The 60,948-nt window shown below is 39.1% G+C and overlaps 5 protein-coding genes and 1 long non-coding RNA gene across 25 annotated transcripts in view; 5 read left to right on the forward strand and 1 right to left on the reverse strand.

Annotated features, from left to right (window-relative positions):
- Window positions 1-4,133, forward strand: part of LOC116712110 (CD276 antigen-like) — a 27,097-nt gene extending 22,964 nt beyond the window's left edge. The window contains exons 6-9 of the mRNA XM_032551968.1: window positions 1,072-1,374; window positions 1,504-1,782; window positions 3,123-3,392; window positions 3,495-4,133. Coding sequence (XP_032407859.1) covers window positions 1,072-1,374; window positions 1,504-1,782; window positions 3,123-3,392; window positions 3,495-3,619 — 977 coding nt within the window. The 3' untranslated portion in view covers window positions 3,620-4,133. The remainder of the gene's footprint in view (window positions 1-1,071; window positions 1,375-1,503; window positions 1,783-3,122; window positions 3,393-3,494) is intronic.
- A 6,049-nt stretch (window positions 4,134-10,182) lies between these two features.
- LOC116712127 (butyrophilin subfamily 1 member A1-like) lies at window positions 10,183-20,396 on the reverse strand. Of its 2 annotated transcripts, XM_032551997.1 has the most exons (8): window positions 19,367-20,396; window positions 18,231-18,451; window positions 16,740-16,821; window positions 16,357-16,623; window positions 13,289-13,597; window positions 12,881-13,159; window positions 10,994-11,263; window positions 10,183-10,891 (listed from the first exon to the last, which is right to left on the reverse strand). In XM_032551997.1, the coding sequence occupies exons 1-8, from the start codon at window positions 19,428-19,430 to the stop codon at window positions 10,767-10,769; spliced, it is 1,617 nt and encodes a 538-aa protein (XP_032407888.1). In that variant the 5' UTR covers window positions 19,431-20,396; the 3' UTR covers window positions 10,183-10,766. The 2 variants fall into 2 exon arrangements, with proteins under 2 accessions (XP_032407888.1, XP_032407889.1); XM_032551998.1 differs by lacking the exon at window positions 19,367-20,396 and having other exon boundaries at window positions 16,740-17,042; window positions 17,775-18,346.
- Window positions 20,397-31,209: 10,813 nt separating this feature from the next.
- LOC116712149 (programmed cell death 1 ligand 1-like) lies at window positions 31,210-34,301 on the forward strand. The gene is made up of 5 exons (XM_032552042.1): window positions 31,210-31,513; window positions 32,157-32,498; window positions 32,609-32,872; window positions 33,214-33,501; window positions 33,604-34,301. Exons 1-5 carry the CDS (start codon window positions 31,447-31,449, stop codon window positions 33,726-33,728), a joined length of 1,086 nt encoding a protein of 361 aa, XP_032407933.1. The 5' UTR covers window positions 31,210-31,446; the 3' UTR covers window positions 33,729-34,301.
- Window positions 34,302-35,148: 847 nt separating this feature from the next.
- LOC116712122 (uncharacterized) lies at window positions 35,149-39,120 on the forward strand. 2 transcript variants are annotated; one of them, XM_032551993.1, is made up of 2 exons: window positions 35,149-36,989; window positions 37,026-39,120. In XM_032551993.1, exons 1-2 carry the CDS (start codon window positions 36,545-36,547, stop codon window positions 38,252-38,254), a joined length of 1,674 nt encoding a protein of 557 aa, XP_032407884.1. In that variant the 5' UTR covers window positions 35,149-36,544; the 3' UTR covers window positions 38,255-39,120. The 2 variants fall into 2 exon arrangements, with proteins under 2 accessions (XP_032407884.1, XP_032407883.1); XM_032551992.1 differs by having other exon boundaries at window positions 35,149-35,411; window positions 35,605-39,120.
- A 1,176-nt stretch (window positions 39,121-40,296) lies between these two features.
- Window positions 40,297-42,529, forward strand: LOC116712201 (uncharacterized). Its single transcript, XR_004337471.1, has 2 exons — window positions 40,297-41,570; window positions 41,764-42,529. It is a non-coding gene; the product is annotated as an uncharacterized LOC116712201 (long non-coding RNA).
- Window positions 42,530-42,880: 351 nt separating this feature from the next.
- LOC116712136 (HERV-H LTR-associating protein 2) lies at window positions 42,881-58,680 on the forward strand. 18 transcript variants are annotated; one of them, XM_032552019.1, is made up of 11 exons: window positions 42,883-43,012; window positions 44,818-44,920; window positions 47,625-47,942; window positions 48,394-48,622; window positions 54,227-54,261; window positions 54,676-54,700; window positions 55,733-56,016; window positions 57,759-57,853; window positions 57,928-58,090; window positions 58,235-58,285; window positions 58,461-58,680. In XM_032552019.1, the coding sequence occupies exons 2-10, from the start codon at window positions 44,848-44,850 to the stop codon at window positions 58,246-58,248; spliced, it is 1,236 nt and encodes a 411-aa protein (XP_032407910.1). In that variant the 5' UTR covers window positions 42,883-43,012; window positions 44,818-44,847; the 3' UTR covers window positions 58,249-58,285; window positions 58,461-58,680. The 18 variants fall into 18 exon arrangements, with proteins under 18 accessions (XP_032407916.1, XP_032407910.1, XP_032407912.1 ...); XM_032552021.1 differs by having other exon boundaries at window positions 58,235-58,280; XM_032552020.1 differs by having other exon boundaries at window positions 58,235-58,275.
- The last annotated feature ends 2,268 nt before the right edge of the window (window positions 58,681-60,948 follow it).

The raw sequence follows: 60,948 nt of genomic DNA on the forward strand, positions 1-60,948 counted from the left end.
CTCTCTGACAACACAGCAGGAGCCCCACCGAGAGACCCCCCCCCGATCTGCATTTGGTTCCTGTTGTTTGCATACTTGCCCATCAATAGTTTAGTTTTAAATCCTTAACACAAACCTGTTCAAAATTAAGAAATTTGTTCAAAATAAGAATGTTCAATATACCTTTTACACATGCCGTAAGATTAACTGTATTAAGCACTAAAAATAATCATTTTTCCTCAACAGGAACCAGCGTGAGCCACTAGGGGGCGTTTCCAGCCTCAAACATATAAACACAACAGAAATTAATCAGCAAAGCAACATGCAACACAAACCCACATTAATTAAAATTATTTCAATAAATCAATAACAAGGGAAAACCAAACAACTTCAAAGTAACACAGCAAAGTTAAATAAATCAAAGACAGAAAACATCAAAGTAAAATATTCTAGTAAATGAAAAAGGCCATGTTGCCACTGCAGACTCTGAGGAAAATGAAACTCTGAAATGATAGTTATTCTGGATTAAAGATCAGTTATAGAGCTATTAGGAATGAATGAAATGAACAAAACTGAGGTTCAGGATTTACATTTAGTTCAGTGTTTTAACTGTTAAGCAATAATTTGTTTCTTCATAGATTTGCAGAAATTAGGAAAAGAGGTTTGGATCTCATGACTAAAGATAAATAATCAAAATACCAGCAGGAGCAAACAGAAAGCTGCTCAATAATAATAATAATAATAATAATAATAATAACAATAATAATAATAATAGCTTCATTGCTGGAATGTCAAGAAATATTTTTCCACTAACTGGAAAAATTATATATTATTTTAACATTCTATTTATAAACGGTAATGTAAAATGAAAAGTTTTTTCTCAAATATTTTTCCTTCTACATCAGAGTGATTCCTCCCTGTTTTCCTATCAGAACCAGAACTTTTGGTTCAGTGAACATAATCTGGATCATGGAGACTATTTGCTGAGATCTTGTTTCCAGGCAGGTTTTTCTATGATCCTTCAGAGGGATCTGGGTTTCCTCCTCAGCTCCATTCAACTCAACTTTCATCTGTTTTTATTTCTTATTGCAGACACTGAAACCAGCATGCCCTGTGTTATTAACCAGGACTGCATTTTACCATGTCAGTTCAAGAACGGAGTTACTGACATCACATGGGAAAGTAAAAAATCTCCGATTGTATCATATGACCATCGAGGCTCCAGCTACTCTGAGAGCTTCAGATCCAGAGTGTCACTGTTTGAGGATCAGATCTCCAGAGGAAACGGCGACCTGCTGCTGAGAGGAGTGAAGGAGGACGATGAGGGAACATATCGGTGCACTGCAAAGATAAATGGCGTCTATTTTAGACATTATGTTGAACTGCCAGTAGAAGGTAGGACATTTTCATTTGAAAAAAAAAAATCCTTTATTGAAATAAGATTATAAAAGTTGTATTTTTATTTTGTGGTTCTAAAATATTTCTTCTGAAAAATTGTTCATTTGTTTAATATTTCTCCTGCAGCTCCAGTCTCTACATTCAGAATCCATCAGGATGGAAACAGGATCACCTGCAGCTCAGAGGGGATCTACCCTCAACCTGAACTCACCTGGTCCACTGAGCCTCCATCCAACACGACTCTGCAGAACAGAACCACAGTCCATCAGACTGAGGAGAAGCTTTATGACATCAGCAGCTCTCTGACGGTTCCAGACGGTTCTGATCGGATCTACAGCTGCACCATCAGAACTCAGTTGACGTTTGCCGGGACAAAATGGTGGAGAGCAACTTTAGCTGAACCAGGTCAGCAGATGTACAGAAAGTTCTGATATTTAAAATCTTTGGTGCTTTTGTTTCTTTTTACCTTTAATTTTAATTTTATTTTAAACTATTAAACTATTTAAACTTTTAAACTAAATATTCAGCATTCATTTCAAAAGTGGATTTTCTTTATTGAGCTGCTGTGATTTATTTTCATTAAATAACTTATTAAACATATTAAACACATTTAACAAGTTAGAACCTTTCAATATGATTTAATGACAGAATCAAACCTGCTTAATAAAATGCAGCTGATTTGTATCATAATTGTAGAAATATTTCCTCAGTCCGTTTGCTTTGCAGAAAGATGGAGCATATTTAGAAGCTTAATTCTAAATATAGTCTTTTATTACATATATTGATATATTTAAAATGTCCATCTTCCATCTCAGAAAGTTTTAAGTGATTCTGATAACTGAACCAGGAAGTTTTATTATGGTTGTTACAGTAATTTGTAGTTTTTTCATGAACAATTAACAATATTTTATTACTTTATTTCAGATTTGGCCACAGACTGATTCCCGTCTTTGTGCAGAGAGCAGTTTATTACTGAAATATAAAAATGTGGTTAAAAAACCACAATAACGTCACAAACAGATTTTGTTTGAACAAACATTTTTTCTGAATTTTATTTAAGCTTCAAAAAGTCTCAGTAAAGTCTGGAAATAAGTTTGAAGCTGAGCCCACTTCTATTTAATATCTACATCCTATTAGCTCATGTAATCAGATTAGTTAGCATAACTACGCAGATGATACTCAGATTTACGTTATGATGTCATCAGGTGACCTTTGAACCCAGCCAATCACTGAACAGATGCTGAGAAAAGATAAATGTGTGGATGAGAGAAAACTTTCTCCAGCTGAACAGAAACAAAACTGAAGTTATTATATATGAACCTAAAGAACAATCTATTGTTATAGATCTAGAGTTATAGATCTAGAGTTATAGATCTAGAGTTATAGATCTACAGTTATAGATCTAGAGTTATAGATCTAGAGGCATGGCTACAGTTACTAGAGATCAGCATTCAGCTTCTATGCAACACAAATCTGGAACAAACGTCCAGAAAACTGCAAAACAGCCGAAACACTGAGTTCCTTTAAATCAAGGATAAAAGCCCAGCTGGTTAGAGTTGCTTTTGATTAATAATAACTGGAACACTGATTAGTATATTTCATTATTATTGATGATTTTGATGCCATTTGGCAAAATGTTTATTGCTTATTTCATCACTGGTTACTGTTTAGAGTTTTTAGAATGTGAAGCTTTTTGAACTGCTTGTTACTGAAATGTTCTGAACTCATAAACTTTGATTTCTCAGGAGCTGAAGTTACAATCTGCTGCACATCTTCAGATTATTATGGAACCAGTTTGGTCTGGAGGTTCAACCACCATCAGATCATCCTGACCAAGACTGACAGAAACATCTCCAACATCTCAGAGGAGTGGAGGAAACATGTGAGGAATGTTTCAGCGTCCGGCAGCCTCACCTTACAGGATGTGACCTCAGATCAGGAGGGAGTTTACAGCTGTGAGCTCAGTGGTGATGAGGAGACGATTATAACTCACCTCTATCTGAGGAGGACTGGAGGTAACAGGATTCAGGATTTAAGGTTCATTAGATGGTAAAAATCTCATATTCTAAACTACAAATGAGTCTTTAAGCTAAACTCCTGAACTTGTTTGGTTCCAGAGAATCTGGTGGTTCCTGAACTCATCAGACGGACGGTGGTTTGTGTTGTGATTGCAGCAGCAGCAGCTGGATTCATAATGTTCTACAAGAAGAAAATGGAGGAAAGTGAAGCTCTGCAGCTTTAACCCTTTCATTCACATTCAGAGAGTGGTTTTGTTTTAATGCCATTCTCACATTTTACCCGTCAAGATGATTCATGAGCTTTGATGTAGTTTCACAAAATGATCAGCTCTTCATGTTCTTCAGGTGATTCTCATGTTTGGAGACATTTCTGTTTTTATTTTTATGATGATTTCATCTCCTGCCCAGCAGGGGGCGCAGCTAAATATATTCTTTATATTCTACCAGCTAAACTTTCTCAGAACTTTATCAATAAAATGTTTATTTCTCTTTATTTTTCTAGAAAGCAAATATTTTATTACATAAATAACTGATATATGAGCTTTGATGTAGTTTAACAAAACAATTAGTTCTTCATGTTCTTTTGTTGTTTCTCACATTTGTAAATATTTGTTGTTTTTTTCCTAAATATGATGATTTTATAGTTTCATCTCCTGCCCAGCAGGGGGCGCAGCTAAATATATTCTTTATATTCTACCAGTTTCTCATAAATGTATCAATAAAATGTTTATCTCTGAAGATTTTTTCCATTATTTCTTATGTTACATAAATTCTTTGTTCTTCAATAAACCAACTAAAAATTTCACTGCCTCATTTTTCTAACAATGTAACATCAATCATTAAAAGACATGACAAATTTTGTTTCTGTTTAGAATAATAGATAAAACTTTTGACATGACATTGTTCATCATTTTGCTACAAAAAATCACTTGATCTATTTTTATTGAAACAGAAATATAAATCTTTCTGCTGTTATGAATAAATGAGGGAAACTTTAGATTCAACAACATCAGCAAACTCAGAGGAGAAACATTTAATTTAAAAGTGATGGAACAATAACAGATCACATCATAAATATGGAATAGTTAAAAACTGAAATGGTTATTAACATAAAAAGTAAAATTGGTCTTTTGTCAGATTAAGTTTAGCTGTGAAATATTTCTCAATCTGCCAAATATTAAATTTCCTGAAATTAATATTTGGCTGCACAGTGGCGCAGTTTGTAGAGCTGCTGCCTTGCAGCAACAAGATCCTGGGTTCGATTCCCGGCCCGGGGTCTTTCTGCATGGAGTTTGCATGTTCTCCCTGTGCATGGTGGGTTCTCTCTGGGTTCTCCGGCTTCCTCCCACAGTCCAAAAACATGACTGTTAGGCTAATTGGTCTCTCTAAATTCTCCCTGGGTGTGTGTGAGCACGGTTGTCTGTTCTGTGGTTTCTGTGTTGCCCTGCGACAGACTGGCGACCTTTGACCCCGCCTCTCGCCGGGAACGTTATCTGGACATAGGCACCAGCACCTCCTGACCCCACTAGGGACAAGGGTGTAAGAAAATGGACGGATGGATCCAGTTTGGTATAAAACCATAAAACCAAAGAGAGATTATCTTCCAGATCCAGTCAAATCTGTTTGATTTAGATGTACAGTTTTATTTTAACTTTGAGAAAACAATCCTAAAAAAACTTTGCCAGCCAAACTAAACTATGGAGTCCTGATTGCAAACTCCAAACATTCACTATAAATGAGTATTTAGGGTTGGATCATTGATGATTTCAAATATAAATTTGGTTTCAGCTGTTGAGGGTTAACTGCATCACTTTAGTCCACTGGGAATAAAATGGAAAATATTTCTTAACAGTTTTCTTCATCACTGTTAAGGGAATCATAATGTTATAATTATCATTAACTTTAAATCTTAGACCAGCCTAAAATGGAAACTTCACCTCCAAACATCAACAACAGGTATGAGACCAGATCAACACAGCTGCCTCCCAAAGTGACCCAGAAACCAAAATGTATGTCCAAAGTTTTAATAGTCATGAAATGAATGAATTGTTTGTTCAGTACAAACAGGATGAAAGTATCTGACTCAGTTATAAAGGCTCAGGTTTGCTGCTGCGCATCAACATGTCATGATGCTGCATGGTGCTGTTTGAACCTGAGGAGAGTAAGGGCGCCACCTGGTGGTGAGTTTTTGCCACATTAGGAGCTGTTTGCTGTTGTTTGCTGCTGAGCAAAATCATTTTGTGGCTAAAACAAACTGTTGAAGAAATTGTAGATATTATTATCAAACATTTGCTATTTCATACTTCATATTACTTTTATTGTTTCCTTTACCATAAACATTAATGATGTTGTTGAATTGCTTTAATTCTGTTTCTGGGTATATTTCAAGGAGGCCACTGAAAGGAGAAGTGGAGATGAGTACATTGCAGTAGGTGGCTGTTCTGGTCGGGTTCAGCAGATAAACGCTCGGCTGGAACCTCCTGTCCTCCTCAGAGACAAGGCCCAAGAAGTGTGAGGTGAAGATTGTATATCCCATTTAGGTGATATGTGACCCTGACTGCAGCTGTGTGATTAATTTGCTTCTTCTTCTTTAGAGCTGCAACGAACATGTAACTTAGGGAATGTGAGAAATAAAAAGAGAGGTTCGGCAGAAAGCGTTTTTTGAATAGGAGGAGATTGTAACTGAAACTCATCTCTGTCCGTTCTCCTCGCGAGAAAAAAGAAACTAGCTCTCTTTTGTCTTTCCTGTGTTTTGTATTTTGATGTTCTAGGTGATTCAAACCTGACATTTACTTGGTCCTTCGAGCCGGATACCAACACACCAGAGGATTCCAGCAGGTGTGGTGGATCCCAGTAAGGCCGTGCACGGCGGACTTCTTAGTGGAAGTCTTTCAGATCCTTTTCCAGGGCTGGTGCTTGACCTGCCTGCTGGGATCTAAAGGTTGACGGTACTCCTGAAGGGAAAGACAACAGGGGTGAGTGGCTCTCGTTTAAAAGTGGCGAGTGACTGAGGATCATTGCGCGCACAGAAAACCCTGGAAATTCTAGACACTAGCAGCTAAATGTTTTGCACAAAAATCCTTGAGGGACGACAAAGTCCCTGCGCTAAATTCTGTGGTAGAGGTGGACGGATCCTCATGCCGAAAGCCTGCTTGATGACTATCGTTTTTCTTACACTGTGTGATTGTGTGTGTGGATGGGAACAGGACACCACTAGGTAAAAACAAACAGTAGGATTGTAACCAGCAAAGAGAAAGAAGAAGCTTTTTACCAAAGAAGAAGAGGGGGTTACAGAGAGAAAGGTCCAAACCATAGAGAACAGAGGTGGAGCAGGAAGGGGTAATTTCAGACTAAACACCCCAGGATGTTGGTGAGGAAAAGAAGGACATCTGGTCAGAAACTGGCCAGGAAAAATACTACAGTATACTCAGTATAATTGGGATCAGCTCTGAGTGCACCAGACTCATATAATGAGACATCGCATCCCGACTTAGATGAAGTGAATTAAATGGAAATTGATCAAACAAAGGAAGTTTTGCTAAAATTTACAAGATTTGCTATCAATGGATAACATTAAGCCTGAAATAACCCTATTGGTTAATGGGAAAAAGACTCTTTTGTGTGACACTGGTGCATGTGGAACTACTTGTTGAGAATTAATACTAAACTGTAGTGGGACATGATTAAAAGCAACAACAGCGTGTTAGGAAATGGATGGATGGATGGTAGAACATAAAGAATATGTTTAGCTGCGCCCCCTACTGGGCAGAAGATGAAACTAAAAAATCATCACATTTAGGAAAAAAACAACAAATATTTACAAATGTGAGAAACAACAAAAGAACATGAGGAACTAATCATTTTGTAAAACTACATCAAAGCTCATGAATCATCTTGACGGGTAAAATGTGAGAATGGCATTAAAACAAAAACCACTCTCTGAATGTGAATGAAAGGGTTAAAGCTGCAGAGCTGTAATTAGTTTATCATGTTTTAATTGAAAACCATATATTGACAAAATAAGCAACATTTTCCATTCAAAAATTCCCTTTTCCTGCTAAATCATGAATAAAAATTAGAACTCAAAAATAAAAATATTAATAGTTTTTAATCTGTTTTCAGGTTTTTTAACCATCAGATCAGAGCAAAGTTTTATTCTATCCATTCATCTTTCCACAGCTTCAGGAACTTCTTTAGAAATGTGGCCTGTGGACGCTGACATTAGCATTAGCTGCTACAGTGTTAGCATTGAGATGCTATTTTAGTCTTGAACAGCTTTGCTGATAGGCTAACTCCTTTTAGCACAACTTGAACATCATAGTTGATTCCAGCGTCCAATCAGATCGTTTCTAGAAGAGCCGTTGTCCTCCATCGCTGTTAGCAGACGCCGCTTGTGCGTCAGATTTACGGACGTACCAGAAACCAGAAACAAAAGCAAAGTTCCTGAATAAACAAAATGCAGCTCATAGTTATTAGAGGAATATATGAAATGTCCAGAAGCACAGAGATCAAATGTTGTGTTTTTAGCTCATTCTTATTCTCAGAATAGTCAGATTTTAATATTTCTCTGATTTTCTGAACAAAGAATATTTGAATTATTTTAGCATAACTGCAACTTTACCTATTTATGTAATTTAAAAACTGTTGTGTAATTTATAACCTGCACATTAAAACAAGTTGAAAGTGAGACTCAGAGAATTTGACATTTCCTGAAATCTAACATGTTAAAATCATCTATAGATCTAATTAACGAGCCTGAGCCTAATCCACACACAACGACACTTTAACAGACAAACTGTGCTTTGTGCTAAACGTTAGCAAGCCAGAAAAATGTCACATCACAGACACTTTTCCTCCTCAGTCTCGTTTTCCTCCAGACAAAAACATGGAAGCTTTGATTGTTCTCCTTTTTTCCACTCCTGATTCCTCTTCTCTGGTGTTTATTGGCAGATGGCAAACAAATTGGTTCGTTAAAATTATTCTGACCTTTCTGAATACGTGGTGGATAAATCTTTATTTATTACAGCAATTTACACCTTTCTATAGTTGCTAAGTAACTCTATCTCTGCATGTTTTCTCTTGTTGAAGGATAAATTTTAACATCCTGCAGCTCTGACTTCCTGCTGAAACCTCAAAGTTTTACAGATTCAGATCAGAGGAGTTTGGACCGCCTCTAATGGCGCTGGTTCTACTGATAAACTGTCCTAACCCACAAATTGAACAGAGTAAAGGAGCTTTTAGCTTTATATGAATTTAGGTGATCTGAATGTAAAGACTCACCTGGTATAAATTACATTTTAGCTATTAGAGTAACACTTTAGAGAAATTAATTTAATCAAAGAATGTCATGCATATGTGTAGAGCTGCACCGATTTTCTGCCTGATTCCTGGTTACCGATCTTTAAAAAACCTGATTTGGACTTTATCCATCCATCCATTTTCTGTTCACCCTTTGTCCCTAATGGGGTCGGGAGGGTTGCTGGTGCCTATCTCCAGCTACTTTCCAGGCGAGAGGCGGGGTTCACCCTGGACAGGTCGCCAGTCTGTCGCAGAGCAACACAGAGACATACAGGACAAACAACCATGCACACGCACACTCACACCTAGGGAGAATTTAAAGAGACCAATTAGCCTAACAGTCATGTTTTTGGACTGTGGGAGGAAGCCGGAGTACCCGGAGAGAACCCACGCATGCACAGGGAGAACATGCAAACTCCATGCAGAAAGACCCCAGCCGGGAATTGAACCCAGGACCTTCTTGCTGCAAGGCAACAGTGCTACCAACTGCGCCACTGTGCAGCCCATTTGGACTTTAGTTGATATGAATTTTTTTTTTCTGAAATGTTGCTAAATGTAGCAAGAAAGTCACAGAGTTGGCAACAGTGAGGTGAATATTGTTAACTGTAAACATTGAGACCTGAGCTGGTGGGTCGGTCTGTCAGTCAAACCTCTCACTGCAGGGCAGAAGAGAAGTTTATAAATCGGAGGCTGATTTTTAAACCTTGTTAACGAAGATAAGATTAGGAGATAAGATCAGCTTCACATGTAACTATCAGCAGATTACGATCCCCCAAAATGAAGGAAATCGGCTCCCAGAAATCAACTGGTCGATAAATCAGTTGGCCAATAAATGTATCTTATATTATACATGTATATAATGTAAACAGCACTGCCAGAGATGCAATAAGTTTATAGCAGGTGAGTGAATGATATAATGATCAGGCTGCCAGTCCACATTGCTAGCAGAACTAGATGGCCCCAAAACCACATTACGCTTAGGGCCCCATGGAGGATTGGGCCGGCCCTGCCAGGCATACCAACGCAGAAACAAATACTGATAACAGCAACAAAGAAACAGAAGTAAAATAAGTCAGGGAAATGAATTTGTTATTTCCTTTTGTGAACCAAATATTAATTTCAGGAAAATTAATATTTGACAGGTTGAGAAATATTTCACAGCTAAATTCAATCTGACAAATAATTATTTTTTTATGTTAATGGCCATTTCAGTTTTTAAATAGTCCATATTTATGTGATCTATTATTGTTCCATCACTTTTATATTAAAGGTTATTCATCTGAGTTTGCTGATGTTGTTGAATCTAAAGTTTCCCTCATTTATTCATAACAGGAGAAAGATTTATATTTCTGTTTCAATAAAAACGTGTGAAATGATTTTCTGCATCAAAATGAGGAACAATGTCACGTTTTATCATTTTATTCTAAGAAACAAAAGTCAACCTCATGTCTTTTTATGATTGATGTTACACTGTTAAAAAAATGAGGCATTTTAATATTTAGTTGGTTTATTGAAGAACAAAATTTATGTAACAAAAGAAATAATGATGGAAAAAATCTTCAGATTTAAACATGTTATTGATACATTTATGAGAAACTGATAGAATATAAAGAATATATTTAGCTGCGCCCCCTGCTGGGCAGGAGATGAAAACAAAGTAAAATCTACACATTTAGATTAAACAGAAATATGTACAAATGTGATGAATAACTAAAGAATATGAAGAACTAATATTGTAAAACTACATGAAGCATATAAATCATAAAAGCTCATATATCAGCTATTTTTGTAATAAATTTCATTTTCTACAGAAATAAACATTTTATTGATAAAGTTCTGAGAAAGTTTAGCTGGTAGAATATAAAGAATATATTTAGCTGCGCCCCCTGCTGGGCAGGAGATGAAATCATCATAAAAATAAAAACAGAAATGTCTCCAAACATGAGAATCACCTGAAGAACATGAAGAGCTGATCATTTTGTGAAACTACATCAAAGCTCATGAATCATCTTGACGGGTAAAATGTGAGAATGGCATTAAAACAAAACCACTCTCTGAATGTGAATGAAAGGGTTAAAGCTGCAGAGCTTCACTTTCCTCCATTTTCTTCTTGTAGAACATTATGAATCCAGCTGCTGCTGCTGCAATCACAACACAAACCACCGTCCGTCTGATGAGTTCAGGAACCACCAGATTCTCTGGAACCAAACAAGTTCAGGAGTTTAGCTTAAAGACTCATTTGTAGTTTAGAATATGAGATTTTTACCATCTAATGAACCTTAAATCCTGAATCCTGTTACCTCCAGTCCTCCTCAGATAGAGGTGAGTTATAATCGTCTCCTCATCACCACTGAGCTCACAGCTGTAAACTCCCTCCTGATCTGAGGTCACATCCTGTAAGGTGAGGCTGCCGGACGCTGAAACATTCCTCACATGTTTCCTCCACTCCTCTGAGATGTTGGAGATGTTTCTGTCAGTCTTGGTCAGGATGATCTGATGGTGGTTGAACCTCCAGACCAAACTGGTTCCATAATAATCTGAAGATGTGCAGCAGATTGTAACTTCAGCTCCTGAGAAATCAAAGTTTATGAGTTCAGAACATTTCAGCAACAAGCAGTTCAAAAAGCTTCACATTCTAAAAACTCTAAACAGTAACCAGTGATGAAATAAGCAATAAACATTTTGCCAAATGGCATCAAAATCATCAATAATAATGAAATATACTAATCAATGTTAGAGTTATTATTAATCAAAAGCAACTCTAACCAGCTGGGCTTTTATCCTTGATGTAAAGGAACTCAGTGTTTCGGCTGTTTTGCAGTTTTCTGGACGTTTGTTCCAGATTTGTGTTGCATAGAAGCTGAATGCTGATCTCTAGTAACTGAAGCCATGCCTCTAGATCTATAACTATAGATCTATAACTGTAGATCTATAACTCTAGATCTATAACTCTAGATCTATAACTCTAGATCTATAACAATAGATTGTTCTTTAGGTTCATATATAATAACTTCAGTTTTGTTTCTGTTCAGCTGGAGAAAGTTTTCTCTCATCCACACATTTATCTTTTCTCTGCATCTGTTCAGTGATTGGCTGGGTTCAAAGGTCACCTGGTGACATCATAATGTAGATCTGAGTATCATCTGCGTAGTTATGCTAACTAATCTGATTACATGAGCTAATAGGATGTAGATATTAAATAGAAGTGGGCTCAGCTTCAAACTTATTTCCAGACTTTACTGAGACTTTTTGAAGCTTAAATAAAATTCAGAAAAAATGTTTGTTCAAACAAAATCTGTTTGTGACGTTATTGTGGTTTTTAACCACATTTTTATATTTCAGTAATAAACTGCTCTCTGCACAAAGACGGGAATCAGTCTGAGGCCAAATCTGAAATAAAGTAATAAAATATTGTTAATTGTTCATGAAAAACTACAAATTACTGTAACAACCATAATAAAACTTCCTGGTTCAGTTATCAGAATCACTTAAAACTTTCTGAGATGGAAGATGGACATTTTAAATATATCAATATATGTAATAAAAGACTATATTTAGAATTAAGCTTCTAAATATGCTCCATCTTTCTGCAAAGCAAACGGACTGAGGAAATATTTCTACAATTATGATACAAATCAGCTGCATTTTATTAAGCAGGTTTGATTCTGTCATTAAATCATATTGAAAGGTTCTAACTTGTTAAATGTGTTTAATATGTTTAATAAGTTATTTAATGAAAATAAATCACAGCAGCTCAATAAAGAAAATCCAGTTTTGAAATAAATGCTGAATATTTTCATAATAAATTTGGCTGCAGTTAATAAATATTTTCCTCAATCATCTCTGGTTTCCATCAATATGATGATAAAAACATTTGAGGGACTAAAATCTGCCAGCTGTTTCCATCCAGGACAGGAAACCTTCATCCATGGACCAGATGTTTCATTTTCATAAAACAGGAAATGCATCCAACCAATCAGCTGCCATTCTGCAGACGTTCAGTTTGTGATGCTCTTGATGTAATGCCTCACTATGAAAACTATCATGGCATAAAGTAGCTTTTTAGTGAAAATTAAAGTTATTTGCATGTTTCATGATGAAGTTTAAAATAAAATTAAAATTAAAGGTAAAAAGAAACAAAAGTACCAAAGATTTTAAATATCAGAACTTTCTGTACATCTGCTGACCTGGTTCAGCTAAAGTTGCTCTCCACCATTTTGTCCCGGCAAACTTCAACTGAGTTCTGATGGTGCAGCTGTAGATCCGATCAGAACCGTCTGGAACCGTCAGAGAGCTGCTGATGTCATAAAGCTTCTCCTCAGTCTGATGGACTGTGGTTCTGTTCTGCAGAGTCGTGTTGGATGGAGGCTCAGTGGACCAGGTGAGCTCAGGTTGAGGGTAGATCCCCTCTGAGCTGCAGGTGATCCTGTTTCCATCCTGATGGATTCTGAATGTAGAGACTGGAGCTGCAAGAGAAATATTAAACAAATGAACAATTTTTCAGAAGAAATATCCTAGAACCACAAAATAAAAATACAACTTTTATAATCTTATTTCAATAAAGTTTTTTTTTTTTTCAAATGAAAATGTCCTACCTTCTACTGGCAGGTCAACATAATGTCTATAATAGATGCCATTTATCTTTGCAGAACACTGATATTCTCCCTCATCATCAACCTTCACTCCTCTCAGCAGCAGGTCGCCGTTTCCTCTGGAGATCTGATCCTCAAACAGTGACGCTCTGGATCTGAAGCTCTCAGAGTATCTGGAGCCACGATGGTCATATGATACAATCAGAGACTTTGGATCTACACGTTCCCATCTCATGTCAGTAATCCCGTTCTTGAACTGACTTGGTAAAATGCAGTCCTGGTTAATAACACAGGACACGCTGGTTACAAAGTCTGCAATAAGAAATAAAAACAGATGGAAGTTGAGTTGAATGGTGCTGAGGAGGAAACCCAGATCCCTCTGAAGGATCATAGAAAAACCTGCCTGGAAACAAGATCTCAGCAAATAGTCTCCATGATCCAGATTATGTTCACTGAACCAAAAGTTCTGGTTCTGATAGGAAAACAGGGAGGAATCACTCTGATGTAGAAGGAAAAATATTTGAGAAAAAACGTTTTATTTTATATTACCGTTTATAAATACAATGTTAAAATAATATATAATTTTTCCAGTTAGTGGAAAAATATTTCTTGACATTGAAGCAATGAAGTTATTATTATTATTATTATTATTATTATTATTATTATTATTATTATTATTGAGCAGCTTTCTGTTTGCTCCTGCTGGTATTTTGATTATTTATCTTTAGTCATGAGATCCAAACCTCTTTTCCTAATTTCTGCAAATCTATGAAGAAACAAATTATTGCTTAACAGTTAAAACACTGAACTAAATGTAAATCCTGAACCTCAGTTTTGTTCATTTAATTCATTCCTAATAGCTATATAACTGATCTTTAATCCAGAATAACTATCATTTCAGAGTTTCATTTTCCTCAGAGTCTTCAGTGGCAACATGGCCTGGGCCGGATTTTAGCAGGGGCTTACAGGGGCTGCAGCCCGGGGCCCTGGCATTTCAGGGGCCCCGAAGGATGTTTTATATTTTTGTGAATGGATAGTGTCAGAATTTAATCAATGACTACAATGATTTTGACAGCACTGATGAAAAATGTTCCAATTTGTTCTGGCAAACGTCCATCTTGAATGCTTGCTTGTTATTGGTCCACTTTTGACTCATCTTACACATTGGGGAGGAGGAGCGTCAAGGGAATATTATTTTACAATGGCGGACAACAGAAAATATGACAGCGGAGCGCAGAAAAGAAGGAAGAGAAAAGAAAAAGAGCATCGCGCCAAAGAGGCGACAAACAAAATGCCTAAACTGACAGGCTTTTTTAAACCTGTTAGCGGAGGTGGAGCAGAAACATCATTATCCCCCGCTTACCAAGAACTTTAAAACCAAAGAAAAAGTTTGAGTTTTGATATATTCCACTTGTACTTATATGGACTAGTAAATGCTGGGGATATTTGTATAAATATTGTTTTACTCGCTTTGCTTTGTAAAAGTATATTTGAGCATTCCACTTTCTTGCACTCAATCTGTTTTATAGTTTGTGTTGAAGTCCAGGCAACAATAACTATTCAGTGATTTTATTTTGTGATGCAAGCATCATATTCTAGTTTCAACCCCAACATGTGGTTTAGTCTTTCTAGAAAAGAGTTCAGAGTTGTTTGTAGTTTGTGACAACTGGCTTATTAAAGTTGTAAGTTGTCAAAACGTACTGTTCGGTCATTTTCTGCTCATCCTCTAAAACAAAACAAACATATATAGACTCTAGCCCAGGGGCCCCCATCCTCCTAAGTCCGGCCCTGAACATGGCCTTTTTCATTTACTAGAATATTTTACTTTGATGTTTTCTGTCTTTGATTTATTTAACTTTGCTGTGTTACTTTGAAGTTATTTGGTTTTCCCTTGTTATTGATTTATTGAAATAATTGTAATTAATGTGGGTTTGTGCTGCATGTTGCTTTGCTGATTAATTTCTGTTGTGTTTATTTGTCTGAGGCTGGAAACGCCCCCTAGTGGCTCACGCTGGTTCCCCATCAGCTGCAGGGTTTTGTCAGCTGCCAACCGCATTTTTTATGAATATATGTTAATAAATAATCATAAACGTTAGAAACCATCAGGTTTTTGAAACCAGGTGGTTTCTGACAATCACCCTTGAGATTGTTTCTCTTTTTTATTCCTAGTTTAACTGTTTGAGTTTTTGGCTCGTTTCATTTTCTGTAATAATAATAACACTTGGTTGCCACAGAGATGCTAGCAGTAGCTCAGCTAGCATGTAGCATTTTACAGAAAATGTTTTCTTTCTTTATCTCTGCATCTTCATAGGGATAAAACTTATAATCTTGCTTTTATGTTTATCTTTTTGATTATTTTTGACAAACGTTTCCACAAAGTCAGCCTTAAACTGGATTCTGAACAGATCATTTTCCAGAATGTTAAAGTGTTTAACTACAGAATACGTTTCACTGTAAACCATCAGTTATAATGTTGGAACAAATACTTTTCATTTACAGGGGAATGTATTTTAAATTAGGTTCCTGTCATCTTTTCATGTTGACGGGTAAAATGGGATTTAGAATGGAATTAAAATAAAATCACTCTCTGAATGTGAATCAAACTTCTGGATGTTTCAGGAGGTTTCAAGTAAAAGTCAAATTAAATTGAACCAAGAAACAAAAATACCAGCTTATTAAATGATATCAGAACTTTCTGTGTGTAGAGCCCTGGAAATATGTGAAGAACATGATAATGTTAAATTAATAGGTATAATTATCTTATTGGGCAAGTATTCATTTGATTTAGTATTTAGTTAGAACAATTCATTTGGTTTATGACTAAATATGTGCTCAAACTACTTTATTATTTTTTATTTCATAGATTTCTGTCATGATAATACCCCTTTAAGAAAGACACAATGCATGATGGGAGTTAAAAGTTCATGACCTGTGGATATATACGAAAGGAGAGAAAACTACACACGCTGTATGCTGAACCGTGGATTTTGTTTAATAAAGTTGCACAAAAACGAAGAAGTTTGAGGTTTTTTTTAGTTCTTTTTAAAGGTGCAACATGTACATCTGCTGACCTGGATCATTTAGATATGCTGTCCTCCAGCTCTTCCTGGTTCTGATGATGCAGCTGTAGACCTGATCTGGATCTTCATCTGGAACCGTCAGAGAGCTGCTGATGTCATAAAGCTTCTCCTCAGTCTGATGGACTGTGGTTCTGTTCAGCAGAGCCGTGTTGGATGGAGGCTCAGTGGACCAGGTGAGCTCAGGTTGAGGGTAGATCCCCTCTGAGCTGCAGGTGATCCTGTTTTCATCCTGATGGATGTTGATTGTAGAAACTGGAGCTGAAAATAAAATAATAAAAAGTGAACAATTTCACATAAGAAACATCCCACAACAACACAATACAAACTATCAAAATCTAATTTGAATTAAATGTTTTCAAATAAAGATGTCCTACCTTCTACTGCAAGGACAACAGAATGTCTATAATAGATCCCAGTTGTAAATACATGACACCGATATGTTCCCTCATCATCAACCTTCACTCCTCTCAGCAGCAGGTCGCCGTTTCCTCTGGAGATCTGATCCTCAAACAGTGACGCTCTGGATCTGAAGCTCTCAGAGTAGCTGATGTTACCCTGGTCATAACTTACAATCAGAGATTTTTCACGCTCCCATGTCATGTTGGTGACCCGATTCCTGAACCGACATGGTAAAATGCAGTCCTGGTTGAGAACACAGGACATGCTGGTCTCAGACTCTGAAATAATAAAAACAGATGGAAGTTGAGTTGAATGGTGCTGAGGAGGAAACCCAGATCCCTCTGAAGGATCATAGAAAAACCTGCCTGGAAACAAGATCTCAGCAAATAGTCTCCATGATCCAGATTATGTTCACTGAACCAAAAGTTCTGGTTCTGATAGGAAAACAGGAAGGCATTGTGTAGCAATGTGGCCTTTTTGAGTTATTTTCATGTTTTTTACATTTGCTGTTTTGAATTTATTCAATTTGGCCAATCAGGCTATTTTATTTAATTGGGTTCATCTACAATGTTCCCAGAACCAGCAGAGCCTTCTTTTTTTTAATGTGGTAATTTTTGTATAATAAAATAAATTGTGACTACTTTTGCCCATCGGGCTTTTATGAACCAAATTTTCAAGCAGTTCCTCTGATTCTTATAAACTTTTCTGTGGTGGTTTGGTAAAGAGGCTCTAAGGTTCTCCAAACATAACAAGAGCTGTATCCATGGTTACAGTGGTAAATAAAATCTCTCAATTTGATCAAATATCAAGAAACCTCTGGATGTTTCATTTTTGTAATATTTATGCATTACAGTAATACTTAATGTAATGTAAGCTTTACATTAAATGCTTACATGATATTAATGTAAACATTTAATGTAATGTTTACATTAAAGACAAATTAAATATAAGCAAGAAACAAAAATACCAGTTTATGAAATGAAATTAGAACTTTGTGTAAATCTGCTGACCTGCTCTAGTTAAAGTTGCTCTCCTCTGGTTCCTCCTGGTTCTGATGGTGCAGCTGTAGATCCGATCAGAACCATCTGGAACCGTCAGAGAGCTGCTGATGTCATAAAGCTTCTCCTCAGTCTGATGGACTGTGGTTCTGTTCTGCAGAGTCGTGTTGGATGGAGGCTCAGTGGACCAGGTGAGTTCAGGTTGAGGGTAGATCCCCTCTGAGCTGCAGGTGATCCTGTTTCCATCCTGATGGATTCTGATGTCAGAGCCTAGAGCTGCAGACAATATGAGAAAATGAAGAATTATTAAGCAGAAGAAGGAACCAAAAAATAAAATCTCTCAAAATATGATTTGAATAAAATGTTTTTAAATAAAGGTGTCCTACCTTCTACTGTAAGGACAACATGATTACTATAATAGATGCCATTTATCTTTGCAGAACACCGATATTTTCCCTCATCATCAACCTTCACTCCTCTCAGCAGCAGGTCGCCGTTTCCTCTGGAGATCTGATCCTCAAACAGTGACGCTCTGGATCTGAAGCTCTCAGAGTATCTGGAGCCACGATGGTCATATGATACAATCAGAGATTTTTCACGTTCCCAGCTGATGTCAGTAATCTCGTTCCTGAACCGACATGGTAAAATGCAGTCCTGGTTGAGAACACAGGACATGTTGGTCTCAGACACTGAAATAATGAAAACAGATGAAAGTTGAGTTGAATGGTGTTGAGGAGGAAACCCAGATCCCTCTGAAGGATCATAGAAAAACCTGCCTGGAAACAAGATCTCAGCAAATAGTCTCCATGATCCAGATTATGTTCACTGAACCAAAAGTTCTGGTTCTGATAGGAAAACAGGAAGGAATCACTCTGATGTAGAAGGAGAATCATTTTAAAAATCTGGTTTATTTATGTTTCTGCTTAACAGTATAATGTAAAAATACTATATAACATTTCCAATAATAATGAAAACATATTTCTTGACATTCCATCAATAAAACTCTTATTGATCAGTTTTCTGTTGCTCGTGCTGGTATTGATTATTTATCTTTAGTGATGAAATCCAAACCTCGGAGGCTCTTTGCCATCACCCTAATCTTTAGCTCCTTCATTTATCACCTTCTAGTTTGGATTATTGCTGCTCTGCTATAAAATAAAGAAATGTTGAAACCTGATTGAAAGTTAGAGTAGTAACTCTGTGATCTCTGCTCTCATATTTTAGTGATAATTTACTCACCAACATGTCTCCCTCTGACAAATAATCAGAAAATTCTGATTTTGTTGTTTGTGAGAAAATTTAGAAAATTAAAACACAGAAATCTATTTTAGTAAAAACATTTTTATATATTTTTTTGTTTTGCCATATTCAAGAAATGAGACTTTTTTATTTGGTGCTTTCACAGATAAATCCAGAATTACTAATAATAGATTGAGGTTAAAACTAATATTTTATTTCTACAAACAGGTTTTTTCTATCTCACAGTAATATTTATATTATTAATATTTTCACTTCATTTCTTGTTTCATCCTCACTTTGAAAGCAATAATCTGTTAACATCTGAATGATAATAAAATAAAGGCAGCAATAAATGTTTTACTCACCTTCATAATAAGCCCACACAAACGGTAAAAATAATAAAAACAAGAATCTCCTGGTTCTGATCATTTTACTGCTAATTATCAAACATTTGCTGCAAAACTAGGAAGAAACAAATGATTGTTAAAACACTGAACTATATATAGATCCTGCTCCTCAGTTTTATTAAAAATGTAAATTATTCTTAGAAAATGTCTTTAATCCAGAATAACTCTGATGACATGTAGCTTCATTAATCTCAGAGTTTCTTCTGGTTGGAAGGAGGAAGTTTGTTCTGATAAATGTACTGATCAGCTTTCATGATAAAACCTCTGGAGGAGGAAGAAATGTTTTAGATTAGTTAGAGATGATGAGGAGTTTTCAACTGTCAGATCATTTCAGTAAATATTCATTAATAATCTGCATTATTTATCCTTCTGCACTGACTTAATCCACAGTTATATAATCTTTCTGATTTCATCTTTTCACCTCCAAATTAAGTTAATACTTTTTCAAACATTTTTATTTCTCTACAAATCTTGAAACTAAGACCTGAAAAACATCCACCCAGTTACTTTTTCCAAATTTACCATAAAATATATTTTAAAACTAGTATAAAATTTGTGTCATGTTAACTACAGGGTCTGTAATTTGTTTATCATATTGAATTGAAAAGCATAAATTGGCAAAATAAGCAACATTTTCCATCCAAAACCTTCTTGTTGCTAAATCAGTGAATGAATAAACATAGACATTAAGTAAAAAAATTGCTGAAGTGCTTATTTTAGGGGAAGGCTAATGCTAATGCTAATGCGGCACAAGGCATTGCACCAGTCAGAGGCAGTGCACTGCTAATGTTCACTGCTCCACAGTGTAATGTCCCCAATGTTAGTGCAAGAATAATGAGGCTTTTATTTTGAAATGTTCAGTAAGCTTCATTTTAAAGGGCCACGCTCATACCATGTGTAACAGTGATTGGGTTAAACCAGTTATATAAAACCCAAAACAGCAAATACCTGCTATGAAAAATGTGAAGGTTTTATTTTGTAGTGTGTGTGTCGCTCTTATTTTGACAGTCCAATGTGATTGTTGGGCTGCACAGTGGAGCAGTTGGTAGAGCTGTTGCCTTACAACAAGAAGGTCCTGGGTTCGATTTCTGCATGGAGTTTGCATGTTCTCCCTGTGCATGGTGGGTTAACAATCAGTCCAAAAACATGACTGTTACTTGGTCTCTAAATTCTCCCTAGGTGAGAGTGTGTGTGTGGGTGTGTGTGTGTGTGTGCGTTGGTACATGTGATTTAGCAGGACATTTTGTCAGAATACACACAACACTAGAAGGACATTTTGAATTAACAGGACAGGAGCGGTGTCCTGCTAATTCTGACAAAAATCTAAAAACGTAGAAAGGTTTCTATTGGTCCATAAACCCCAAAAATGCCAAAAAAAGAGATGTCTGCTTAATACACATAAACCTGATTTTGTGTATAATCTGTGTATCACCACAGTGCCCCCTATGGCAGGTTTGTGTAATAGCAATACCTCATAAATATTCACACACGGTCTTATTCTGATTGGTTGTCTGCCGGAAGGTCCTGCTAATCATTACACTGTCCTTCTAATTCATGTGTCGCTATTTACACTGGGGATGAGTTGGCAATATGATTACTCTGTGCTATAAGACTGAATATTTTATAAAGGTCAGGATCTGTTCCTTAGCTGTGTTTGAGTTTCTGTGTCTCTTAGTCTCCGTGTTGTACTGTCTCCCCTTGATTGTTCCCAAGTGTTTCTTGTCTCCTTGATTACCCTCTGTGTATTTAACCCCACCTGTGTTCTTTGTTCCTCGTCGGGTTTGTCCAGTACCTGTTGTCAGTATCTGCGAGCTTCTGCATCCGCTCCTTTGTGCTGCCTGGACTTTGTATGTTTTTGGATTCTGGACTTCTTTCATTATTAAACCATCTTATTCATCTTACCCTGGGTCTGCTGCCTCTGCCTCACCACCCAAATCATGACAAACCCAACCTTTTGTCCAACCTTGGAATGTATGTGGCACCTAAAAATATACAGAAATTAATATATATTTTGATCAAATATTGTTTATTTAAAACATAATGGTTAATAAATGTGTGAAATAAGTGCATGGATTAAAAGAAATATAAACCATAAGACAGCCATTTTTTCACCAAACTATTTTTGCAGTCCACTAATAACATTTTGTTTATTCTGGTCTGCTCTGCATCCCCAAAACCAAGCATTTTGAAGCAGAATTTATATCTAGACTTTGACTTTGCCATTCTAACACATAAATATGTTTTGATTTAAACCATTCCATTGTAGATCTGGCTTTATGTTTAGGGTCATTGTCCTGCTGGAAGGTGAACCTCCACCACAGCCTCAAGTCTTTTGCAGACTTCAGCAGGTTTTCTTCCAAGATTGCCCTGTATTTGTCTCAATCCATCTTACAATCTTCCCTGTCCCTGAAGAAAAGAAGCACCCCCAGAGCATGATGCTGCCACCACCATGTTTGTTAGTGGGGAAGGTGTGTTCAGAGTGATGTACAGTGTCCGTTCTCCACCACAAATAGTGCTTTGTATTTTTGCCAAAAAGTTCAATTTTGGTCTTGTCTTATCATTTTTGCTGTATCGCAACATGGCTTCTGGCGAACTGCAAATGGGACTTCTTATGGTTTTTTTTATATAATGGCTTTTTTATTGCCACTCTTCCAGAAAAACACATTTGTGCAGTGCATGACTAATAGTTGTACTGTGAACAGATTCCCCCATCGGACGTGTGGATATCTCTGCATTTGGTCCAGAGCCACCATGGACCTCTTGGTTGCATCTCTGATCAGTGCTCTTCTTATTCAGCCTGTAAGTTTAAGTGGATGGCCTTGTCTTGGTAGGTTCACAGCTGTGCCATGCTCTTTCCATTTCCAGATTATTTGTGGAACAGTACTCTGTGAGATATTCAAAGCTTGGAAAACATGTTTATAGCCTAAGCCTGCTTTAATTGAACGCACCGGGTGGCTGATAAATACTGACATCCTGTCAGTCACTGGGTCTGCTTGGTTGGCCTCCGGATCAGACCGGGACAAGCAGCATTGGTCCGTGCCTCTCTCGGAATGGCTGAGCAGTTCTCGCAGAGCATATTTTGGATAAAATAAATTATTGTGTCTATGGATCCGCTCGTCTGTCTCCCATTTTTGTCAATCCCTATGAGTGGGGCGTGACAAATGGGGGCTCGTCTGGGAGCCCCCACATGGTTGGTTTGTTGACAGTCTGACACATTACTGTCAACAAATAATTACTCCCAGCCTTAGAACGAGGCAAAGGATCAACACAATCAATAATGAGATGTTCAAAGGGTTGCATAATTACCGGAATTGGATACAAGGGAACCGGCTTAATGTTCTGGTTTGGCTTTCCTGTCATCTGACATGTATGGCAGGTTTTGATATACTCAGACACATCCTTTTTTAACCGAGGCCAAAAAAAATAACGCAGGATATAATTATAAGTTTTGTGGACCCCCAAATGTCCTGATTGATTATGGGAAGCCCGCAACACTTCACTGCGAAATTTAGAGGGAACAACAGTCTGCCAGAGTGGACCACCAACAAAATCTTCCCCATGTACCAACCATTTCCGTACCAGCAATCCATCCTTCAACACGTACCCACTGACCACACTCTTCCTCAGTAACAACATGATCAAACAGATGATGAAGAGAAGAATCTGCTCTCTGCTCCGCCATCAGGTCACAGACAAAAGAGAAACAGGGACATATACAGAGAAAAAATCACTCTCCTCTGCTCCTCCATCTTCATGGTCAGGGATCGATGCAGATTCAGCACGGCACATAGCTCGTGTCACTGCACAAGCTGTAAAAACCCCAGGGAAACACAAAGCACTCTCATCCAACTTCCCTAAAACAGGGGAAGAAGTTACTATGGGTGCAAGTAGCGGACAATCAGTCCACACCCGTCCACCAACAAGATCATTGCCCAAGATTACATCCACTCCCTCTAGAGGAAGTGCAGGGCGAACTCCCATAATAACCTCTCCCTGAACCAATCCACAAGTCAATGTCAGTTTATGCAGTGGAAGTGGTTCCACCAAAAGCCCCATTCCCCACATCAAAACATGGTCTCCAGTGTTGGTTTCCTCAGAAAAGGGTAATACAGAGCTCACAATATATGAATTAAAAGCCCCAGTATCCCTCAAAATTTTTACCGGCACTGTAGCATCACTCCCCACTATGGACACATGGCCATCAGAAACGAAAGGAGAAAAATCCCCCTGGTCCAAAGTGTACTTCCGTCCTACTTCCACCTGCTTAGAGGAAACAAAACCAGCACGTTTTTCAGAGGCAGCAAAAGCAGCAGATTTCACTTGAGCACCCCGTTTATGGCATTCACGCTACCAATGGCCCCTGGCTTTGCAATAATGACATATGTCAGTCGGATCCAAATAAACAAGCCCACCTGAAATCCGTTCTGACTTACTGTTCAGATCAGGACCAACACCTTCCTCCCTCGCATGACTCCCCACAAAAGATTGACTGCCGCTCCTGTAACCAAAATCATTGCAAGTTTGATAACCACGGCCACCCCTGTGTATAAGAACATACTCATCTGCTAGCTTAGCAGCTTCAGCAGCTGTCTTCACATTATGTTCACTGATGTATACAGCAATATGACTTGGAACAGATTTTTTAAACTGTTCCAGGAGAATCAAATGACAGAGGTCAACAAAAGTGCTAATTTTTAAGGAAGCACACCACCTATTGAAATGGATTCCCAGCTCCCTGGCAAACTCAACATGGGTTTGTTTCCCACCCTTCTGCCATGTCCGAAGCCTCTGTCTGCAAGCCTCTGGCACTAACTCATAAGCTGTTAAAACAGCCGTCTTCACAGTGGCATAAACTTTATTGTCATCCACTGTGAGAGCAGAGTATGCTTCTTGAGCCTCGCCTGTGAACACACACTGTAAAAGCAGAGTTCGGTCCAGATCAGACCAACCTCTACTGTCAGCAACACGCTCAAACAGGGAGAAAAATGTATCTGGATCCCATTCAGAAAACTGAGGAACTAAACGCAGATTATTGCCAACATCAAACGAGCTAGAAGTTCCCCTACCGGAAGCATCGAGGGGGGTGTGGCCATCAGTAGTCGAACTCAATCTATGTTCTTCCAACTCCAGTTTTTTCACATCCAATCTTTTCTGTTCTATCGCAGCCTGCAACAAAAGCAGCTCCTGCCTCTGTTCAAAGTCAAGCTAGTGTCAGAAGCATCAGTGTCCAACCACGTCCCGGTAGCCTGCAACTTAGTTGGTCCTAACACATCTGAGTCAATTAGATTAGCTTTAATGATAGCTCTAATACTGTCTTTAGACCGCTCATCACTGACCTCCAGTTTAAAATGTTCAGCAATCTTTAACAATTGTTCGCGTGTGCAGCGCTCCAACCCCTGTTCAGACGGATCTCGCAAAAACTCGTCAACAGCAGCCATAACATTAACAATTATTCACACAACACCTGAATTCCAACCCTACCAGTAGCACTCTGAGCTCCCACAATCCCAAAACAACCACAGCGTCACAGTGACCCCGTCCCTCTAACTGCCTAACCAGAACCTAACTAATCTCCCCCCTAGTCTTCGGGTGTTACCGTGATGGGTTTTTATGCACTAGCGCCCGAGAGTCTGGAAAAGCAACCAATAAATGGCGACCCCCCTGCAACTCCGGATGTGCTCCCGAGACAACTGCTCTACTCACGTTCACACCAAACTAAAATCCCCCCACAACAAACTCCATAAAGGAAGTCCTTGTTAAGCTTAACAGGGACAGAAACACCGCGACTTACTATGATTGTATGGGAGCGATCATTCAAACTGCTAGACAAACACACTCTCTCAAAACAGATGTATAATGGCTGCTTCACTCACCAAACCAAGCACGCTCGTCAACGTCCCCCAACAAGACAGAGTACACAACTCAAAACATTAAATAAATTATTGTGTTTATGGATCCGCTCGTCTGTCTCCCATTTTTGTCGTCGCCTATGAGTGGGGCGTGACCTTTTTTTTTTTTTTACAAAATAAAAACCCCATCAGCCACTTTCCTTCACATTGTCCTCCAGACATAAACTGTCTGTTCTCCATTTTTATGATTCTTTTTCTTTTTCCATGTTTTATTGGTGAAAATGTCAAAGCTTCCAACTTCTGTATAAAGATTAAAACATCACTGATAAATAGCTAAACTATTCAGTCTAGAAGTTTCTCTGAGCTTTAAGCTGTTTTAAGCAGCTAAATATGTTTTATTAATCAACAATAAACTTTATATAACTGCAGTTTGAGAGGAATGGAGTTGGAGAGCAATAAGTAACTCTATCTTTGTATAATTTTTCTCTTGTTTTAGGATAAATTGTAACAACCTGCAGCTCTGACTTCCTGCTGAAACCTCAAAGTTTTACAGATTCAGATCAGAGGAGTTTGGACCGCCTCTAATTAGATTAGAATTACTTTATTCATCTCAACAGGGAAATTATTCCGCAGTTACAGCAGCATAGAGGCAAGACACACAACAACCACCACTGAGTAGCAATTGTAGACAAAATTTAAAAAAAATAAAATATAACATGCTGTCAATATAAAAAGCAGCTTAGAGCAGTCCTTGCAAAGATTCAAAAAATGCAGATACAGTATGTATATGTAAATATATGTACAGCAAGTGTGCCACAGTGCAGTTGTGCAAAATTGGACTGATTAGTGCAGAACAATGATTTAGCTTTTATTGTACAGTGAGATGGCCTGTGGCAGGAAGGATTTCCTGTATCTGTCCCTACGACAGCGGAGCTGGAGCAGCCTATGTGAGAAGGTGCTCTGCTGTCTGTCCACTATGTGGTGGAGAGGGTGCTGTTTATTGTCCATAATAGACAGAACCTTCTTCAGTGTCCTCCTCTCCACCACAGTTTCCAGGGACTCCAGCCTTAGTCCCAGTACAGAGCCAGCTTTCCTGATGATTTTGTCCAGTCTATTAGAGTCGCTGGCTCTGATGCTGCTTCCCCAACACACAGCAGCAAAGAAGATGGCGCCGGCAACAACACTGTGATAAAAGGTCTCCAACATCTTGCTGCACACATTGAAGGATCTCAGCTTCCTTAAAAAATAGAGTCTGCTCATCCCCTTCCTGCACACAGCGTCAGTGTTAGATGCCCAGTCCAGTCTGTTGCCGATTACAACTCCCAGGTATTTGTAATCCTCCACCTCCTCCACCACTTCCCCTTTGACGTTTAGTGGCCGTGAAGGTATCTTCTTCCTTCTGAAGTCAATCACCATCTCTCTGGTCTTACTAATGTTGAGCCTCAGGTGATTCTGCTCAGACCACTCCACAAAGCCGTCCACCAGTGTCCTGTACTCCCCCTCCCCTCCATCCCCTATACACCCGACAACCGCTGAGTCATCAGAAAACTTCTGTAGGTGACATGACTCAGAGTTGTACTGGAAATCAGTGGTGTACAGGGTGAAGAGAAAGGGAGAAAGCACAGTTCCCTGTGGAGCTCCTACGTCACTGACCACCACATCAGACAGGACACTGCCCAGACGGACAAACTGTGGCCTGCCTGTCAAGCAGTCAGTAACCCAGGAGATCACTGAGTCGTTGACACCCATCCTCCGCAGCTTCTCACCCAGCAGCAGAGGCTGGATGGTGTTGAAGGCACTGGAGAAATCAAAGACTGTGATTCTCACAGTGTCTCCTCCACCATCCAGGTGCGACAGTGCTCGTTGCAGCAGGAAGATGACGGCATCGTCAACTCCTAAGTGGGGCTGGTAGGCAAATTGCAGGGGGTCTAGAAACGTCCTCACCTGAGGCCTCAGCTGGGCCAGGACCAGTCTCTCCATGACCTTCATCACATGAGATGAGCAGACGCTGGTTCTACTGATAAACTGTCCTAACCCACAAATTGAACAGATTAAAAGGAGCTTTTAGCTTTATGTGAATTTGGTTGATATCTTAGAATGGAAGAAAAAAAGAGTTTCTGTGTTTCCTGACATTTTGTTTTCATCACGTTTTCAGCAGCAGATAAAATCTGACATGAAGTTCTACGTGTTTCTGATCCGTCTAATGGAGGAGATAAAAACTTTTACTGCTTTATCTGTTTCTTTTCTCAGAGTTTATTTCTATTTGTTGTTTTTCTCAGTTTATAATGTTTTATGTTGATTACAAACCAAATCATGCTGCATTTTGCAGCACTTTGTTTTTTTACAGGTTGCATTTCACTTTAACTGGATCTCAGTAAAAACACAAACATGGAACTTCATCAGCAACACATAAAAATAAAAAATGTTAGAAACATTTAAAAAAGTCTTTAATGTGATGCTGTCATGTTGCAGACAGAGAGGTCTGCTGTGTTTCCACAGAGCTGCTTGGTTCTCTGTCACTTCCTGTTTGACTCTGATCATCAAAGTTTCAGCTGGAAACTCTGAGGTTCACTCTGAGTTCATCTGGATCAGCAGAACCAGAACTTTAAGAACCGGACATCACTGCTCCAGGACCAGATCTCCATGGAAACGCCTTTCAGCTGCGACAGGAGAGCAGATTAATGGCGAAGGAAGTTCATTTGTTAACCTGAAAACAGAAGCTAAGCTATCTATGCTACATGGTAGAAAATAATGTTAGCAACTAAAATTTGTGATATTTTCATTTTGTCAGGTTCAACCTTAATAAAAGTAAGAAGAAAGACAAATGAATTGGATTTTACTCGCGAGGAGAGCAGAGTAACTCTGATGGTTCTACTGATAAACTGTCCTAACCCACAAATTTAACAGATTCAAAGGAGCTTTTAGCTTTATGTGAATTTGGTTGATATCTTAGAATGGAAGAAAAAAAGAGTTTCTGTGTTTCCTGACATTTTGTTTTCATCACGTTTTCAGCAGCAGATAAAATCTGACATGAAGTTCTGAGTGTTTCTGATCCGTCTGATGGAGGAGATAAAAACTTTTACTGCTTTATCTGTTTCTTTTCTGAGTTTATTTCTATCTGTTCTTTTTCTCAGTTTATAATGTTTTATTCACATGTTAAAGAAAATGTTACATTTTCTGTTAGTTTTAGCCAATAAGTTTTCTGTTGATTAAGGTGCAAAACAAATCATGCTGCATTTAGCATGATTTCATTTTTCACATGTTGCTTTTCACTTTAACTGGATCTCAGTAAAAACAAGAAGAAGATGGAGAGCTGCATGTTACTCTGTCAGTTCCTGTTTGACTCTGAATTGATCATCAATGGATCAAAGTTTCAGAAACTCTTCATTCTGAGCTCAGCAGAACCAGAACTTTAAGAACCGAACTGCTCCAGCATCAGGGCCCTTGTGCATAAAGTGTGATACGCACAGATAACATGCAGCGCCGTATTTTACACACAAGCTGACAAGAATAAAAATGAACGTGGCGTCAAAGTTTGTGAACAGGTGTTAACTTTTTACCTGTCGTCAAGATGTGCTGCAGCCACGCAAACATTTTTATGGATATTAACAAACAAACTACAAAGTGCAAAATCTCACCTAAAAGCACTGAAAGCTGAGTCCATTCAGTCCAATCGAACCAGATGTTTTTCATGATTTTAACCTTTTGTTTAAATGCAAACGATGAAAATGAATAACATCTATCCTCAGACAATAACATAACACACAAAATAAAATAAAAAAGATGTGAAAACCTCACTTGTAGGTGAATAGTACATTTCCTGAGTTTTGGCCACATAAAGATGTAACTGTGCATCGGTTTGTGCACCGAAGCTCATGGGATGGATTTATTCTCACTGAAAAATAATCCGGATCAGCAGATTAACTCCAAACAGGTTTGATTATTGATCAGGTGTGGAGACAATCACAGGTTTATCAGTAGCTGCATCAAGGTGAGCTGCTACCTGAGGAGCTTTGGCTCTGATGGAGAACATGGAGCCATTGATCAGAGATCATATTGATCTGAAATGATGATGACGGTTTATTAACGTTTAGATCGCCTGGACTGATCATCATGCAGCTGGATGAATGAGCCTTTCTGAAAAGAAATCACATCCATTCTGTAAATATGTAAACTTATACACATGATTCCTCTATTAGAATAAACCTCCACATTCTCACCGTAGAGGATCTGGATCTTTCTTTAAATCCAGACTGAACTCTGCTGATCAAACAAGCATTTGCTCTAAATCTTAGTTTTGTTTACAGACAAAAATGAGAAATTGTCTTTATTGCTAAAACCTGAAGCTAATATATGAGCCACAGTATAAATCATTTTAGATAAATGATGAAAATAAACACATTTTCAATGGAGAGAATTATTCAAAAATGAGGATCATAATGAAATCAGCAGCATAATATTTACTGTCACCCCTAAAAACAGCTCAAAATACATTTAGCTGGAAAATTTTCCACTTGAATTTTACTTTTCTGAGCTAATTAGAAAGTTTATTAAACGTTAAAAGGTTATTGTTGAATTGTTTGCCGACGGAGAAACAACACAGTGTTATTGTAATAACTGACCAGAACTCGGTTTATATCATCACCAATAACTTTTATCAACATAAGTGACAATAATAAAGAACCAGCTAATATTTCCAGCTATACATACATTTAGGAAATGTTGGTTTTAGTCATTTTTGTCATTACTTTAAATCCCCTGTGAAGGAAAAATTTAGTAGCCAAGTTTAAATAAATTTGAATGTACACTTTATGATGTTTTTATTAAAGGTTTGCACTCAGTTGCAGCTCAACAGGATATATGCTCTTCTGACTCTCCTCAAATAAGTGAAGAACAGGATGTTCAGCAGTTAGAAATGTGAGACATGGCTAAGGTGATAAGCGTAGATTGTAGAAATTCAGCTTCTAGTATCTGTTTAGCCATCAGCAGAGAGGCCTTTTTGGAGAAACGCCTTACGTTGAGCTGTGAATATGTATGCAACTCTGCTCCACTGGAACTGATAGATAAGTAACTTATAGATTTTTACCTGACACTTGAGCCAGGGGGTGTGACTAAGTAATGTGTGATGTATCCTATGTAAATGAGGGGACGTTCAGCCCCAAGTCAGAACTCATCCGATTCTCACTGAGATGTGAGCTTTGTATGTTTTCTCCATTTGCAAATGTTAATTAAAGCTGAAGTTTGGTCTCGAATTTTGTGCAACTTAACACCCCACATTTGGAATTAAATGATGGTTCTTTAAGAATGTCAACATTTCGTGCTCTATGTTGATCAAAATGATAAGTTGTTGAACTTTCATCTGTTTTTATTATTTCAGAGTCTGAGACCAGCATGTCCTGTGTTCTCAACCAGGACTGCATTTTACCATGTCGGTTCAGGAATCGGGTCACCAACATGACATGGGAGCGTGAAAAATCTCTGATTGTAAGTTATGACCAGGGTAACATCAGCTACTCTGAGAGCTTCAGATCCAGAGCATCACTGTTTGAGGATCAGATCTCCAGAGGAAACGGCGACCTGCTGCTGAGAGGAGTGAAGGTTGATGATGAGGGAGGATATGAATGCACTGTATTTTTATTTGTGCAGCAAAGTGATCTGGAAATAGGTCGAGATATAGAAATAGTTACACGTCTCGTCTATTTTGTATTTCCTGTTCACTTTGCAGTAGAAGGTAGGACACCTTTATTTAAAAATTACTCTTAATTTTGGTTTGAAATTAAGAGTTAATAGATGAAATCAGAGTGATTATTTATCTATACATCTGTGGATTAAGTCAATCAACAAGGATAAATAATGCAGATTATTAATGAATATTTACTGAAATGATCTGACAGTTGAAAACTCCTCATCATCTCTAACTAATCTAAAACATTTCTTCCTTCTCCAGAGGTTTTATCATGAAAGCTGATCAGTACATTTATCAGAACAAACTTCCTCCTTCCAACCAGAAGAAACTCTGAGATTAATGAAGCTACATGTCATCAGAGTTATTCTGGATTAAAGACATTTTCTAAGAATAATTTACATTTTTAATAAAACTGAGGAGCAGGATCTATATATAGTTCAGTGTTTTAAAAATAGTTTTTTTCTTCATAGTTTTAGAGTAAATAAGTGAAAACTAGAACTAAAATGATCAGAACTACGATCTTCTTGTTTTTAGTTCTTTTACCTTTTGTGTGGGCTGGTATTGCAAAAAGTGAGTAGAACATTTATTGTCAACTTTATTTTATTATTATTATTCAGATGCTAACAGTAATAACTCTGTGATCTCTGGTCTCATATTTTTGTGATAATTTACTCATCAAAATGTCTCATTCTGAGAAACAAAATCATGAAATTAAAATCTTGTTGTTTGTGAGAAGATTTAGCAAATTTAGAAACAGAAAAACCTAAAACACGTTTCTGTTGGAAAAAACATAATTTTTATTTTTCTTTCTTTTATCATATTCAAGAAATGTGACTTTTTATTTGGTGCTTTTACAGATAAATTCAAAATTACTCACAGAACATTGAGGTTAAAACTAATATTTTATTTCAGCAAATGAGTTTTTTTCTTTCTGATAATAAAAAAGATTATATAGTATTTTTACATGTTATTATTAAACATAATATAAATAAACCAGGTATGTTTTTTACTGATTCTCCTTCTACATCAGAGTGATTCCTCCCTGTTTTCCTATCAGAACCAGAACTTTTGGTTCAGTGAACATAATCTGGATCATGGAGACTATTTGCTGAGATCTTGTTTCCAGGCAGGTTTTTCTATGATCCTTCAGAGGGATCTGGGTTTCCTCCTCAACACCATTCAACTCAACTTTCATCTGTTTCTATTATTTCAGTGCCTGAGACCAGCATGTCCTGTGTTCTCAACCAGGACTGCATTTTACCATGTCGGATCAAGAACAGGATTGATTCAGTACGTTGGTCGTATGAAAATCCACCGTCTGAGATTGTAAGTTATGACCAGGGTAACATCAGATACTCTGAGAGCTTCAGATCCAGAGCGTCACTGTTTGAGGATCAGATCTCCAGAGGAAACGGCGACCTGCTGCTGAGAGGAGTGAAGGTTGATGATGAGGGAGAATATAAATGTATTCCTGTGATACCTAGGCAGCCCAGTGATCTGGAATTAGGTAGACCTCCCTTATCTTATATAATTGTTGTTCACCTTGCAGTAGAAGGTAGGACATCTTAATCTGAAAACATTTTACTTAAATCATATTTTGAGAGTTTTTATTTTTTGGTTCCTTCTTCTGCTTAATAATTCTTCATTTTCTCATATTGTCTGCAGCTCCAGTCTCTGACATCAGAATCCATCAGGATGGAAACAGGATCACCTGCAGCTCAGAGGGGATCTACCCTCAACCTGAACTCACCTGGTCCACTGAGCCTCCATCCAACACGGCTCTGCAGAACAGAACCACAGTCCATCAGACTGAGGAGAAGCTTTATGACATCAGCAGCTCTCTGACGGTTCCAGACGGTTCTGATCGGATCTACAGCTGCACCATCAGAACCAGCAGGAACCAGAGGAGAGCAACTTTAAATATTCCAGGTCCAGAAAGTTCTGATACCATTTAATAAACTTAATTTGACTTTTAATTGAAACCTCAACATGAAACATGCAGATTACTGCAATATTTACAAAAAGCTGCTTCATGAAATCATACTTTAATATCTTTCAATATTATTTATTGATGGAAACATTTTGAAATTGTTCCTGGTTTATATAAAATTAGTAGTTAATGGCTCTGCAGATGATTTTATTGTTGATGTTTGTGCAACATTTTATTTATTAAAGATTTCGCTGATAATTTCTCCCTAAAAGCTGTTAAAGTTTCAAACTTTAAGTCTAAAATAACTCAGTAACTTTGACCTTTTTGTTTTCCATTTCAGCCTCTGTTGATTTCTCAGGAGCTGAAGTTACAATCTGCTGCACATCTTCAGATTATTATGGAACCAGTTTGGTCTGGAGGTTCAACCACAGTCAGATCATCCTGACCAAGACTGACAGAAACATCTCCAACATCTCAGAGGAGTGGAGGAAACATGTGAGGAATGTTTCAGCGTCCGGCAGCCTCACCTTACAGGATGTGACCTCAGATCAGGAGGGAGTTTACAGCTGTGAGCTCAGTGGTGATGAGGAGACGATTATAACTCACCTCTATCTGAAGAGGACTGGAGGTAACAGGATTCAGGATTTAAGGTTCATTAGATGGTAAAAATCTCATATTCTAAACTACAAATGAGTCTTTAAGCTAAACTCCTGAACTTGTTTGGTTCCAGAGAATCTGGTGGTTCCTGAACTCATCAGACGGACGGTGGTTTGTGTTGTGATTGCAGCAGCAGCAGCTGGATTCATAATGTTCTACAAGAAGAAAATGGAGGAAAGTGAAGCTCTGCAGCTTTAACCCTTTCATTCACATTCAGAGAGTGGTTTTGTTTTAATGCCATTCTCACATTTTACCCGTCAAGATGATTCATGAGCTTTGATGTAGTTTCACAAAATGATCAGCTCTTCATGTTCTTCAGGTGATTCTCATGTTTGGAGACATTTCTGTTTTTATTTTTATGATGATTTCATCTCCTGCCCAGCAGGGGGCGCAGCTAAATATATTCTTTATATTCTACCAGCTAAACTTTCTCAGAACTTTATCAATAAAATGTTTATTTCTATAGAAAATGAATTTTATTACAAAAATAGCTGATATATGAGGTTTGATGTAGTTTAACAAAACAATTAGTTCTTCATGTTCTTTTGTTGTTTCTCACATTTGTAAATATTTGTTGTTTTTTTTCCTAAATGTGATGATTTTATAGTTTCATCTCCTGCCCAGCAGGGGGCGCAGCTAAATATATTCTTTATATTCTACCAGTTTCTCATAAATGTATCAATAAAATGTTTAAATCTGAAGATTTTTTTTCCATTGTTTCTTTTGTTACATAAATTCTTTGTTCTTCAATAAACCAACTAAAAATTAAAATGTCTAATTTTTCCAACAGTGTAACTGAAAATGAAATCCTACAAAATGCAGCATGATTTGGTTTGTAATCAACATAAAACTTTAATAATAATTAATAATAAAGAAATTTTGAATAATAATGAAAAGTTAAAATAATAACCATGTGATCTCTGGTCTCATATTTTAGTGATAATTTAATCACCAACACGTCTCACTCTGAGAAATACACAAAATTATCTTAACAGATTAACATCAATATTAATATATTTGTGATGCATAAAATCACAATATTTCTTTATTTCAATATTGATGTTGAAATAAACTGTTTTATTATGTTTTATGTTGTGAAGAACAATTATTACACTCAGTTGACAGTAAACCTGCTTTAACCCTTTCATGCATGGTGGTCACTGCAGTGGACAGTTATCTAAAGCCATTTTCTTGTGGATTTTTATCTTATAAATGCGACAAACCACTGAAATGGACACTAATGTATTTTAATGCATCATAAAATACACATTTAACTACTGGCCATCAGCTGCAAATTATTTTTGTTAAATCCAATATGGCCGACCGACCCGGTTCCTCCTTCTACTGTAGGCGACTTTTACAGGTAAAAAATATTGTGACATCAGAAAACCCCTAAAGAACAATACTACTGAAGTATTTTTCAAATAACAACTTCGTATTTGGAGAAATTACAATTGATCACCTAAAAAAAATTAAATAAAAAACTTCTCTTTTTTTTTTTTACTAAATTTTCTTTCCTACCTTTTTTTATGCCTTAAGAAAAAATTAATAAAAAAATGTAATAATCCTGACACAAAGGATCATAATTCATGTATGAAATGGTTAATTAAAGGTCTTATGTAACCCACATTAAAATCTGATATAAATAGTTGATTAAATACCTGTAGACAGAAAATAACGTCACTGCCCCTTTAAGGAACTAGCGTTACAGACGCTGCGTCTGTAACGCAGCACACAGCCCGGAGGGAGAGAACAGAGGAGGAATCAGAGGAACGCGCAGTGATTAGTTAACAACAAAAGTTAACATTATATTTGAAAACCATAATCTATCCGGTCGGGAACTGACGGGAATTTTATGAGCGCTAAACTAAATCGGTTTTGGTGAGTTTTATGTTTATTTTTTCGCACTTTCACTGTATTTTGCTGTAAAATTGCTGTAAAAACAGCCGTTACAATAGCCGTTGATAGCCGTTATAAATTGTTAACCGATTAACATATTGAGTTCAAGAAGAATTTATTTGTATAAATTGAAGATTTAAAAAGAGTTTTATTGTGTTTGCGACCTGTCATACAGGTCAGTTTTTTTGCTTGGTTGGAAGCTCGGTCGGAGTCAGGATTTGTCTGCCGTGTGCGGCGTGCACATTCATGGACGGGATTCACGGACGGGATTCAGGATGGCGAGCCAGACCCAGACATTCAATTCACCTTCTCCATCACATTAAGGAAGGACTCTCCTGCGTGTGGTAATTCGCTGCCAGGACGAACTGAACCGAACTGAACAGAACTGATAATTTATTGAATTATTATTTTTTGTTGGATCGAGTCAACTAAGATTTTTTTCATCGAACTGAATAGCTGATTTCATATTCGGGTTGTACTCGAATTTAAAGTGATATACTTTGGTTTCTATATGTTATATCTTTGAGTATGATTTGAACAATTGTAATTTATTTTGATTTGATTGTGTTTGAGGTATTTTCTCACCTGTAAAAGAAAGAAAACGAGTTAACTCAGAAAAAATAGGGATCTCAAAATAGATACAACATAGGAAATAAAAGAGACTGGTCTAACTAATTCAAATTAGACTGTCTAAAATAACATAGGAGAACAAAGATCAGTCTAATTAAATTAGATTAGTCTTATTAAAATGAACTAGGTGAACTAAAGAGTGAAAAGAAAAGGTGATATACTCTTTATTTACTTCTTTTTTTCCCTTTTCATTTTTATTTGCTTCCTTATTAAGAACCTGCAATATATTTATTTATTTATTTACTTAATTAGTTATGGTATCTTATTTGTGTGTTTTATATTCAGTAAATTGCCGGCTTGTTTCACTTAAAGCAGCGGTCTCTGGTGTTGTCATTCTTGCTCCCCACTCCTTAGAGCCTAGAACTGGTCCAGTGGCGCAGTTAGCGGTTTGATACCGGTGCTACAACTTGGCGAGCCAGCCAGGAGTGGCTTAAAGCATTTAAACTAGAAACCAGAGACCGTATAGCATTATTAGTGTTAAAAACATGGATATCGTTCAAACCAGTAATGTAAAAATCCCTAACTCTGTCATAGTTAGCGGCATGACCAATACAGAAACTGATGACGAACTAAGCGACTTCTTGGGACAATATGGTTCCATTCAAAGAGTAATCCCAGTAGATCTCACTGAACCAGATTCACCCAAACAGGTTATCGTAGAGTATGTGTATGGCGCAGCTATGCAATCTCTTTTACCTTCATTGCCATATGGGCTTAACAGTAAAACTAAGAATGATGTCACCTACCACATTAGAGCCCTAGCTAATGTTTACACACCTGTAGCTAGCAAGACAGCTACACAGACTTACCTTTCAGAGTTAAAGGACATTGCAAAACAGACTGGTAAAGACTTTGCAGCTGTCCTCAGAGAAGAGCTCTCCCTCATCGGTGAGACTCTCGATCAAGATCACTCAGAGTCCCAAGATGAAGATGCAGAGCAGAACTCACCTGATACCCCAGAGCAACATGCCCCTGAAAATGCTGTACAGGTAGCCCCCCTTCCCAGTATAGCCCTGCAGCAGCATGTTCAACATCGTTGGTCTCCACCAACGACACCATCTAAAGAAAAGACACAGCCTGCTCTTAAACTTTCCTATGTCAATCCACCTGACATACAAAAAGTAATTGTTGAGCACATAGTGAGAAATGAAGACTCTGCTCTGCAAGTGCACACTTCCTTGAGACTCAGACCCTTCTCTGGGCGTTTCCCACGTCCCAACAGTGAAGTGGATTATGAGACATGGCGCTCCAATGTGGAACTTCTTCTTAAAGATACAACACAGTCTGATCTTTACAAGTCACGAAAACTTCTCGAAAGTCTCTTATCACCCGCCCTTGATATTGTGAGGCACCTGACACCTGATTCTCCTCTTGATGCATACTTGGAGATCTTGGACTCTGCTTTCGGCACAGTCGAGGATGGAGATGACCTCTTTGCAAAGTATCTCAACACAATGCAGGATAATGGCGAAAAACCTTCAGCTTATCTACAACGGCTGCAGGTGATGTTGAGTACCACCCTCAGAAGGGGAGGCGTAACTGCAAACGACCTTAACCGGCACCTTCTCAGACAATTTGTCAGAGGCTGCTGGGATAACATCTTGATAGCTGAACTACAGCTAGAACAAAAGAAGCAGAAGCCACCCACCTTTGCTGAACTTCTCCTGTTACTCCGCACAGCAGAAGATAAACGTTCTTCCAAAGCTTTACGCATGAAACAGCACTTCAATGTTTCAAAGCCAAAAGTGTCTTCTCATTATCAAGGTGTTTATGTGCAGAGTGAAGAAGGCTGCAGCTCATCTCAGCCAGCTCCTGATCACAGGTCTGAAATACAAGACTTAAAGAAACAAATAGCTGATCTACAGTCCCAGCTCACACGTATCGCACAGAAAGACAGTAGAAAAGCTAAATCAGCTGTCAGACCACTAGCTCCCCAAACAGTTAACACACATTCCCCAGCTATCACTCATACATCTCAAAGGCTGCAACCCCACAGCCGAAATGCAAACAACACCACAAGCAATAGACCAAGGCCCTGGTATTGCTTTAGATGTGGAGAGGATGGGCACATTAAGCCCCAGTGTGAAAGTGAGCCGAACCCATCTCTTGTGGCTAGGAAGAACAAGCAGCTAAAAGAAAAGCAGTTAGCATGGGACAGTCAACATGGCACTTCAAAGCCTGATCCTTTAAACTAGACCCAGTTCCGGTTGTGGGACAAACAGGGACTGGAACACAGGAAAAGTGTCCCAAAAAGAAGCTGCACAGAGCCCATGTGTACTCTCACACACAGAGACAGTCAGTGACCTTGCCAAAAGGGCTGATTGGAGCCAAGTGCACCGCACAAGTGACCATAGCTGACAAAGACTGTAGTTGCTTGTTGGATTCAGGCTCCCAAGTAACAACGATCCCCAACTCCTTCTATCTAGAGAACTTGTCTCACTTGCCTCTCAATTCCTTGAACGACCTGCTTGAAGTGGAAGGAGCCAACGGTCAAAGCGTCCCTTATCTTGGCTATGTTGAGGCCACCATCAGATTCCCAAAGAGCTTGCTTGGAGTCGACATCGAGGTACCTACGCTAGTATTAGTTGTACCTGACATGCGCTCCACGTTATCATCAGTGCTTATAGGCACAAATACTTTGGATATTCTCTATGAAAAGTATGAGGAGATTTCACCTCAGAACTTCGAATCTCTTCCCTATGGCTACAAAGTAGTCTTAAAGACCCTTGAAATCCGGAAAAAACAGTCTGTTGGTTCCAGCCTGGGAGAGGTGAGGCTTAATAGTAGAGACCTCAAGACCATTCCAGCTGGACAGACCAAAGTAATTCAAGGATCAGTGAGCTGCAGAACATCTGAAGTTGGAAGGTGGGTGATGGTAGAGTCACCAAAGTCATCGTCCCTACCTGGTGGCATCCTGGTGACAGATAGCCTGGTAAGTCTATCACCAAAGCTATCACGCTGCATACCAGTCATGCTTAAAAACGAGTCACAGCATGACATCACCCTGTCCTCAAAAACCGTGATAGCAGAGATACATGCTGTCAAGAGTGTTCAACCTGTCAGAGGCTGATTATGCACACCTGAATGAAAGCACCATCAAAGCCATTTGTGAGAAGCATTTGGTCCATGAAGTAATCAACAGTCACCCTGGGGAAACATCACCCAGCACCACCTTGGTCGTGTCACTTGCCCACCATCCAAAGGCTCTCCCTCAAAGCTTTGAAGAGGAAGATCAGCTTGGTGGCCTACCTGTCATTCCCCCGTTGGCACCAGCTGAACTAAGAGACAAACAAAATGCTGATCCCTGCATTGGTGAAGTCCTCAGGCAGGTGGAGTCCGGAGAGAAACCCCCACCCTCCTTGAGGAAAGAACTTCCTGAGCTTGGTCTCTTATTGAGGGAGTGGAACAAACTGGAAGTCTCAAATGGTGTTTTGTATCGCAGGCGACAAGAGGGTGCTCAGACTCACTACCAGCTTGTACTCCCTGAAGCCCTGAGATCCGTAGTCCTCAAGAGCCTCCATGACGACATGGGTCATATGGGCACAGAGCGCACGCTAGATCTTGTCCGGAAGCGATTCTATTGGCCTAAAATGTCAACTGATGTAGAAGATAAAGTCAGAACCTGCAACCGTTGCATACGACGTAAGACCATGCCCGAGAAAGCTGCACCACTCATCAACATTGTGGCCACAAGACCACTCGAACTTGTGTGCATGGATTTTCTCAGTGTGGAGCCAGACTCAAGTAACACAAAAGACATCTTGGTCATTACCGACCATTTTACGAAATATGCAGTGGCAGTCCCCACCCCGAATCAGAAAGCCAGGACAGTGGCCAAGACCCTGTGGGACCACTTTTTCGTCCATTATGGCATTCCTGAAAAACTCCACAGTGACCAAGGTCCCGACTTTGAGTCCCGAACAATAAAAGAACTGTGTGAGCTCATTGGCACTCAAAAGATAAGAACCACACCTTATCATCCGAGAGGGAACCCTGTTGAACGCTTCAACAGGACCCTGCTCAACATGTTGGGAACCCTTGAAAACCAGAAGAAGAGTCACTGGCGGGAGTATGTTAAGCCGTTAGTACACGCTTATAACTGTACTAAGAACGAGACAACCGGCTTTACCCCTTACGAGTTAATGTTTGGGCGTCAGCCAAGATTGCCAGTTGACCTAGCTTTTGGTCTACCAGTCAATCATCAACCAGGCTCTCACTCGCAATATGTCCACAACCTGAAATCTCAACTTGAAGACAGTTACAGAGTAGCAACTGAGAATGCCAAAAAGACAGCCAATCGCAACAAGGCAAGGTTTGATAAGTATGTTGTTGACTCCAGCTTGAAAGAAGGCGACAGAGTCTTGGTTCGAAATGTCCGACTCAGAGGCAAACACAAGTTAGCTGACAAGTGGGAATCCGACGTGTATGTTGTCCTGAGACAGTCCGGAGACGTCCCAGTATATGTTGTGAAGCCCGAGACAAGAGATGGTCCACAAAGAACTCTTCATCGTGACCTCCTGTTGCCATGTGGTTTTCTTCCTGTGACTCCTGTTGAAAGCGAAACTAACCCACCAAAGGCAGTAAGGGGCCCAAAAACTCGACAACATTCTGAAAATGACACATCAAATGGAGCTGATGGGAATGAATCCCAATCTGATTCTGAGGAATATCATTATCAAAGAAACCTAACAGTAGAAACACTAGGTTTCGTCTCAACTTCCGAACCTATGGAATACTTGCCTGAAAGGATTGAACCCGAACCTGACTTGCCTGCTGTTGTGCAAGATCCTTCAGACGTAGCCAAAGCTTTCCCCGAGGACGCTCCAGTAGAAACTTATGACCTAAACTTACCTGATTTTGGAAAAGATGACTCAATTACCCCTGAGGAGAGAAACTCAATCGCTGAACAGGAAATTAGAAACCTACCTGAGAAAGATGTGGATAACGTCCATCCTTCTACTGAACCTGGTCAGGCGAGCAAAGAAAACACAAGTGATCTGAGTCAAGTGAACCATCAGACCGAAAGAGACTGTTCAGGAAGACCTGTTAGAGACAGAAAACCGATTAAGAGACTGACTTATCCTGAGCTAGGAAATCCGTTGGTGACAGTAGTTCAGTCTTTATTTCACACCTTGAGTGATGTGTTTACAGACTCCCTTGAAAAACCTAGCTTTCCAAAAACCCCTAGAGTTATGGCAGTGTAATTTTAAAAATGCACAGGGACGTGCATTAGGTAAAGAGGGGAGGATGTAACCCACATTAAAATCTGATATAAATAGTTGATTAAATACCTGTAGACAGAAAATAACGTCACTGCCCCTTTAAGGAACTAGCGTTACAGACGCTGCGTCTGTAACGCAGCACACAGCCCGGAGGGAGAGAACAGAGGAGGAATCAGAGGAACGCGCAGTGATTAGTTAACAACAAAAGTTAACATTATATTTGAAAACCATAATCTATCCGGTCGGGAACTGACGGGAATTTTATGAGCGCTAAACTAAATCGGTTTTGGTGAGTTTTATGTTTATTTTTTCGCACTTTCACTGTATTTTGCTGTAAAATTGCTGTAAAAACAGCCGTTACAATAGCCGTTGATAGCCGTTATAAATTGTTAACCGATTAACATATTGAGTTCAAGAAGAATTTATTTGTATAAATTGAAGATTTAAAAAGAGTTTTATTGTGTTTGCGACCTGTCATACAGGTCAGTTTTTTTGCTTGGTTGGAAGCTCGGTCGGAGTCAGGATTTGTCTACCGTGTGCGGCGTGCACATTCATGGACGGGATTCACGGACGGGATTCAGGATGGCGAGCCAGACCCAGACATTCAATTCACCTTCTCCATCACATTAAGGAAGGACTCTCCTGCGTGTGGTAATTCGCTGCCAGGACGAACTGAACCGAACTGAACAGAACTGATAATTTATTGAATTATTATTTTTTGTTGGATCGAGTCAACTAAGATTTTTTTCATCGAACTGAATAGCTGATTTCATATTCGGGTTGTACTCGAATTTAAAGTGATATACTTTGGTTTCTATATGTTATATCTTTGAGTATGATTTGAACAATTGTAATTTATTTTGATTTGATTGTGTTTGAGGTATTTTCTCACCTGTAAAAGAAAGAAAACGAGTTAACTCAGAAAAAATAGGGATCTCAAAATAGATACAACATAGGAAATAAAAGAGACTGGTCTAACTAATTCAAATTAGACTGTCTAAAATAACATAGGAGAACAAAGATCAGTCTAATTAAATTAGATTAGTCTTATTAAAATGAACTAGGTGAACTAAAGAGTGAAAAGAAAAGGTGATATACTCTTTATTTACTTCTTTTTTTCCCTTTTCATTTTTATTTGCTTCCTTATTAAGAACCTGCAATATATTTATTTATTTATTTACTTAATTAGTTATGGTATCTTATTTGTGTGTTTTATATTCAGTAAATTGCCGGCTTGTTTCACTTAAAGCAGCGGTCTCTGGTGTTGTCATTCTTGCTCCCCACTCCTTAGAGCCTAGAACTGGTCCAGTGGCGCAGTTAGCGGTTTGATACCGGTGCTACACTTAGGTCTTTTTTTGATATATTTCCCTCATTTGTTGTTTCTTTGACAGAAGTTTTTTAATATTTTTGGAAACTTGCTCACAGAAATTGGATCTGCTATTATAAAAGTCTCAGGAAATTCTCTCTGAACCAGAGCGTCGGTTCTGGGGGGAGAACGGTTTTATTTTAACAGCTGGTTGGATTGTTTCCACCTGCAGGGCCTCAACCGTCTCCTAGCAACGGTGGTTAATGAAACTCAACACCTTCCTGCTTCTCCTTTCAGTTCATCTTCATGACCCAAACAGAGAGCGCGCTGCAGGATGATCTGTTTTACTGACTGTTTCTACATGGAGGATCCATCATATCCGAGCTGATGAGGACAGAGGTTAGAGATCATGATCCACCACCACAGTAAGTAAAGTTTATTTATTGATTTAATTTAACATTTAAATAAAAGTGACTCAACCGCCCCAAAGCTTTTTTTCCCCCCTTGCTCTCTGTGAAGGCAGATGCTTTTTTCCTCATCTCCCTCCTGCCCTGCTTGCTCTGTTTTTGTCTTTTTCTATATTTTTGGAGCCTTTCTTTGCACATCCTCCGAATCAGAAACATTTGATTCACACTGAAACTGCATCGCTATATATATTTATATTGCAGGAGAAAAAAATATTCAAATTTAGAAAACTACATTTCCTGTTCTGTTAGATACCAGTTTAGCACACAAAGGTCCAAATCATCATGACATTTCAAAAAGAGGACAGAAGCAGCTTTCTCCTCCAAACTCACCTGCTTTAACCTGAACCGTCGAACAAATCACAAAAACAAACGTTAAAAACTACTAATTATGGATCTGGTCAACCGGTCTCTCAATGCAATTGATCAAATTTTCTCAACAAGAAGACTGAGCACAGGAGAGCCCTCCTGTCCTGCTTGTGGATTCCTGGCTTATTGACAAATTTGTGACGGACTTGGCTGAACTAGCAAACACTCGGACTGCTGGTTGGACAGAAACACAAGTTGGATCTGAGTCTTGCTGAGACTCTCAGCCCAGCTGAGGACTCAAAACTCATTAACTGGATGGAATCGATCTTGGAGACGTTGCCAGTTTCGGTTCAGTGGAACGACCAAACTAATTTGGATAATGGGGAACTGAGATGGAGAGACTTTAGGGAAGATTGAAATTTATAATCTACTCAACCTAAAACATTTTATATCTGAATTGGCTTTCACCATGTTGCCTTGGAAGGGCTGAATATTTCCAATCTCCTTGAAGATATGTAAACATAACACTCCTTCCCACCTCCTGTTATCGATGCAGCTGTGGAGCTGAGCGCTCCCAAGGACATGCCTAGATAACAACATCTTATCAGACTTCTGCCAGGAGGCTGAGTGCTTTCATGGCCCTGTGATGTCACCGCCTTCACTCAGGCCTTTGCTTTGCCCTTTGTTTTGTCTGAATGTTGCCATGTGCCCTAATGTGTCCTTTCCTCTTTTTTATTTTATTTTGTTAGAAACTGTGGAATACTCACTTTTAACCCAGAACAGGAACTAGAACAAACTTGGAATCCATAAAAAAATCTTCCAGAACAGGAACTCTTAGTTTTTATTATTTCTCAGAAATAGTGGCGCACTCATTACTTTTACAAATTTAGAGCAATTAGAAAGTCCAGAGAATACTAACTTACTTACACTTATTTAGCAACACAGATCAGGGATTAGAACAAACTTAGAATCCAGACAAACTACCTTAGCAACTACGTTTTAGACTCCTGTTCTTCCAAACCAGAAAGGAATTATAAGTAAGATACTTATACTTATCTACCGACCCTGAACAGGAATATCTAGTTTATCTAGTTTATATAGTTTGGATCAACATTATTAGATGACTTTTAGACTCCTGTTCTTCCAAACCAGAACAGGAATTAGCCCAGATGATACTTAGCAACCCTGAACAGGAGATTCTGGTTTACATACTTTAGGTCAACATTAGATAATTTTTCTTCTTTTCTTCTTTCCTTTGGTTTCTTATTTTATTTGTATTTCCTTTTAATTCTTGTAAAGCACTTTGTATTGCCTTGTTGCTGAAAATCTGCTCTATAAATAAAATGACCTTTAAAGCTAAAGCTGTGGAGCGTTTAACATTTCATTAACAAAGTTAGAGTGTTATTCCATGTTTTCTACGTCTCAGATTGTGAAACTTAACCCAGTTTCTTCTCCAGTTGCAGATTTTCTCTCCAGACACACAGAGGATGTCAGGATTTAACTTCTCTCTGTTTTTAACGTTTGTTTTTGTGATTTGTTCGACGGTTCAGGTTAAAGCAGGTGAGTTTGGAGGAGAAAGCTGCTTCTGTCCTCTTTTTGAAATGTCATGATGATTTGGACCTTTGTGTGCTAAACTGGTATCTAACAGAACAGGAAATGTAGTTTTCTAAATTTGAATATGTTTTTCTTCTGCATTATAAATACATATAGCGATGCAGTTTCAGTGTGAATTAAATGTTTCTGTTGATCAAGAGGGACTGAAGGTCTGTCGTGTTTCTCTTTAACAACAGCAGCTGCATCACTGAATGAAACAAAAGAACAAAAACTGCTTTCATGGAGCAGCTGGTTTATTGTTGAATTGATCCAGTTCTCTCCCTCCGTTTGGCCTCTTCTTACTTTCATTTTAGACCATAAATGAACCATTTTGTAACCTTGTCCTTAAAACATTAAAAATCATTTTAATTATCTCAGTACTGAGATTTTTTTATGAATAGTAGAGACGATCATAGAAGATTTTTAGTTTTTAGAGCAAAGCGTAGATCCTCAGTTATGCTCACTTTCAAAAGTATAAGGGAAGTAAAACAACCAGTTAACCAAACTGGTTCTGATGTGAAACCACAGAACAGACTCAACAGCCTTGAGAAAATGAAAACTTCACTTAAAGTCCCATCCAGGATTTGAACCAGAAACTTCTCCCTATTTTTAACGATCTGCTGCATAAATGCTGCTTGTTTTTAGTTTCAACATCACAGCTGTGTTTGAAATTTGAATATCGTTTTGCTTATGCAAATAATCTGTTCCTCCACCAGTCTGCCAGAGGCAGTTTCATTTTATGATGCACTCAGCAGATTCTTCTCCAGTTAAAGCCACAGCAGACACTGAGAACTGGTTGAACTTCAAATGTTTGCTGTTAAAAATGATCCAGTTTATTTTAATCATCATGGCTTCCAGCTTCCGATAAACCTCCGAAAAACAATCCTCAGAAATGATTTACAACAAAACCAGATTGTCCCTACAGAACCATGGGCCAACTGGAAGCTTTGCATTGTAGAGTATCTGCTCTCAGCTCCTGGTCTGGGCTCCTTTTGCTTGAATTACTGCATTAATGCAGCAGAGCATGGAGGAGACCAGTCCAGGTAGTTTCAACATCTGCCTTCAGGTCTTCATCGTTCATCTTTTTGTCCATTTTCCAGCCAGCTGTTGGTTCTTTTAGCATTGTGAGTCGGTCCTGAGTAAAACTGCAAAGTGAAATCAGCAGAAGGAAGCAGGAAGTTCTTTAGAATGTTCTGGTGGATCAATATCTGCTTTGAATGTGAACTTGATAACGGAGCAGAACCTTCAGTCGGAGAGAAAAACTGCTGCAGCTCCGGTTTTAAAATGAAGATGAGGAAAGTTCCTGCTACCCTGCTGATCAGGGAACAAAAATAAAAACGAAAGAGAAGTCCGAACCCGTTTCAACTTTCACTGAAATAGAACAGCAGATGAAATTATTTACAAATCATTTAATGCAAAGTTTCATGAAAATGTGATGAAGTCAAAATAAACATTAAATGATAAAAATGATGAACCTTTTTTCATTACATTAGAAACTCTTAATTACTTGTAGAAGTTATTTTGTTTCATTTTTGCTCATCTTGTTTATTTAGCGTTAGCTTGCTGCCGAGTACAAAAACCAAACATAAAAAACAAACACAACGCGGGTAACTTCTAAAGCTATCGGACAAAATCTAGAAACACAAATCAAGATTACAAAACTGGAAGCCACTGGAAGTCAAAGCTATTAAACACAAACAGCAGGAAGGAGCCTCCATCAGAACCAGAACCGGGCTCAGCATGTTGGACTAACTCTGATTGGGAAGGAGTGCTTTCTATGGGAAACAATAACTACCAAAACCATGCTAATGTCGTTAATAAATCCATCAGATGCTTTCTCTCAAAGATAAACAACAAAACAATAAATGCTCAGCCTGGAGCAAAAAGTTTCAGTGAGTATTTCGAAGCAGCAGCATTCTGCTGACACAGCGCTGCTCAGGTCCGGTCCTGGAGAGCTTTTAGATGCATCTTCACTCCAACAGACCGGGTTCAGCTCTGAGCAGGCCTGCTACCGAGCCATTCACCTGATTCAGGTGTGTTGGAGCAGCGAAGCGCCTGGAAGGTGCAGGATGGCAGCCTGTCAAAAATGTCTGATCTGTGCAATAAAAACACTAATGAAGCGTCTGAACCAGTTTTTCTGTAAACCCCCAGAGCGAACACACACATCAACAAAAATAACAACATATAGATCAACAGGATGTGTCTAAATATCTCTACTGTGGTTTGACATCATGCAGCACAACCATATTTAGAGACTTGCTAAATGGCAAGACTTTGTTTGTATGATCTATTTAGTAAAATAAAACCTTTCTGCAAAATACTAGAATAACTGGAGCTCAGCAATCATTTTGTTGAATGCAGAAGATAAATCTCCTCTTCCTTTTAGTATGTTAATAATAATAATAACTTTATTTAGAAAGTGGCTTCAAATGAAGTGCTGAAAAATTACAAGGAGATATAGAAACTAAAATAAAGCAATGCAGTGCAAAACCAGATAAAATACTAAGAAACGCAATAAGACAGTAGGTATGAAAAAGTACATATGACAAATGTCATTTGTTCAGGCTTTTATTTTATAAAATCCAGCCTAATAAAAGTACAAAATTGAAAAACAGTTGATATTTCTGTGAGATAATCTGAGATATTAATTTTTTCTTTAATATTCCTGCAGAAACTGAGATCTTCTGCATTTTCATGCAGCGCTGCATTTTACCGTGCAGCTTCCAAGGCAGCTCTGATGTGTTCATCCACTGGTTTCAGAAAAAAACTGGATCACTTCATGTCCACTCATACTATAATAATATGGACCAACTTGGTCTCCAGAACCAGAACTTTAAGAACCGAACATCCCTGTTCCAGGATCAGCTGTCCAAAGGAAACGCCTCCCTGCTGCTGACTGGAGTGAAGGTCGAAGATCAGAACATATACCGCTGTTACTGCAGCACCATCAGCAGAAACAAGGAGACATTTCTTCAGCTCATTGTGGACGGTGAGAACAACTGATATGTTTCCTGTCTCTGTGTCTGTTACTGTGGTCTGCAGCCACATTCTGACCTTTGCACTGTAAAACATTTGAGCTGCATTTAGTTGGGTCTACTATCTTCTTCTCTTTCAGTAAAAGAAATTCAGCGAGTTTTAGATTTTGAACCTGAATATGTAAGTTTCATTTTTAAGTTTAACCATCTTCAAATGTTTTACGGTGCATGTTTTACTTCCTGTAACCTCCTGTTGTTTTTGTTTGTAGCTCCTTCTTTCATCACATTCCCTCATATTTGGACCTTTTCTTTAAGACAAGCTGTTTTATAATAAATTCTGCATTTGCATTTATTACCTTTCCTTCTGCACGTCTGCATTTGAACCACAAAGTGTCAAAATGTGGCTCTATTTTCCAGAAATATAATGTGAATGAATGTTAACTAATTACAATGTTTCTCCTGCAGCTCCAGTCTCTGACATCAGAATCCATCAGGATGGAAACAGGATCACCTGCAGCTCAGAGGGGATCTACCCTCAACCTGAACTCACCTGGTCCACTGAGCCTCCATCCAACACGACTCTGCAGAACAGAACCACAGTCCATCAGACTGAGGAGAAGCTTTATGACATCAGCAGCTCTCTGACGGGTCCAGACGGTTCTGATCGGATCTACAGCTGCACCATCAGAACCAGGAGGAACCAGAAGAGAGCAATACTGAGACAGAAAAGTAAGTCATTCAATCAAACTGCAACAACAAAATGTGAATAATTTTAAACTAGTAAAAGTGAATAACTAAAGTAATCTAATTGATATGTTTTCAAAAGAAAGAAAACTTCACACAAAGGATCAGCAGTGCAGAAGAAAAGTGAAAACAACAATAAAACACGTTTTAATTTAGAAATGAACATTTCACACGTAGCTCCAGTTTATTCTGGTTCATAGAAAGTCAAAGGTGATTTTAGCAGGAAACTAAAAATGCTGAACCACAGAATTTGATACGCGCCTCTTATCTAATGCTGTGCTGGTGATTTTTGTTGTTTTGATACCGTGGGACGTAAATTTACTGGGATCAGCATTCTTACTGGTTCACCTTTAGATGTTTTCCAGCTGTGTAAATTTCCTTTAATAATCCCTGTTCAAATAGTTTGTAGATGTTCTTATTACCAATCACAGACCAACAGGAAGCAGCTGCTGCTTCTTCAAGCTCATTGCTGATGTTTTTCATCCTGGTGTTTTGACGCCTCAGCCGTCTGATCCAAACTAAGAAACAGTTAAAACCCTGAACGTTGATAAGGAAGGGATTTAAATCTACAAAAGTAGGATTGGGAGGTTTTTATTAAATAAATGTTATTAGTTTTTATCAACTATAAAACCTCCTGTGATGTAATTCCAGGTGTGATCGTCTCCAGCAGACAGACGTCTCTCTCCTGCTCCGACTCAAACGGTTCAGTATCAGAGCTTCTCTGGAGGTTTAACCACAGTCAGGTCATCGTGAGCCGCAGCAGTCAGAGCAGAGCCACGGTCACAGAGGAGTGGAAACTTCACGTGAAGAGCGTCTCAGAGTCCGGCGGCCTCAGTCTGCAGGATTTATCTCCACAGCAGGGAGGGATTTACACCTGTGAGCTCAGCAACGAGGAAGAAACCTTGGTAACCAGCACCTTCCTGAAGGTGGAGGACCGAGGTGAAAAAGAAAAGAAATGTTTTACTTTCAAATTAAAATCAGGAGAATGTAACGTCTCAGTTCATCTGTTTTTACCCAGGAGGAACAAAACGCCATCCAGGCGTTTCCATGGTTGTAGCAGCAGCAGCAGTAATCCTTTGTGTGGTTCTGATCCGCCGCTCCAGGAACCAAAAAGGTCAAAACACTTTTCTTATTGATTCAAAGCTAAACTTTTTTAACCAGCTGTGTATTGTGATTTTTATGATGAAGATATTTCTCTACCTTACAGGATTACAGCTATATGAGGAGGCTACACGTTAGCATGCTAATTAGCAATGCACCTTCAGCCTCCCAACCTGCATTTTATATCAGTTATTTTAGAAAAACTCTGAAAAAAACACAAATAGGCAAAATTTACATAAATAGTTTGGAATCTGCTCAGCTGATTTAATAACTTTATGCTTCACTGACCTCAGCATGCAGGATGCTTGACCCTGAGGGTGAAACTCCACTGTTTAATTCAGCTAATAGTTATAGTGATTATACAGTAATAATAATTACATCATAATATTTCTGAGTAAAACTATCTGTGTCCAACACAGCAGGACACTGTGAGCTCCTCATCCTCCATCCTGGTTTTCATGAACTATTCAGAACATATTTCAGACAAAATGAAACTCCTGCTCCAGAAATCCTTCATCTGCTCACATTTAATCCATGAAGCTCTTAGTTTCCAACAGATTGGAAACCAGCTGGTGACCCGCTGCAGCTAATGCACAGGTGCCAAACTCCAGTCCTGCAACTTTTAGATGAGCCTCTGCTGCACCTGAATAGAATAATGAGGTCATTAAGGCTCTGGAGAACCGGTCTACACCAGGAGGAGGTGATGAAGCCGTTTCATTCCAGTGGTTTGTGGCTCATCTAAAAACTGGACAGCGACTGGAGGCCTGGAGTTTGAGGCCCCTGAGCTAATGGATCACTGCGTTACTTCTTCAGGCTAAATCAGTTACTGTTCAAGTTTTTGTCAATATTTATTAATATGAGACTTGTTTTAATGGCTGCCTTATCAATTTTGTGAGTATTTTTTATTTTAAAATGTTTTTTTTTTGGCTGCAGATTAGCCTTAGCATGCTGCATTAAACTGATCAGTTTTAAAGAGATGATTGAAGACCCATTTGTTCAGTTTGGCTTTTAATTGTTTTTTTTATTCTTTTAGCTGATTTATTTATTTTATCATCTGTGTTTTTTAGATCTGTAAAGCTCTGATATTTTAAACGTTGCTGTATAAATAAAGTTTGCTTACTTTAAAGGAAACCAATCTATTTCAAAAACAAGCATTATGACATAATAAATACTTGTATAGATTATCTGTGTCATGCATTAATATAGTTGCAGTTTTAGTAAATCCTGCAGTACGACCAGCTTTACCTCAACATTTATATGTGATTCAATAAACAATATTATCTTGTATATTTAATTATTTTACTTTTGATCTTCTTATGTGTTTGGAATAAAGAGATGATGATGATGATGATGATGATGATGAAATAATACAGTTTAACTGTATTTAATTTGTTTTTCCCACTTTTTGAATTAAACTTTATTATCTGCATATTTACTGAACCACAAAATATAAGTAACAGTGACATTATATTTAATTTTTACCTAAATAAATATTAAATAAATATTGGCCATGATAATCCAAATGGTTAAAGCTTTTTTTTGTTTTTTTGTTTGTTTTTTGCTCTATCCTGTTCCAATAAAAAAATGTAACAACAACTTTGGTTTGATCTTTTTCTATTTTTTAAACATTGTTCATTTTCTGCATCAGTTGCCCAGACTTTACTGTTCTCTATGTTTCTACAGAGTTTACTAGATCAGATAACTTCTGTTCTTCTGAATAGTTGACAAATAATAAGAACCTTTTATTAAAGATATTGATAACCTCAGCCAGGGGGCTGATGTATGAGAGGAACAACCTGGGGCCCAGGACTGAGCCCTGAGGAACTAGGAGGTCATTTAGGACATTTTCTTATTAGCAAATAATAAATTAGCATCGTAGAAAAACCCTCTGCAGGGTTTCTGTGTTTCTCTGAGCCGTTTTGTTTTGCTGAAAAGAAGGACAAGAGATCGCAATGAGAGATTTTGGATCTTTATTTTTCTGTATTTGCGTTTTTTTCTGATTTCTTAGTTAAATTCTTGGTTTTTAAAGCGTTTTTCACTTTTCTGAGAGTCCTTCAAGAATTACAAAGATACTGAATCTGCTGCCATAAAATGTGAGTTTCACTTTCTGAAATGAGAGACAAAAATTTTTTACTTTTTCACCATTTTATTTGTTTTGTCTGTATCTGTATTACTGATTTCTAAATCAGTAATACAGATTTCTGCTGCCCTCTAGTGGACGGATTTCACTATACAATCCATGAATCTTTTCTTTTCATATGGAAAAATATTAAAAACCTAAAACTGAATTTCTTTCTGAAGGTAATTTTAATAACTATATCGTTCATGTTGGGTGAAATAAATGGGATTTTTTTTTCTCACCGCTGCGTCATTTCATCATTTAAAACAAAAAGATCCAGTCGGTTCCGTTCCGTTATGACCCAGCCACACCCCTTTTCTCTTTACTTCCGGTTCGGTTTCTCATGAACCGAACCTGGCTGATGAAACGGGGATACAACCGAAACCAGGATGGTGGATTAATCGGAACCGGAGATGAGAATCTTCTGGACTTTTCTGCTGGTTTTCCTGAGATCCGTGGCTGCAGATGTTCAGGGTGAGTTCACATCCAGTGGATCTGTTTGGACCAGAACAGAAACAAACCACGAAAACATTCAAATGATCCAAAATCCAGAATATCAGCTGGTCATCCTGAAATAAAACAGAGAGATTTAGGTGAAGAACGCTGAGTTATTTGGACTCAGACTCTTATTGCTGCAGTTTTTCTTTCTTTCTTTCTTTTTGTTTGTTTGTTGTTGTTTTGTACGTGTTTGTTTGTTTTGTTGTGTTTTTGTTGCTATTTCTTGTTGCTAGGGGTAAATACAGAGAAAAGCCCCGAGTTTCCATCCTGGATTTAATCCTTTAGTCAAACTAACAGTTTCACTGATTCACCAAACAAAGGAACCACTGATCTGATCTGCAGGGTGGGAACTAAACCACTGGAGAACAGCAACAAGAATTTAGAAGAACGAGAGATTTTGTTACACATTTGTAGATTTTTTATAGATATAATAGAAATGTACCAAACAGGAAATAAAGATGCTGAATTAACTGATTCCATTGAACTCATCATCAGATGAGCTTCATGTTCGTTCCTATAAAGTGAATCCTGTTACCTAGCAACCCTGTAGACAGCAGCTCATTCAGGTGTTTGAATAAAGGAAAACAAACATCTTTTACCTTCACTGATTATTATTTAGTCTTTGGTTTAATAAACTCTGGGGGATTTTAACTTATTTTTTATGTCCATCCATCCATTTTCTGTTCACCTTTGTCCCTAAAGGGGTCGGGAGGGTTGCCGGTGCCAATCTCCAGCTACGTTCCTGGCGAGAGGCGGGGTCACCCTGGACAGGTCGCCAGTCTGTCGCAGGGCAACACAGAGACATACAGGACAAACAACCATACACACACACACACACACCCAGGGAGAATTTAGAGAGAGAGACCAATTAACCTGACAGTCATGTTTTTGGACTGTGGGAGGAAGCCGGAGTACCCAGAGAGAACCCACCATGCACAGGGAGAACATGGAAACTCCATGCAGAAAGACCCCGGGCCGGGAATCAAACCCAGGACTTTGTTGCTGCAAGGCAACAATGCTACCAACTGCACCACTGTGCAGCCCCTATTTAAATGTAAAATATTAAAATGTTCTCTTTGTGTGTCTAAAAAACAGATTTAAGATTTCCACAGCAATAGAAAACTCTCTCAGTGATTTATTTTGCATCGTGGCGCCCCCAGGCCATGCCGCCCTGGGCAGGAGGCCAACAGGACTGACAACAACATGTGTTTCTGCTTGCCAGAAGTTTCCTGCGTCTTCCTGCGGCGCTGCGTCTTACCCTGCAGCTTCCAGAGCCACGGCGATGATGTCATCCACTGGTTTCACCGCAACGGAGCAGAACTCAGAGTTCACTCTTATTACAACAACCAGGACCAGCTGGGTCACCAGGACCAGAACTTCAGAGGCAGGACTTCTCTGTTTCAGGATCAGATCTCCAGAGGAAACGCCTCGCTGCTGCTGACAGGGGTCAAAGTTCAGGATGAAGGAATCTACAAGTGCTACACCAGCACCGTCCATCAGAACAGGGAAACCTTCATTAACCTTTCAGTAAACGGTACGAACAGAGAAACCAAAGTTCTTCCTTTATTCTGAGAGCTTTTTAAATTATTTTTCTGTGTTTTCAGCTCCAGTTTCTACAATCAGAATCTATCAGGATGGAAACAGGATCACCTGCAGCTCAGAGGGGATCTACCCTCCACCTGAACTCACCTGGTCCACTGAGCCTCCATCCAACACGACTCTGCAGAACAGAACCACAGTCCATCAGACTGAGGAGAAGCTTTATGACATCAGCAGCTCTCTGACGGTTCCAGACAATGAGACTGATTGGATCTACAGCTGCACCATCAGAACCAGGAGGAACCAGAGGAGAGCAACGTTCAGGAAACTATGTGAGTAAAATTCACTGCAAAAACACAAAATATTACCAAGTATTTATGAAATATCTAAAAAAAAATCTAACATGCATGTAACTTTTCAGCGAAATTTATAGGTTCCTGTTTTAACTCAATAATTTCTTAATGTTGCTAAAAAAGTATTAGATCAACTGGAAGATTATTTTAGTTTTTCCAATGTTATCAATCAGGTTTATTGGTGTGAGCAGCCAGATGGTTCAAGGTGTTTATATCATAAAAACACAAATTACAAAGTTTTACTGTCAACAATTGAATAAACATTACATTTAGATGAGTTTTATACTCATCTAATCTGCTGGTCAATGTTTCATTTATTATTAAATATTAAGCAGCTCCAACCAGGTGGATTTTAGTCCTGATTTAAAGGAACTCCATGTTTGTTTGTTCCAGATTTGTGTTGCATAGAAGCTGAATGGTAAGTGAAATAATTTGCCCATCAATCAAGTTTATTTTTGTAGCACATTTGAACAAGGAAGTTCAAAATGCTTTAAATCATTAAAACACAAAAATAAAACATCAGTCACTGATTGAGAAACGTTACATTTAGTTGAGTAAAAGCTTCTTTAACTTTTCATCAAAATTAAATAATTGTTGACTTTAAACAAGCTCTGATATCCTGTTGAATTGTTAATTGTAATTTAGTTTTGTTTTATTTAAAGTTTGCTAAAATATTTACAGTAGAAACTAAAATACTTGGTAAGATTTAGTGGTTTTTATTTCTGTTTCCTCTGATTTCCAGCTTCTCTTCAGCGTAACTAAAACCGTTTATCTTTAAAGCAGAGACAGAGATTGGAGAGCTCCACTTTCCCACAATGCATCATTGATAAAAACATCAATGCGAGCCTGAAGCCTACGTTTGCTGAGCCAGTCGGGTTTTAGTTCTGCTGCGTGTGTCGGGTCTGAACTGCTGGGCTTTTCTGGCTGCAGCAGCAAAGAATGAGCATTTAGTTTTTCCTGATTCTGCCTCTGCAAAGCGACGCCGGGGAAACGGCGGCGGGATTTTCTGGATGAGCAGAAAGCGACGGAACCACTGCTGACTTCGCTGAGCCGGCAGCCATGATGGGCTTGGCTGACTCACTGCAGAATATTTGCTGTTCTACGTTCTTTGGACTTTAGATTCATCAGGATGGCATTCTGTACAAAGAATCAATTGAAGCTGTAACAAGAGACATAAATAAATGAGAATTTCACCTGAAGAAGAAGAAGATGGTTGGATAAACATTCCTCTACCTTCTGATTCTGCAGCAGGACCTGAAATTAGATTTCCATACAGTTTCTCTCCAATCAGAGTGAATTTCAGCTGTTCTACTAAGAGGACTGAGCAGAAACATGTAAATCTGCTAGAGGTGGTTCTATAAAATATTTATTCAATGAGGCTGAACATAAATGCATGCCACACTTTTCAGATATTCCCAATGTGTTTTTCCTGTCTGACTCCAGCTGTCAGTGTTTCGGGCGGCGTTTCAACGATCCCCTGCTGGGCTCCAGTCTCTTCCCTCCAGAACTTCTCTCTCACCTGGAGGTTCAACCACAGCCAGGCCGTCGCCACCCTGGCAGCCGGCTCCGCCTTCACAGCTTCAGACGGGTGGAGGAAGCGGGTGGAGGGCGTCTCCGAGTCCGGCAGCCTCACGCTGAGCGGCTTGTCCTCCAGTCAGGACGGAGTTTACAGCTGTGAGCTCAGCGATGAAGAGCAGACGCTCATCACCGACGTCCTGCTGACGACGCGCGAAGGTCAGATCAAATTCTCTCCATAAACCATAAAATTATTCGGTTTGAAGATTAAAGTGGAGAAAAACATGAATCAGCTTCATTTTTCTGTTTTTGTTCGAGACGCTCTGACTCAAACTGAATCTGAAGTCCAAACCTTCTGGGACAAAATCACCAACATAAACGCACTAATTAAAAATGATCAATCATTTTATTGCAAATTGATCATTTTGTGATTTAATCCTGGAATATTTTCATGAAGCAAATTGGAGAATAATAATTTATTGCAGGTTTTGAAAACTGATGTTTCCTTTATCAGAAGAAAAGTTTCCAACTTTTTTCAGTCGAATGTTTTCTATTTTAGAAAATGTTTTTAAACTCAACAACAAAACTGAACTTTCTTCTAAAACTCTTTCTGTTTTTAGCCAAATGTAACAACTAGGAGCCAAAAATCTGTTGAGTAAAAAGTGGCTGAATGTTTGTGGCCTGACTTCAGTGAAATTAAAGTCACAGAAAAAATACTTTGTGTTTTAACAAACATTTTTCATTTAATCCTAAAACATTAAAAATCAGCTTCATTTTCATTTGCATCATTCATAAACTGCAGTCAGGGCCACATGAAATTACCCCGAGGGCCACACGTGGCCCCTGAGCCACACTTTGGACACCCCTGTCCTGAACTGTGAAGGAAGAAAACCAATTTAAACATTTTCTATCATTTTCATCTCATTTGTTGTATGAATCATTTTATTTTGACTGCAGTTTCTGACGCACTGATGTCTAAAACAGGTCAGACGTGGAAAAGAGACTTTGTGTCTCACACAGATTTACCTGAACAGGTGAAGGTGAGTAAAAAAACGGTGAGGGTTTCTGCTGCTGCTGCAAACACCTCTGGGTTCTACTGCGGTGGAGGAAAGTTCTCTGGAAGGACGAATCACGCCTCTGGGTCTGGTGATCTGATGGAGGAGTCTGGGTTGGATGGGTGTCAAAGTGGAAAGTTAGGTGGAGGGAAGATCTTTTTGGCGCTGTTTTGTAGCAGTTGTTCCACATTTTGGATAAATTCACTCTGAACTCAGCTGAGACGCCATGGAAACGGCTCCTTCCTGTTCCAGACTTGGGCTACGTTCATGTAGCAGGAGGATGCGACAGAAATCCAACCTTTTCGCCGCTTCCATGTGTGGAGCTAAATCTGTTAGTTTCAAACCGTCTGCAGTCTGAACCATCATATCACATTTTCTCAGACTTTTACATCGTTAGAGTGAGACATGGGTCATGAATCAGGATGTAAACAATATGTGAAAACTATAATTATGAAATAATGAAGCAGTCAGTGAACGCATCACCACCACTCTTATTTCTGACTCCACCTCCAATCAGACTTCTCTACAGAAGCTGCAGCTAATGCTCTGCTAAAGGCCGTCGCTGTTAGCTGGACTTTCCTCTTATCTGCTTCCTTCTTCTTTTTTTGATCTGTTGATGAATAAACTTTAAAAATGATCCATAAACGTCTCCTTACACAAACAGAGCGCCGCTGTGTGGCTTTGAACTGATCATCACCTGCTGTCTGAACGTGGCCATAAATCAGTTTGTTACCTGATCTGACTGCAGACCTCGCTTGGCCTTCTCATCCAACATCAGTGTCTGACCTCAAGAATGGTTAACTATTCCCATAAGTATCCTCCTAATCCCAGTTTTCCCAGAGGAGTTAGAGTGATGGGAAGAGTTTTAATGATACTGAAGGTTTGTTTTGACTGTTTGTGTTTCAGGAGGTCACAGCAGAGTCGCAGTAATCGTCTTCTGTGTGCTGACAATCATCATATTAGCTGCGCTGCTCATAGCCTCCCTGATGGTCTATAAGAAGGTGAGAAACATTCACAATTCAGCTGCTGGTTGGAGTCGCTGCTTCCTGTTCTGACCCACATGTGTCTGATCCAGAAACAACTAGAATCTCGAGAACCTGGAGAACGTCCAGAACATCCAGAACCTGGAGAACGTCCAGAATCTGGAGAGCATCCAGAACCTGGAGAACGTCCAGAACCTCCAGAACCTGGAGAACGTCCAGAACCTGGAGAACGTCCAGAACCTGGAGAGCATCCAGAACCTGGAGAACGTCCAGAATGTACAGAACCTGGAGAGCATCCAGAACCTGGAGAACGTCCAGAACCTGGAGAATGTCCAGAACCTGGAGAATGTCCAGAATCTGGAGAACGTCCAGGTTCTGGAGAACGTCCAGAACCTCCAAAACCTCCAGACTGAGTAAGAGACGCTGCGACCCGCCTGCAGGTGGGGTGAGGTCAGAGTTCAACCTTCTGGTCTGTTTTAGTCTCACAGTTTCACCAAAAATCTGAAGCTTGCAGCCAATTTGTGGAAAATTCAAAACCTTTAACGAATATTTGATCACACAGAAACGTGTCGGGATATTTCTGCTGGTCTAACCTGAAACATCTTGTTGTGTTTTACTCTGAAAGGCTCACGCTGCAGTTTAAAAGCAAAGTGTCTCCATCTGCAGACTGAACATCACGACCTCCACCAAGAAGAAGCTTCTCTGCAGAACTGCTTCGTTAAACTGAACTAAACCGCCTTAAACAAGAGAGCTGCAACTAAAAAATGAGCAACACAAGAAAATGTTTCCCTGACTCAAAGGTCACCAGGATTTTTATTACAGCTCATAATTTTGACTAAATTACAGTAAGATCCACAAAGTAGAGATAGATAGAGATAGAGATAAATCTTTATTGTCATTGTCACAAGGACAACGAAATTTAAAAAGTGCCATCAGTCAGTGCATACGCTTAAAAACAAAAAAATAACTGTCTCACAATTCACACTCAATGTAAGAAATAACTAATAACTGGTAAAAAACCAACAACTAATAAATAACAACAGCCACATTCTCACATACATCATTTATGATGATTAATGGTTGTTTTTGATTGCATTTAGTTTTGTTATTGCTGTCGGGTAGAAACTGTCTCTGAGACGGTTGGTTCTGGTTCTGGTTGCTCTGTATCTTCTGCCTGAAGGCAGCAGTGTGAACAGAGAATGTCCGGGGTGAGAAGTGTCCTTTGTGATGTGTTGTGCTTTTCTTAGACAGCGGTCGCTGTGCAGGTCCTCCAGTGAGGGGAGAGGGCAGCCAATGATTTTTTGGGCTGTATTCACCCTTTGGAGAGCTTTCCTTTGAGCCGCAGTGCTGCTGTTATACGCAGATACAGTAGGTCAGTATGCTCTCTATGGAGCACTTGTAGAAGGACACCAGCAGCTTCTCCTTGATGCTGTTCCTCCTGAGAACCCTCAGGAAGTTCAGTCTTTGCTGGGCCTTTTTTATCAGCTCCAAGGTGTTCATGTTCCATGTGAGGCCCTGCTCAATGTGGACCCCCAGGAAACGGAAATCAGCTGCCCTCTCCACACATTTTCCCCCAATGGTTAGTGGTGTAATGTCCGTTTTATTCCTCCTGTAATCTATTATGAGTTCTTTTGTCTTTGAGTTGTTGAGGAGCAGATTGTTCTCCCTGCTACACACTAACAGCCGCTCCACCTCACCCCTGTAGGCGGACTCGTCGCCTCCTGAGATGAGCCCCACCACTGTGGTGTCATCAGCAAACTTGATGGTGTTGCTGTGGTGGACAGAGGTGCAGTCGTATGTGTACAGACAATAGAGCAGGGGGCTCAGCACACAGCCCTGTGGAGAGCCAGTACTAAGGCTGAGGGCAGTGGATGTATGTTTTCCCACCCTAACTCTCTGCTGTCGGTTGGTCAGGAAGCTCAGAATCCACATGCAGGTGGAGTGAGGGAGGCCCAGGTCCCCCAGTTTGTCCACCAGTCTGTGAGGGAGGATGGTATTAAAAGCAGAGCTGTAGTCTACAAAGAGCATCCGCACATAGCTCCCCTGCTGCTCCAGATGTGATAGAGCAGCATGGAGGGCCGTGATCACAGCGTCCTCTGTGGATCTGTTGGCTCTGTAGGCGAACTGGTGGGGGTCAAAGCCAGGAGGGAGAAGTGCTGTGATGTGACCCCGGACCAGTTTTTCAAAACACTTTGTCACCACAGGGGTTAGTGCCACTGGCCGGTAGTCGTTGAGGCAAGAGATGTGAGGTTTCTTGGGTATGGGGACTATGGTGGAAGATTTCAGGCAGGATGGGACTGTAGACAGGGCTAGGGACTGGTTGAAGATCCTGGTGAAGACTCCAGCCAGCTGATCGGCGCAGTCTTTCAAGACACGTCCAGGGACGCCATCAGGTCCAGCAGCCTTCTTTGGGTTGACAGCCCGCAGTGTGCGCCTCACCTCGTGCTCCTCTACAACGAGGAGTGTGGTGTTGTGGGTCGCTTGGTGTAGTGTGGCTGCCTCCGTTGGCTTCACCTCAAAGCGGGCAAAGAAGAGGTTCAGCTCCTCTGCCAGCGTGGCGTCGCCTTCCCCAGCTGCGAGGTTGGTCCTGTAGTTGGTGAGATGCTGGATTCCCTGCCACACCTGCCTGCTGTTGTTGCTGTCAAGGTAGCCCTCCATCCTCCTTCTGTAGTCAGACTTAGCCATTCTGATGCCACTCTTCAAGTTAGCTCAGGCTGTACTGTAGATGGTCCTGTCCCCAGACCTGAAGGCGGTATTCCTGGTCTTTAGCAGTCGCTGGACCTCCTGAGTCATCCAGGGCTTCTGGTTTGGGAAGACCCGGATGCGTTTATCCACAGCTACAGTGTCAATACAGTTCTTGATGTAGCACAGTACACTGTCTGTAAAAACCTCCAGGTCCTGATGTTCAAAAACATCCCAGTTTGTCCTGTCGAAACAGTCCTGCAGCTGCTGTGTCGCATCCTGGGGCCAGGATTTGATGGTTTTGGTGATGGTTGGAGCAGTTTTCCTGAGGGGGGCATAAGCAGGAATTAAATGCAGGGACAGGTGATCCGACTGACCCAGGTGTGGAAGTGGTCTAGCCCTGTAGCCTAGCTTGATGTTGGAGTAGACTT

Source organism: Xiphophorus hellerii, chromosome 21, assembly GCF_003331165.1.
Source record: "Xiphophorus hellerii strain 12219 chromosome 21, Xiphophorus_hellerii-4.1, whole genome shotgun sequence".
Classification (NCBI taxonomy): domain Eukaryota; kingdom Metazoa; phylum Chordata; class Actinopteri; order Cyprinodontiformes; family Poeciliidae; genus Xiphophorus; species Xiphophorus hellerii.

Bases quoted from the DNA above. Each gene is read 5' to 3' on its own strand.
- LOC116712127 (XM_032551997.1), bottom strand. From the start codon at position 19,430: ATGATCAGAACCAGGAGATTCTTGTTTTTATTATTTTTACCGTTTGTG. The intron at 18,452-19,366 runs GTGAGTAAAACA...TCATTATTTCAG, and splicing joins TGTGTGGGCTTATTATGAAG to TGTCTGAGACCAACATGTCC. The intron at 10,892-10,993 runs GTAACAGGATTC...GTTTGGTTCCAG, and splicing joins CTATCTGAGGAGGACTGGAG to AGAATCTGGTGGTTCCTGAA.
- LOC116712149 (XM_032552042.1), top strand. From the start codon at position 31,447: ATGATCAGAACTACGATCTTCTTGTTTTTAGTTCTTTTACCTTTTGTG. The intron at 31,514-32,156 runs GTGAGTAGAACA...CTATTATTTCAG, and splicing joins GTGGGCTGGTATTGCAAAAA to TGCCTGAGACCAGCATGTCC. The intron at 32,873-33,213 runs GTCCAGAAAGTT...TTTCCATTTCAG, and splicing joins AGCAACTTTAAATATTCCAG to CCTCTGTTGATTTCTCAGGA.
- LOC116712122 (XM_032551992.1), top strand. From the start codon at position 36,545: ATGGATATCGTTCAAACCAGTAATGTAAAAATCCCTAACTCTGTCATA.
- LOC116712136 (XM_032552008.1), top strand. From the start codon at position 44,848: ATGTCAGGATTTAACTTCTCTCTGTTTTTAACGTTTGTTTTTGTGATT. The intron at 44,921-47,624 runs GTGAGTTTGGAG...ATATTCCTGCAG, and splicing joins GACGGTTCAGGTTAAAGCAG to AAACTGAGATCTTCTGCATT. The intron at 47,943-48,393 runs GTGAGAACAACT...TTTCTCCTGCAG, and splicing joins TCTTCAGCTCATTGTGGACG to CTCCAGTCTCTGACATCAGA.